General features: G+C 41.5%; 1 pseudogene; it reads left to right on the top strand.

Moving 5' to 3' along the window:
* Positions 1-21,420: 21,420 nt before the first annotated feature.
* On the top strand, positions 21,421-46,355 carry LOC149449898 (uncharacterized; annotated as a pseudogene).
* Positions 46,356-72,089: the final 25,734 nt, after the last annotated feature.

Raw genomic sequence — 72,089 nt, 5'->3', positions numbered from 1 at the left:
TTGCGTGTGGGCATATATAATTCAAAGCCCAGGAGACTGATCAGAAAATGAGAGGGGAGAAAGTGTGCTGACGGTTGGAGTGCTGGACCAGGCCGTGGAGCCAGAGTCAGAGAGGGAGCAGAAGTGGAAAGAGTCTGCTGATCGTCAGATGCCATGCTGCCCGTTGAGCCAATCTTCAAGTAGGAAAACAATCAGAGAGTCTGATGGGCCCCCCATGTGCAGGGAAAGACGGACTGCCAGGACCTGCCAGACACCATTGATAGGGTGAGAGAGTCCCATACACCCACTAACCGAGAGAACTTTGACAATTTCATCACATCTGCTATGTGGAACACATTTGCATTACAGTCTCATCATCCAAACTGATCACTAGACACACAGCTGAAGGCCAGAATACAGCAATGCCAACTGAAACAGCAATTTGCCCTTCCCAACTGAACAGGATTTCTACTACTGTTGCCTGTGGCCCTTGTCACCCAGAGAGAGAGTTGTTCTTGCTTTTTGCTTACAGACACTTATGCCAACTGTTACACTTTACCACTTCAACTCTGTCCTTGTTTAGTGCCCTAAAAGCGACCTTACATCAGTTCACCACCATTAAGAGGAGAAGTACTGAGTAACTATCATCTACACCTTAGATCATCTTCACACCAACTAGGCCCCAGTAAGCATGCAGAAGACTCCATATTGTTCTTAAAGGGACATTGGTTGATTGTAGACAAGAGCTCTCTCCATTTTCAAATTGAATCCTTGCCATCAGGTTCTGAGGACCCGCTTACCTGTTTATTGATAGTTGTTCTCGCTCGCTGGGGATTCAAAAGTCACCTCAGATTGGAGGCAGTGGATTATTTCTGAAAGCAGGTTTCCTAACAGTTACTAGCATTTTACTGTGGATGATGTTACTTTTACTTAAAGTTGATAAGAATGATTATATTGCTGCATATGCTAATGCTATTTTGTGTTTTTTTCATCAAGATATGTTCAAACTCAATATATACTCCATATTGATTCATACTAACTTGTGTGTGAGTTCCTTTTACAGTGTTGACTTATTCAGGTCACAAGAGTGCTGTGGTATCAGCAGAGGTTGGGCTTTCAGTAATAGGTCCAGATTGACAGGGAACCCAAAAATTACTAAGCAACCCTTAAGGGGGTCGTGTTACATGTATAAATACTTAAGTGGTCCATATAGTGAACTTGTTGTGGAGTTTTTCACTTTAAGGTTATCACAGAGGACAAGGGGGCACTCTTTAAGTCTGGGGCAAAATAGATTTAATTTCCAAATATGGAAAGGCTTCTTCACAGTAAGAGATGTGCAAATGTGGAATAGACTCCATCAAGAGATGATTCTAGCTAGCTCAGTAGATTTAAAAAAAAAGCCTGGATTATTTCTTAAATGTACATAATATAACTGGATATTGATATTTATAGTAAAATTTGATCCAGGGAATATCTGATTGCCTCTTGGGTGATCAGGAAGGAGTTTTTCCCCCTGCTGGAGCAAATTGGGTAAAGAATTGTTTAAATAAGATTGTATACAATTTTTTCCCTTTTATTGGTTGAATTAGATGGACTTTTTGTTTTACCACACTAACTATGTAACTATGTAATGTAAGAGACGTGCAATTAATGGAAATCATCAGAATAAGCATATATATGCATATCAATGTTAGTAAAAATATTTGTATATAGAATGTGGAACAAAGAAGTAACAGGAGGTCCCCTTTAGATGTAAGTGTGAATTTTATCAACAATTCCAGTAGATTATTTTGTCTCCTTTGAAGTAGAAGGAGATGAGTGTCAGGTCTTAAGAGTTGTAATCAGTGACGAGTCACAAGTTTGTGTTGAATAAATTAGGAGTTTCTCATAAAAGAAGATCAAGTTCTATAAACTTCAGTTTTGCATAAGATGCTGAAATGATAGAGTGCTGTTCACCATTATAAGCAAAGGTAAATTTAAAGGGAAATCCTTATTTGTTTATTATTTGGTGATCTCTGAAGAATTTTAAGGAATGTTTTAAGTTATTATTATTATTATACAGAATTTATATAGTGCCAACGGTTTGCTCAGCGCTTTACATAATAGTGGGAGACAATACAGTAACAATACAGTTCATTACAAGAGGGATTAGAGGGCCCTGCTCCTTGAAGTTTACAATCTAGGAGGGTGGGATGAGTGGTACAGTAGGTAGTCACTGTGGGGGATGGAGTGGTTGGAAGAGTAGAGGATACCAGAATTAGCAGGGGGCGGGGTAAGCTTCCCTGAACAGAAAGGTTTTCAGTGAACGCCAAAAGGCAAGTAGAGTAGGTGATAATCTGATAGATTGGGGTAGGGAGTTCCAGAGGATGGGTGATGTCCTGGTGAAGTCTTGGAGATGAGCATGGGAGGAGGAGATAAGGGAGATAGAGAGTAAGAGGTCTTGCGAGGAGCGGAGTGTACGGTTTGGGTGATATTTAGAGATAAGATCGGTTATGTAAGTTGGGGCAGTGTTGTGGATGGCTTTATATGTCATTGTTAGAGTTTTGAATTTTATCCGTTGGTCAACTGGGTGCCAGTGGAGGGATTGGCAGAGAGGGGTGGCAGAACACAGAATACAGAACTGTTAGTGAGGTGGATGAGTCTGGCAGCAACATTCATGATAGACTGGAGGGGGGATAGTCTACGATGAGGTAGGCAAGTGAGGAGGGAGTTACAGTAGTCGAGGCGTGATATGACAAGGGAGTGAATAAGTAGCTTAGTGGTTTCCGGGGTTAGGAACGGACGTATCTTGGAGATGTTGCGGAGGTGAAGTCTACATGATTTTGTAAGCGATTGGATCTGGGGCTGGAAGGACAGATGAGAGTCTAGGATTACCCCTAGTACCCTGACGTGAGGGGATGGACTGAGGATGGTGTTAGCGATATTTATGGTGAAGTCAGTGGGGGTAGCGCGGGCAGGGGGGAATACTAGGAGCTCAGTTTTGGAGAGGTTGAGTTTGAGGAAGTGTTGTGCCATCCAGGCCAATAAGTCACTTAGTAGGCTAGCGATATGGGTGGAAACTGAAGGGGTGAGGTGAGGGGTAGACAGATAGATTTGTGTGTCGTCAGCATAGAGATGGTAGTTGAAGCCGTGGGAGTTTATCAAGTGACCAGGGGAGGAGGTGTAGATGGAGAAGAGAAAGGGTCCAAGGACAGAACCTTGGGGGACCCCTACAGAGAGAGGGAGTGAGGAGGAGGTGGCAGCGTTATAGGTAACACTGAAGGACCGCTGTGATAGATAGGAGGAGAACCAGGAGAGAGTGGAGTCACTGAGGCCAAAAGAGTGTAGTTTTTTGAGGAGGAGGGGATGGTCAACCATATCAAAAGCCGCTGAGAGGTCGAGTAGTAGGAGTATTGAATAGTGGCCATTGGTTTTTGCAGTTAGTAGGTCATTAGAGAGCTTTAGTAGGGCAGTTTCGGTGGAGTGTAGGGGGCGAAAGCCAGACTGTAGGGGGTCGAGAAGGTTGTTGTCAGTGAGGTGGGAGCTCAGACGATTGTAGACTAAGCGTTCTAGGAGTTTAGAGGTAAATGGGAGCAGGGAAATGGGTCTAAGGTTGTTCAGGTTGGTGGGGTCTAGGGAGGGTTTCTTAAGTATGGGAGTGATGTGCGCGTGCTTTAGAGGGGAGGGGAATGTACCTGTAGAGAGGGAGAGATTGAAGATGTGAGTGAGGGAGCATAGGATGGAAGAGGAGGGTGACCGAAGGAGTTGTGAGGGGACAGGGTCCAGTGGAAGGCGCTAAATCAGCTAAAAACTTATAACTGTGACCTTTGAATGTTCAGCACCTTTGGTTCTGACTGTTGCCAAAAGTTGTTCTTTGGTCTTATAGAAGTGAAATTTCACCAGAATATCCTGAGAAGATCTATGAGGTATGCGATTAGTCATGGCTCTATGGATTCTATCGAATTCCAATCACTCATGTGGGATAGTAGGACAAAGTTCTTGAAACAGTGCAGTGTTTGTGGCATTGAGATCAGTCACCGTTTTCGCAATACGTCTTATCCAAAGATTAGATCTCCTAGTCCTATTTTCTGCATCCTATTATTTATAATGAAGAGATTCAATCTCTTGTTTTAGAGATTCAATATAGATAATGTTTTTAGCCAGTAATGATGTAGCTTCATCCATACAATTCTCAAGGTGTACAGCAACCCAGTTCTCTTATATCTTTAGTTAGGTGGTCAGTAATTGTTTTAGATGTCGTATCCAGAGCCTTATGTAAAACATCCTGAAATCTTTCAAGGAGATCAAATTGATTATCTGGTAAATTCAAAGAGGAACATTTTTGAGAGTTACATACAGGGTGTTCTGATGCAGTAGGAAATGTATTAGTTGCAGCATAAGGAGAGTGTTACATTTTGTCTGTCACAGGTACCTGTCACAGATGTTTTGGGTGATGATATTTTTTTAAATTTATTAGCAGTTCTGGACATGTCTGAATTACTCCTCCAATGTGTAAAAAAGATGCAGGCAGTAGTAGTGATAAAATCAGGTAGGGAGCTGCTTGTCTTATAGGGTCGAACCCCCAATACCTGTCAGTGGAGAATGTCATGAGGAGAATGTGACAGCTCACCAGAGGTAGCTGTCAGAGATGGATGGGATAATTACCCCTGCTTGGAGCAGTACCCGGTCTGTCAGAATTACTCCTCCAGTGTATGAGGAAGCGGCAGGAAGCAGTGAGGTGATCATAAACAGAAACTGGCAGAAATCCCAGTCGGTCAGTGCGGAGCTAAACTAAGGAGCAAACATCAGTTAGACCTGAGTATGCTGGAAATCTCCTACTCTTTTTATAGCCAACGTTAAATCTCGAGAAAAGAAAAACAAAAACTATATATATATACTGTAAATCGGTAGTCATCGTGAAACATCTGTAAGTAGCACATGTTTATCATTTCTATGAGGTGCCAGTACTCTATACAGCCAGTTCAAGCAGAGTAGACAGTGGAGTGGTTAACTAAGCTTTCATCCTCCACCTCCTCTGTCATCAAGGTACAGACTAGCTACCAGTCCACCGCAGCTGCCAAAGCACCCTATTTTGCCTCCTCATCCACAGCTCCTCCTGCCGTTGTCCATGCAACTGTAGCAGATGTGTCTGCTTTGCTATTTGAGCATATCATGAGCTTGATGATGCACAGCATTTAATGGGCTCCCAGGTTGAGGAGGAGAGTAATGGGAGTGAAGTGGGAGGGGACACCAGGCAGGAAGAACCAATTTGCAGTGATCTTGCCAGGGGCGGACTGACCATTTGGAAACTCGGGCACTGCCCGAGGGCCCGGGGTCAGTAAGGAGTCCCATGAGATGCCCCTGGTACCTTTTTCATAGGCTTTTTTGAGTTTTGGCAAGGACACAGGGGCCCCATGATCCCCTATTGCCCGGGGGCCCCACCTGAGTTGTCAGTCCACCCCTGGCTACAGCAATGCCAAGTTGGCTCCAGCAATGAGGAGGAAGGGGTCTCAAATAGAGCAGAGGAGGAAAGAGTTGCTGTAGCTTTGAGCAGACAAGTTTCACAGCCCCAGCTAATAGAGCACAAAAAACACACCCAGAGACACCATCATGCCCAGCACCTAAATGTCAGCTTTGCCCATTTGCTGTCTTTACTACTTCTGCCTTTCAAACTTGTGGATTCTGCTCCTTTTTTAGAATTTGCTGCCTGTGATGTACTATAGTGGCAGGTTCCCAGTCACAATTTTTTTGCCATCCCTATACTTCACCATCACATGGAGGGCAAAGTGTTCATGTAACTGGGCCATGCAGTCAGCGGAAAAGTCCATATGACCACAAACACGTGGTCCAGCAAGTTCTGGGCAGGGGTGCTATATATTATGGCACACTGGGTGACTTTGCTGGCAGCCAGGAAGGATGTACTGTAGGACAAGGCACGCTGCTTGTACAGCCTTACGGTTGCTACTGACAGCGCCAGAGCTTCCCTTAAACCTCCTCCTCCTTCTTCTCCTCAATACACTCTTGTGCACAGTCATGCTCTGATCCACTAGTCCCCCTTAAGTGTTCAAGTGGTTATTTTACAGCTCAGGCTCAAGCCACACTGTGCTGCAGCTTCTATGCCAAGGTGACAGGAGCCACATAAAGGCAGAGAGTCTTCCAGCTCTGCAGGGCAGGCCAAGAGGTAGTTAACCTAATGGCAATTTGTGCCAGGAATGATGGTGTAGGACAACAGCACCAACCTGCAGTCCACCCTCCAGCAGGAAAAGTTGACACGTGCTTTGCCTGGCGATTATTCTCAATTTGGTGGTGCAGCGATTCCTGTATTGGTACTCAGGGTTGCAAGATCTTCAAAGGCAAGCCAGAATAGTTTATAGCCACTTCAAGTGGTCCTACCTTTCAAATGGCTGGGTGAAATTCAGTGGGAATTATATCCGCAGGCAAACCGCCTGACCTGTGACATGCCCACCTGGAGGAACCCGACTGCACATGCAGCAGAGACCCAGCAATGAGTACCTGCATGAATATGGCATGAGAACAGGCTTGAGGGAGCTGTGCTTTTTTCTCCATGCCAGTGACTGCTGATACAGTATGCATGCTTCATTAAGAAGAAAGATCTGGTTGGCAACTCTCCTTGATACACATTAATTCCACAAGGGGAAAGTCATTTAGCTCATCCTGCCCTCACAGATGGAGCAGAGGATGATATATCTAAAAGATGCACTACAGAGAAACCTGTGTCACTCATCCAGAGGAAAGCAGGAAAAAGTCTCATGGACAAATTGTCTCAGAACTTTCTCTCGATGCAAGGTGGAGCAGTGATGGGGGTGGTTGTCAGTCCTCAGAGCCCAGGCCTGCCTATTGACAGCATCTCTTGGCAGTTGCTACATCACATGGTGGTAAATTATCTGGGGGCAAGAGCACAGAGACCCTCCGAATGGATGACTCTCTTGACTACTGGGTCACAAGGATGGACCACTGTCCAGAGCTTGTAAAGTATGCAATTAAGCTGAAGCAATTAGGCTGCTGGGCTACACTGCAGCCAGCATGCTCTCTGAACATGCATGCAGTGTCTCTCCATGGTCTCTGTTGACTGGCTGACATTCATAAAAATTAACTTGAAGCTGATATGTCAGATTAAATATTTAAGGATTCTGCTACCCTCCAGTTTGTTTTTGCTTCATCCAAAACTTCTTTCACCATTGCGGGCCAAAAAAAAAAAATGTCACATGCTGCCACCAATTTCCATGTCAGGTCTCTCTGAGCACACCCAGCCACCATTAGCACATCCTACTACCTGGTGCTGTTAACGTCTTCTGCCACTATTACAGGCCTGCTACCATTACAGTCTAATATGTAACAGCAAATTTAATGTGGCACCCACAATTTTTGGCAGTTGTATCACAATTGCAAATGCCGTGCTGTGCTAGAGTTTTTCTGTGGGCTTACAGTGCTTGTACACTACTGACACCCCGAACCCAATTTTCCCAGGTGTGTCACAGTTGCAGATATGGTGAATGTTTGTTAAAGCAAAGTCCATCCTGTGCTCTGCAAGTGCTTTTCTGTGGGCTTATGGTATTTGGGCACTATGGTGGCAAAGTGTACCTTATAGTCAGGGTCGCCAAAGAGGGGGTACAGCCAGCTCTTCTGTACTGGGCCCCATCAGGTCAACAGGGGGGCATGGGCCCCTGCTAAGCAGGAGGACCAGATGTACGACCTTTTCGCTGGAACCAATCCTCCTCTAGTTCCCCCTGGTTCCAGTATCTGTGCCCCCCCATCCTCTGCCTCTTTAATCACCCATCTCCCTTCCTGCTGCTGTACGGGCTACCCCTGTGTGCCCCCCTCTCCCGCAGTACTGTTGGCTTCTCCTCCTCTTCTCCCCCCTCCCCCCGCTGTGGCTGCTGTGGTGAAGACTGGGGAAATGTTTCAAGATGAATGAACATAGTGAGCAATCGGTACCAATCGCTCCTGTGTTCATTCATAACTGAAGGATAGCAAACTGTGTTTACTATGCTTCAGTTTGTGTATAAAAAGGAAGCTTCAGAGCACTTCCTACTCATTCATCTCCAGTTCAGATGAGGCTGCAAAGAAAGGGACTGAGAAATCTATGTCCACAGTTCCTTTCTATGTCTCAAAAGTGAGACATCATGTATGTTTGTTCCCCTGATATTTCAGCCCAACAGGGCAGTTAAAAAAAATTTATAAATAAATAAAATTGTTTAAAAAAGTAAAAAATTTTTTAAATGATTTAAAAATTAAGAGCTCATTCACATGTGTTTTGCTCTCTGAAGACCAATCAGCATTTGGACCACTCTTCAGAGAACATTTGACAGGCAGTGAGGAGACATATTGCCTCCCTATTGCCTGCCTTAACCCTACACTAGCACGTCGCAACAGTGTGCATTGCACATGGTTGCAGGGTGTTTGCAGAGCAGTGCCATTCACCTAATTGGGTCGCACTCAAAAAGGGGGTATAATTCCTGCACCGGCTGAGAAGCAAAGCATTGCAGATGCTGCCTGTGTACACCCCAGCTGCTGCCTCTGAAGCTAAAGAGGGTAGTTGTTGCAGGTCAGCATTGGCAACATTGGGATTTTACCACCCCCCGACCTCACATGTGAACAAGCCCTAAGGGCTTATTCACACAGATACTCTAGCTGTGTGAATGAATGATTTGTTCATGCGGCTGAAGCTGCCTTTTACTCCTGGAGATGCAACAGCACTATGAACACAGCCACAGGTTCTAATTGGACAGGTGTGATTAAATGCCTCTGAATGCACACTGTATGCGTTCGGGGCCATACACTTGCACCACACTTGCAAATTACAACCTGTGGCTATATTCATACAGCTGCCATGCCCATAATGTAACATTGGCAGGCAACACACAGCTCCATGTGGCTCCAGCCACATAAACAAACTGCTGATGTACACTGTACAGGCCAGTGTCCAAGTGAATGAGCCCCAATACCTCATTCACACACAGAGATTTACTTATTAACTCAATAGTTTTATCTTTTAGATTTAGCAGGAATATTGTTTTTTGTGCCTGTTAATAATAATTTTCGTGTATTTATTGTGATAATATCATTCCATATTTTCGGGAGGGGGCTGGGGCTGAAAGGTAGGCTGTATAGGGCCCCCTTAATTTCTAAGAACAGCCAGCTTGTAGCGGCAGGATATACCTTTATATATATTTGTATGCCTTTAAAACAATTACTAGTGGTTTTATATACTGATTTAGCTGAAAATAGCCCTTGTATTCTCTTTTCATGTCTAAATGCAGACATACAATTGAGACATCTTAGTGTAACAACCACTGACCACAAGGAATCGATGCTAAGTCTCAAGATAATAAATGGTAGTTGTAAAAATAAAATATATTCAAACAGGGGGGAATTCCAGCAAAAACCCCCCCAGAAGCTTTCTAAAAATACTGTCTCGACACCTGATTATTGTCACTAGCATGGCTAATGATCAAGGACTATACTGACTAGCATTTTTTTCTGTTATAAATACATACGTCAATCTGTAATAAATTGAGACAGTTCCAGTATACATTTGGTGTGTTGTCTGATTTCCCATACTGCAATATGTGTTTTGATTAGTCTTCATTGACTAACTAGGGACTGGTAGCTGTACCTGTACTTGCAGAGAAAATCCACAACAGGCATTATCAACACCTAAAATGCAGTTTATTCACAGCTGTGTCACAGTTGCACATATGTGAATATCTGTTAAAGTAGGATCTACAGTATACTGTGGGCTTACAGTGTTTGGGCACCATCCACACCCCCATCAACAACCCAATGTTTTTACAGTTTTTTCATGGTTGCAGATATGGTGAGTGTTTGTTAAAGCTGGGTCCATCCTATGCTCCGAAGGATTTTTCTGTTGGGTTTACAGTGTTTGCACACACCCATCTCCCAATATTTTGCCCACCATGTGATGGTAGCACAAACATACAATGTTTGGTCAGGGTCAATATTCTTCTCTGATTTTCATGCTGGGTTATTGAGTTTTTGCATATATGTGATATATGCAAAAACTTAATTTTTAAAAATCTTCCTTTACAGAGGTTGCAATTGTTCGATTTTTGGGCATGGGTAAATACTACATTGGCCATGTAATTTTTGTGTTTACAGATGGAATCTGCCTGCATTCTCCCTCTCTCTGTCTCTTATGAGCACTGTTTATGCTCTGTGTGGAAAATCAAGGTTACATTTTTTTTAATAGTTCTGTTTGGGAGAACAAGCCTACAAATATGTCAAATTTGTCCTTCTTCATTCTATGAAAAAGGAAGTCTTTCCATCCCTCAATCATAAATTGGAACCTTCACAATCAAGGCTTCAAATATGTTTTGCAAAGATGTATGCTATTATCCAAAACAAATGCACTGATTTACAATTTCCTGTTGTAAAATGCCTGCCTGGTCTATACCTCCAAAACCCCACACTGCTTTGTTGTGTTGTTAAGTGGTATACTTTTTCCATCCTGAGTTTCCTGATGCTAAATGCCTGCCCAGTCTTTCAGAAATTGCAGCCTGTTCAAGCAGGCTATGTAGCTGAGGTGAAAACCTGTATGCTATTTCCATCAGCTGTGTCCAAAACAAACAACATTTTCCCAATGATAAATGTGGTGTAAACCTGTATGCTATTTTTTCACTGTCCATAAAAGACACCATTATTATTTTTTTTTATTACAGAAGTTAAAAGCCTGCTCAGTCTCTCAGAAATTGTGGCTTGTTAAAAAAAGGCTTCCTATCTGTGGTGCAAATCTGTATACTATTGCCATCATCAGTGTTAAAAAAATACACAATTTTTATCCAGACACTAAATGCCCGCTGAAGCTATCATAAATTGTGGTCTTCAAAATAGGCTTTTTAGCTGTGGTGCAAACCTGCATGCTGTTTCCATTGTCAATTTCCAAAATAGAAACCAATATGTCTTTTACTATGGATGCTAAATGCCTGCTCAAGCTCATAGAAATTGTGGTCTATCCAAGCAGGCTTTCTAGCATTGGTGCAAACCTGTATGTATTTTACTGATGTTAAATATCTGTTAAATTACTCATAAATTGCAAGATGACTATACGGGTAAAATAGCTTAATAGCTATAAAAAGAATAATCTAATATATATTTTAGGAGGATCAAACCTGCCTAGTCTCTCTGTCTTGCATTCTGGTCTAGCAAAAACACTTACATGGTGTGCTGCAAGCCCATACAATATATCTAGTATGTTACTGAATAGAAGATCACGACAAGCTATGCTCTGTGACCTGTGACTTATTTTCACTTGTTTGCCAATTTACATGACATTGATTTAAACTGTTTATGATTTATGTATATATGTATACATACACTGTATATATATATATATATATATATATATATATATATATATATGTGTGTGTGTGTGTATGTATAATATCGTTTTTTGGCTGTATTGCCTCTTCCACTTCCAATGCTTAAGAATTAATTCTACACAAAAAAGAACTACCTATTAAAATTTTATTTTGGGTTGGAAATAATTCATATTGAGTTGCTGCTGCTGTAGGCAAAGAAATTATGTAAAAGTAAAGAAAATAAATAGAAATGCAATTTATGTAGTACTAGAATATGGTGTTGCTGATGCTGTCCCTGAGAGTCTTAACATAATTTCACATGCAGCTTTAAGGCACCTCCAAGTATGGTATTTAAATGAACTGCTTTTTTAGGTTTCCCTTTCCTCATTGAATAACTTCTATTTTTTTATTTTCTTTGGTACATGTTTCCCACTTCAGTGACCAGTCCCCCATGCCTTTTCTTTGTCATTCCCTTGACTCTTAGCTTGAATAATAGCCGTTATTGAAAACAAATGTTTTCAGTGGTGTTTGGATTCTGGTTCTGGATTTCAATAATGTTCACCGAACCAAACCCAGGCACATTCGGTTCATCACTACTTCAGATTAGGAAGCTTGAGAGGAAAATCAGCTTTGACATTGAGAGCACACCAACTAGGAGAGGGAACCTTTTAAGAGTAAACTTATGCAAGTCACAATGTTACTTACCTTGGTTGGAGGCTGAGTTAACAAGAGGGCTTCCCTTGCAGCTCTGGTCCAAGCACCCCTGAATGTGGTGACAGAGGTACAAGGCTCAAAGAAGAATGGGTGATGGTAGCTTGGTAGCAGGTGACTGCCACGGTCAGGAACATAGTCAAGGTGAGCCAGGGTCATACACAGTGAGGCAGCAGCGTGGTCAGGAAGCAGGCTTAGGTCAGTATCAGGGAAGCAGACAGGGCAAGGCCCACTAGCAGGCTGAGGTCAGTACCGGAAAAGCAGGCAGAAAATAGTCAGAGGCAAGCCGAAGTCAGTATCCAGAATCAACAGAGCAAGGTCAGGTACAAGCTGGGTCAACAACGGAAGATCAGTCCGCAAAAGCAGAGAACACAGGAACGCGAATCACATGGAAGCTGAATAACATCCAGTGATTATCACACACCAGGGTTTCCTTTAAATAGGCATGCTGGATACTAGCCTGAGCTCATCTGTGTGTTGGTATATATGCATGAGCATTAGCTATATAGGAATGAGCATTAGCTGCATTCATTTTTTGACACATGAGCTGAGGGTGAGTAAGTAATAGCAACCAGTAGGAGACAGTGTGGGGTCAAACATAAAAGGAGATACAAGAGAAAATGAGAGAAGATATCATGTGAACTCTACTTTGAATGTGTCATCATCCAGTAGTATAAGCATAAATTGATTAGGAGCCTTCCTACTGTGATACAGTTGCTCAAGCCAGTTAAACACGACTCACCATCATGAACAGAGTACAACACTACATATTTGATGTTGAGTACATGCAATTCTTGTTTGGCCTCAAACTAAGCTCATTGCTTGGCCATTGCTATAGAAAAGTCTGGAAAAACAGCCCAGGATTTGACTGGCAGCATTGGAAGCCAATGTCTCCCGCTGTTCTCATTGAGTCCTGTGAGGAGAGAGAGAAAGAATGAATTGCTGCTGCCCCTGGGCACAGCGCTGGATTGAGATCGGGCTCAGGTAAGTATTTAGGGGGGCTGGGGGGGAGCTGAACATGAAAGGTTTTTTACCTTAATGCAGATAATACATTAAGGTAAACAACCTTTAGCCTTTATGATGACTTTATGAATGTAAAAATTAAACATGAAATGGACTATGTCATGAAACAAAACATCAATTTTCCTTGATTTACAGACTAGACATGATTTCTGTAGCAATTTGTATAGATAGGGCTTCACTGCCACACAACATTTTTTTTGCTAACGAGTCGAGTAATTGACACTTATAAGGTTAATATTAACTGTCATATATGAATATTTTTTATTATGCTGCCAGCAGTTGGCAAACTCTGAGTGCGGTTAGTAGCTTCTTCCAGCTTATTTTCAGTTAGGCTGCGAAATAGACCAGAAACTCAGGACAGATCAGATTAGAAAGACGGCTGTATGATTCAGAAATGGCTTTCAGCAGATAGCCCAGTATACTTTGCAAACTTAATCCCATGGAGGCACTTTGTAAATCAGTGTTTGTTTGTTAAACATTTTATTAAAATTACTAGAATTATATCAGCTTGTAAGGTCTTAAAAATATTAGAATTGACTAAAAAAACATAATTTCCTGTTATGAGTTAATGTCTGTGGGCATATTAAGAAGCAAGTTAAATGCAGTATGCTTTCAAATGCCTTTGCACTTTCTTTTATTTAAGTTTGACATACCTGCAAAGAACCATATGTAACCAGACTATCAGAAGCAATCATCAAATTTGATGCAGTAACCTAGCATAGCAGTCACATCTATATTTGACTATAACTATTTAGTAACAAAATTGAATTGCTACAATTTTTTTTTTATTTCATGTGGTCAGGACAACTGAGACAACAATTTTGTGAGTAATTATTTGTAAAAAGAATTTTGTTCTCCCTTGGCTTTCACTTGGACGTCAGACATTCTCATATAATATGGGAACATCTCAAGAGCAGCATGTGTCTTTGATAGAACTTTGATGTAATAACTATTGGGCCATGTGTCTTAAATATGTATGTACAAAATTGCTGAAAAATACAGTCCGGCATGCACTTCCTTGGTAGTGTGTAAGTCATTACTCATGGGGACCTCCCAAGCTTTCCTGAATGGCTGATGTTGCAGACTGCCATAGCAAAAATGTTAATGAAACAAATACGTTCAGATGACCTCCTGCTCCAATCAATAACTTGTCCGGGTGATAAATAGCACCCCCATACATCACACAATTTAATATCTAAATGATGGAAACATTTGCACAGACCAACTGTGACAAAGCCTTGATGAAATATGGAAGTAGCATGTCTGTTAAATGATTTGACCTAATGCTCTTATTAGTCAAACTGGAAAAGTGTGTGCAGGAACTGGCCCAGGAAATGTACATATTGCATGTAAATTCCCTTTGTTCATCACATTATTCCTACTGACGAGACATGCCTCCCTACCTCCCTTTAGTATTGTAACCATGACATACCACACTTAACAAGGCACTTACTGTGTTCCAACTGTAACAGAACCAAAACACATGGCTTCTAACACAACTGAAACTTACAGCACTCATGAGCTTGGACTTGAAACAGCTCTTGCAACATGTGTTAACCACTCCTCCCAAGCAAGCTGTCATAAAGCCACATCTTGACACAGATTATCATGTATAATAGCTGTAAATTTGTTTGTTAGCCAATTTGTAATCCATTATGAAATCCTATTTTTCGCCCATGCATCTCGTGCAAAGACGTCCTGTCTTTATTCCCAGCTTGCCTCAGTTGGAGGTCAGGGGATTTTTTTAGATAGCTGAAACACAGCTGTTGTTTTCCCAACAACTGGAATGTGATAAACATATCAGACATAAGAGAGATCAGTCCTCCTGGTTATCTAGAGCCTACTGAAACTACCAAAACTAAAAACAAACCATAACTTGAAAACGAAGCAAAGAAATTGCATATATATATATATATATATATATATATATATATATAAATTTTCTCATACCATATGCCAAATTTTATGTTACAACATTTTCTTTGTTTATGTTGGTTTTCCAAGCTGCTTTATGAAAACCAATGCAAAAGAGAAATGAGAATTCTGCCCATGGCATCTAATCATAATGTTTCTTTTATTCTCTGTCCTGGTCTAAAGACATGAACCTTGGAATCTGCTTACCTGTTATGGGCAACTATAGTATCTATCTTGACTGCTGTTTTCAAATTGTAGCCCTGGCATATTGGTTAATGTTATAAAGGAAAATATGTTATCTATCTTCTACTATTAGTATTTCATGTTTTTTAAGCTTTTTCACATTGTATTTTAGCATACTTATTTAGTTTTAAAGCCACAAATAGGGGTTGTTTTACTAAAGGCAAATATACTATGCACTTTGCAAAGTGCAGTTGCACTCAGCAAGTACAGTTGCTCCAGAGCTTAGTAAATAAGGTAAAGCTTCACTTTGCAAAGAATACCCAAACACATGCAAGGAAAATAGAAAAAAACCCTGCATTTTTCCTTGCACATGTTTGGATGATGAAAGTCAGCAAAGCTTCTACTCATTTGCTAAGCTGTGGAGCAACTGCTCTTGCAGAGTGCAAATGCACTTTGCAAACTGCCCAGTCTATTTGCCTTTAGTAGATCAACCACTTAGAATGAACAAATTAGCACTCGTTATGTTGTTTTATTCTATTTTAGATTTTAGAAACGTTTTCATGGGCAGTCCGGATTCACTAAATAAATATCATTAAAAAAATCATATTAAAGCCAGGTGAAAGCCCAAGTCCATAGCTGTGAAAGGACCCAAGAATTTTTTATAAGTGGCCCAAAAATTCCGCAAGTAGGCTGAAGTAAGTTTATTTATTTCCCATTAACTTGGTAGATACTCATCACTTGTATACTGTCAAAAGCATATACCACTCCCTATGACATTGCTCAGATAAAGAACTCCCATGCACAGAGGATGACACACATGTTACCCCCAGCCTCAGATTTAATTTGTCAGTGTTTTGCACAGCAGTGGTTGCTCATAAGACTATTTGTAAGCACTCTTGAATCTTGAAGTGTTTTGCTGTTGTTTTGCAAATGTTTTGGAAAAAAAAGTTTACTTATTCCCAGGGGTGGACAGACACTCGGGCACTAGGGGATCATGGGCCCCCTGTGACCTCACCCACACTCAAACCACACCCAAAAAAGCATAGGAAAGGTACCAGGGACATCTCATGGGGCCCCCTACTGACCCCAGCCCTCAGGCAGCGCCCAAGTTCTCCAATGGTCAGTCCGCCCCTGCTTATTCCTTAACATGCCTACAACAGGCAGTTTGTCTTTGGTAAAAGTCCCTGTGACTTGGATTTAACACACACGCATTTGAACTATAATTTTATTTTCTATTAGAAATGGTAATATAGGCCATTAATGACCTCCCACAAGCAGAACTCTCTCTTTAAAGTACAACTATAGCCACACTGTATAGTTAAATGCACAGCTGAAATACAAATATATGAATTGTTTTTCCTCTGTAAGGATTTTTAACTTAGTGAATATTGAACTCATCCCTAATTGTGATGTATAAGAAGGTTTGTATCTCAACTCCTTGGTGGTTTACAAATTCAAAAGACCCTTGGGCATAAAAAAAGGTCTACTAATTTTGCAAAAAAAGCTGAACTCCAGTCAGCTGATATAAATTCTATTTCAGTAGCTTTTCCCTTCCCTGCATAGTTAGGCTCTAATGTTTATGTAGTCTAGGAGGAATGTATAGACATAAATACATACCCTATTCATTCATTTTGCAGGATCCCTCTCCACTGAATGAATGGTCTCATGAAGCCATGTCTCTTTGCATGTTATATCAATGGCCCCTTGCCATCTTCAACCAGCAGTTCTGCATTGTATGTGAAGATGGTGGGCAGTTGGCCTACCCACATATGGGGCCATTACAAGCAGCACAGAGTGTGACAGTTGCTGGGGGACAAGAGTAAGTAGACATAACAAACATAAGAGTATTCCTATATGGGGTGGGGTGGGGGCACTTAAAAGGGAATTTATATCAGCTGACCAGAGTTCAGGTTTAAATATCCCCAAAAAAGTACTTACCATTTGTCTTTTTCTTTGTTTGTAGCCCTAATGATCTCTGAGGCTTGTAGGGCCCAACCTTTAGCCACTCTTGCAAACACAAAGGGACATAGGAGTTTATTTACTGAAACTGGAGTGTGCAAATTCTGGTGCAGCTGTGCATGGTAGCCAATCAGCTTCTAACTTCAGCTTGTTTAACCACTTTCCTACAGGGCACTTATACCCCCTTCCTGCCCAGGCCAGTTTTCAGCTTTCAGTGCTGTCGCATTTTGAATTACAATTGCGCGGTCATGCAACACTGTACCCATATGAAATTTTTAGACAGATAGAGCTTTCTTTTGATGGTATTTGATCACCTTTGGGTTTTTTATTTTTTGCTAAACAAACCAAAAACCACTGAAAATTTTGAAAAAAAAAGTTTTTTTCTTAGTTTTTGTTATAAAATTTTGTAAATAAGTAATTTTTCTCCTTCACTGATGTGCACTAATGAGGCTGCAGTGATGGGCACTGATAGGCTGCACTGATGGACACTGATAGGTGGCACTGATGAGGAGGCATTGGTAGGTGGCACTGATGGGCATTGACAGGCATCACTGATGGGCACTGAAAGGCAGCACTCATATATGGCAATGATAGGCGGCACTGATAGGTGGCACTGATATGCAGCACTGACTGGCACTGATAGGCAGCACTGACTGGCACTGTTAGGTGGCACTGACTGGCACTGTTAGGCGGCACTGATAGGCGGCACTGACAGGCACTGATAGGCAGCACTGATGCGCACTTATAGGCGGCACTGATGCGCACTGATAGGCGGCACTGACAGGCACTGATAGGCAGCACTGATGCGCACTTATAGGCAGCACTGATGCGCACTGATAGGCGGCACTGACTGGCAGCACTGATAGGTGGCACTGACTGGCATTGATAGGTGGCACTGACTGACACTGATAGGTGACACCGAAAGGAAGCTCAGATGGGCACTGATATGTGGCATTGATGTGCACTGGTAGGAACTGATATGTAGCATTGATGTGGCACTGATGGACACTGGCAGGTGGCATGGATGAGCACTGACAGCTGGCACTGATGGACACTGACAGGTGGCACAGCTGGGGCTACACTGATCATCAAGGCACACTGATCATCAGTGCCCTGATGATCAGTGCACATGTCCCCTCTGAGGGATGCCGATTACCGGCTCTCCTCTCCTCTCGAGCTGTCAGCGTGACAGCTCGTGTGGAGAGAAATGATGATAACCGGCATTTCCCTATTTACATGCAATCAGCTGTGATTGGACACAGCTGATCACATGACTGAGCTGACATCTTCGGCTCTTTCCGTAGATCGGTGATCTGCTGTGTCCGAGGGACACAGTGCACCACCGGTCGCCGCGCTGCGCACTCCCGGAGCCGCGCATGCGTGGCTAGAATGGGAGGACGTCATATGATGTCTTCCCAGAATGAGAGAACCGCCTTGCGCCCATCATTACCTTATATGGTGGGCGGGAGGTGGTTAATTAAGCTTTGAAAAAAAGTGGAAGCTAATTGGCTTCCAGGAAGAACTGCATCAGATTTTGCACTCTCCAGTTTTAGTAAAGCAACCTCATAGTCTACTCAAGATGTCTCCTCACATCACAGGTGTATATGTATGAGTTGATGACTCCTTTCAGCCTCCCATGCACATGCCTAGTTCAGTTATTGTGGATTGATTGGATCAGTGGTCTGAACAGATGGAAAGATAAACTGCTTTTTCTCTCAGTGGATTAATGTTAAAAGGGTTATAAATGCAAAATTATCTGAACATAACTAGAGGCAGCACCTTAAATTTTGTTTAATCTAACAAGATATTAACTACTAGGCAATTGACTGTTCTATATTTGTATTTTGTGGCATCATCAGAGCATTATTTAGGACTAGCAACACCTGCATAGTGGTGGATAACATACACTCTTAAGACCTAATTCTGTACACTGAAGTCATTAAACAGATGCTTGATGTCAGTCACAGTCCTTCATCTTGTATCTATCTTCATGTAAACATCTACAATATACAAGACACATTAGGTTAATTAAGCTGTGCTGGAACTTTACTCTGCAAAGTTTTGGCATGATTCAATTTTGCAAGGCACAATTTGTTATGCAGTTTCAAGGATTTTGTAGTCACATAAATTAACCAATGCTTACACATGTCCATGATTTACATAGGAAAGGCATCTCTAATAAATACTCACATAAATTCTTGTAAGCTGCACTTTTTTATTTTACACGGTGTAGTCATATATTGATCTGCCACCTGGCTGTGGTCCTTTTTATGTGGGAACATAAAACTAATTTTACTTGGAATGTACAATGGTTTCTCAAGATGATGCACCTGATACTAAAAGCAGTTCACAAGACTGCTTAAAAGATAAATAGATCCCTGGGGAAAGCCCTCTGCTTTGTATTACTGCTCAGAATTTTCACTTCAGATCCTACTCATCTTTGACAACCTTCTGCTTCACATTTGGCATCCTTCATGACTCAAACAAGGGGAGAGGGGTTAGCAATTCAAGTACGTAACTTCCTCACATGCTTCTTCTTTAAGCAAACATTTAAAGGAAATAGATTGAAGGTTAATGATAGCACAAGCTACAACACACAGCAAAGGGCAATTAGATCCATGAACTCAAAGAATGTAGCAGGTTGTTTCTACCATTTATGAATGAAGTTACTCAAGAGACAGAAACCTGGAAAATAACCTTTAAAATATATGCACACCTAATCACTAAAATTTTTTTTAACAAGTTAACATAATTTTATATCTATAAAACCATACAAACCATATATCTATAAGAAAAAGACTGGATACAATTTTGGGCACCCTCAATTTAATATTCGGAAACACACCCCTTCAGAAAAATAACTGAAACCAATTGCTTCCTGTTACCATCAATGAGTTTCTAACAACTCTCTACTGGAATTTTGGACCACTCTTCTTTCACCAACTGCTCCAGGTCTCTCAGATTGGAAGGGTTCCCTTTCCCAACTGCTGTTTTGAGATCTCTCCACAGGTGCTCTATGGGATTGAGATCTGGACTCATTGCTGGCCAGTTCAGAACTATCCAGTGCTTTTTCTTAAACCATGTCTGGGTGCTTTTTAACGTGTGCTTTGGGTCATTGCCCTGCTGTAAGATCCTCTGACGGAGACACAACTTTCTGACACGGGGCCCTACATTGCACCCCAGAATTATTTGGTAATCTTCAGATTTCATAATGCCATGCACACGGTCAAGACATCCAGTGCTTGAAGCCACAAAACAACCCCAAAACATTAGTGAACGTCCACCATGTTTGACTGTAGGGACTATTCTTTTCTCATTTGTTTTTTCTGAAAACAGTAGAATGATGGACTTTACCAAAAAGCTATAATTTTGTTTCATATGTCCACAACACTTTCTCCCAAAAGGGTTTTGGCTTCCTCAGTTCAGTTTTGGCAAACTTCAATCTGGATTTTTTATGTTTCGGTGTCAACAGTGGGGTCCTCCTGGATCTCCTACCATAGCATTCCTTTTCATTCAGATTGCTACGTATAGTGCGAGCTGACACAGTTGTACCCTGTGCCTGAAGGTCAGCTTGAATTTGTCCAGAAGTTGATCGAGGTTCTTTAGCCACCATTTGAACAATCCTTCATTGCAATATTTTATCAATTTTTCTCTTTTGTCCAAGTCCAGGGTGATTAACTACAGTGCCAGGTGCTGTAAACTTCTTGACAATGTTGCATCCAGTGGACACAGGAACATTAGGATCCCTGGAGATGGACTTGTAACCTTGAGATTGTTCATGCTTTTCCACAATTTATGTTCTCAAATCCTCAGACAATTCTCTTTCTCCTCTACATGCTCCATGTGACACTCAGTGACTAACAACAGAAAGGTTGAGTCAATTTCTCACCATTTTAACTGGTCACCGGTGTGATGTTATGTAGGTGAGTTTAATTACAAATTACAGGAGCATAACAAACTTGGAATGCAATTATTTCTTACAATTTTCAGAAGGTGCCAATAATTTTTTCCAGTCCATTTTTGGAGTTTTGCGTGGAATGTGTCAGATTTGGCTTTTTGCTTCCCCACTTTTTTGTGTCATACCAACACCAACAAGAAAAATAATAAAGAGGAAATAAGAATGCCTAAACATTTGTAATTGCAACAATTTTCTTGGCGAAGTGGTACATTATCTGACAGAAATGCAGGAGTACCAATATGTTTGGCTATGACTGTATGTGTTTATGTAATACATTTTGGTTTAGTATGTATTTAAATATTCTGGTTTATTTCCTTGCAATACTTGCTTGAAAGTTGTTTTTTCATGGTGTTCATTGGAAGCTGTCCTGTCTGTATGCAGATTTCTAGTCTACATGGTGACACAGTTCTTTTAAATTCCTTGGTTTGTGCTCTTCAGTCTGAGATCAGAAGGCTGTCCAAGCCAATGTGTTCTGTTGAGCTGCCTTGAAAAATCCACCTCTTCCTCAAAAACTGCTAAGAGCAAGGGCAGTGTGGACAACTGTTGGGTCTGGATGAGTGAGGACTGTAAACCATAAACATGTAGCTTTTGGTGTGACACTGCTAAACATTTTAGTGTTCTTTATGAGCTAGGAGAAGATACACTATAACCATTTCAAGCATAGCTGTTTGTGAGAACATCAACCCTTCTGTGCATAATATGGAGAACCCTGAGACCTGAGGTCCCTGGGATATGCTTTGTGAAAAGTAAATCTATATCCAAAAAATAAGGTCTTTATCAAACACCTCAGGAGGTGGTGCAGTGGACAAAGTGCCAGTTGTACAATGAAAGGTCATCAGTTCAATTGCCAGATAGGCAATATTTAGCTTGAAGTAGTAGCACACATCTCAGCTACTAAAATTTGTTGTAACTCCAAAAAGCCTTCATCTGATTACGTTCTAATTTTTGGGACCCTTCACAAGCATCTCTGGAGATGATGCGGTGGGTAAAGTACCAGTTGTGCAAACATAATGGCATGAGTTTGAATCCCAAGTGGGTTATACTTAGCTTTAAGTAGATATAGAGCACACATCACAACTGCTGAAGTTTTCTGTAATGCCAAAAACCTAAGTCTGATTAGGTCATAATTTTTGGCAGCTATTGCAAGCATCTCTGGAGGTGGTATAGTGGGTAAAGTGTCAGTTGTGCAATTGTAAGGTTTCTGGAAGGAAAGGCTGGGCCAAAAAGTGGGAAACCTAACTGGGTGGGTAGTAATAAGGGGGTGTGGGTGATGAAGACACAGAGATAGGTGGTGGGAGTTTAGAGTATGGGCAGAATAATTGTTTTTGGGTGACTTGTTGGGGAGTAGAAGAATAGATATTCAAGGAGGAAGTGTTGGAAGACTTGAGGGGGGGGGGGCAAATGACACCCCAGATAAGGGACTTTGGGTGGGGTCAAGGGTGCTGTAAGGTAAGCCTTTGTCAGGATTGAAGTGAGGACCAGGGTGCTCAAAAACATAGTCAATAGGACAGGAAGATGGGGTTCTGAGTGAGGAGGAGCATGAATGAGCTAGAGTGACCCCGTTGGGGGACAGGAGAATGGATTCTGGGTGAGGGGAGAGAAATTTTGGGCATGTAGGTGATAAAGCCACAGAGCTGGGGAAGTCTGAATGAAGGGAAGCATGAACAGGTCACTGGACAATCCCATATGGGGGAAATGGATGCTGTTAAAAACAGGGAAAAGCTTGCAGGCTTGAGAAGGATTGCAAGTATGCATCGCATAAGGGAATTAGGGGGAGACATGACGTATGGCTGGGTGAAGAGGTAGATGGCAGGATCCATATTTGCAGTTAAGATGCACATACATTCCCTATTACACATTAGGTATGTCCGCATGTTAAATATTTTCTTCAGTAAATAAAGTGCATAGCAGTGACACAGCTTCAACCTAGGTTTATTTTATAATACACAATATATACTTCTTTTTTTTGTTAAATTTGGTAGAGCAGAGGATTTTTTGGGTTCATGTTAAAGATTTTAGTATAGCATGAAAGTATATTTAAACCCGCACCTTGTAAAACAATCCATTCAGTTTAAAATACATAGAAATGACAGCCAAACTTTTATGTATATATATATAAAAAAACATTACAAATACCCTTTTTTCCATGTTTCATAAGTGCTCACACACTCTTTAACAACTTCCATACAGAGTACTTTTACCCCCTTCCTGCCCAGGCCATTTTTCAGGTTTCAGCGCTCTCACACTTTGAATGACAATTGCGCGGTCATACAACATTGTACCCAAACTAAAATTTTATAATTTTCGTCACACAACTAAAGCTTTCTTTTAGTGGTATTTAATCACCACTGGGGTTTTTATTTTTTGCTACATTAACAAAAAAAGACCAAAAATTCGGAACAAAAAACACGTTTTTCTTTGTTTCTGTTATAAAAGTTTGCAAATAAATAATTGTTCTTCATAAATTTAGGCCAAGATGTATTCTGCTACATGTCTTTGTAAATTAGTATTTATTATTTAGTCTGTAGGAAAGTTATAGTGTTCACAAATTATGGGATATATCTGAAAATTGATCAATCCTGAAGTACTGATGGCCGATCTTATTTATTGAGGTCCAAGAATGTCAGAAAAGTACAGATATCCCCCAAATGACCCCTTTTTGCAAAGTAGACAGTCTGACGTATTTCATAACAGGCATGGTGAGTTTTTTGAAGTTGTAATTTTTTTGTCATAATATTTCAGAAAATTAAAAAAATGTAAAAAATTATTTTCACTATTTTTTTTTTACATACTGTCACTAGTGCAGTACAGCGTCATCATATAACTGGCATGGCGGTGATCAGGGACACTGACTGGTGACAGTACGAAAAAAAAATTATTTGTTTTAATTTTTTTTAATTTCTTTATTAGTTTTAATTTTTTATTACATTTTTTCTCTTTTTTTAAGATTTTTTTTTCATATTTCACTATGACCATAGTAACATTGTACTACTTTGGGGAAGTGATCAGTATTTTTTTTTTACACAATTTGCTTATAGCAAAGAATTACTTTGTTATAAGCAAGCATTTACCTGAATGACATCGATTCATTCAGGGTTTTTTTTTTTTTTGTGCTTAGCTGTGATTTGGCCATGGCTAATTACATGACACAGATGGACTGTGATTGGCCCAGCTTGTGCATGTGATCGCTGTGACCATTCACAGCTAGATACTCTTCTATACAATGGATGGCATGAAAGGAAGCCATCCATTGTATACAACTGTCATGTGACCTGCTGTGATTGGTCACAGCAGGTCAAATGGTACTGGCAACGGGGCAGGTACACAGATCTGTCACCGCAGGTGACAGCTCGCGCCGCAGAGCGGCCCTGCGGGCAGGCGCACTGCGCTTGCCTGAAAGGACGCCATATGGTGTCCACCCGGAGGGACGAGCTGTTCGTCCGGCCACCATCTAACTATAGGCCGGGCGGCAACTATATGGCAAGCTCCATATGCAGTTGAGAACCGAGAGCAGGGGAGGGAAAACAGCAATACACCGAACTTCCCAGTGAATGACTGTGCAAGGGGTTGCATTTGAGCAGAAGTCTTAGCACTGGAGGAGAGCGGACTGAATTTCCAGCACAGCTAGAGAGTTCACCACATTGTGACTCATTCCTAGTGTAGTCAGTTTTTATAGGAAAGCAGAGGGACTGGCAGAAATACCAAAGATTTCACAAAAAGGAAGCAAGACAAGGACAAAAGGATACCTTTTCATATAAGTACATGGTGCAGCACACACGTCACATGTCACATATACATTGTTGGGTTTACATATTCTTTACCAAGGTGAATTAACAAAGGTTTTTTACTGCAAGTGGCTTATTTATCTGTATAGCTTTGATGAGTTTTGATTGTTTCTCATCAATGCACAAGATCTGCAGTCTGGGCTTCAGTTATAATACTTCCATTTATTCATTATCAGTATGTCATGAATTCAGTGAGTTGCGATAAGAATGTATGTTGACATAAACTGCCAAAGCACATTATAAATCACCTACTGTATTCTATGCTACACCTCACCTCACTACCACGATTTTATGAAATACCAGGAACATATCATTGAAAGCTTATGAGAGCCTCTACAGAGGGAAGAATTATTCTGCTCCACTAGCTGTACGAACTAAAACTATATTAAAATTAGATAGGGAAAATGACAAGCACTATATATATATAGTATAATATATAGTGCATCCAGAGAGTATTCACAGTGCTTGACTTTTGCCACATTTTGTTATGTTATAGCCTTATGCCAAAATGGATTAAATTCATTTTTTTCCTCAACATTCTACAAACAATACCCCATAATGACAATTTGAAAAAAGTTTGTTTTGAAATCTTTCCAATTTATTAAAAGTAAAAATAAAAAAAAAACACATGTACATAAGTATTCACAGCCTTTGCTCAATACTTTGTTGAAGCACGTTTAGCACCAATTACAGCCTCAAGTCGTTTTGAGTATGATGCTTCAAGCTTGGCATGCCTATTTTTGGGCAATTTTTCCCATTATTCTTTGCAGTAGCTCTCAAGCTCCATCAGGTTGGATGGGGAGCGTCGGTGCACAGCCATTTTCAGATTTCTCCAGAGATGTTCAATCGGGTTCAAGTCTGGGCTCTGGCTGGGCCACTCCAGGACATTCACAGAGTTGGCCCATAGCCACTCCTTTGTTATGTGGGCTGTGTGCTTAGGGTCATTGTCCTGTTGAAAGATGAACCATCGCCCCAGTCTAAGGTCCAGAGCACTCTGGAACAGGTTTTCATCAAGGATGTCTCTGTACATTGCTGCATTCGTCTTTCCTTCAATCCTGATTAGTTTCCCAGTTCCTGCCACAGAAAAACATCCCCACAGCATGATGCTGCCACCACCATGCTTTACTGTAGGGATGGTATTAGCCAGGTGGTGAGCGGTACCTGGTTTCCACCAGACATGACGCTTGGCATTCAGGCCAAAGAGTTCAATCTTTGTTTCGGCAAACCAGAGAGTTTTGTTTCTCATGGTCTGAGAGTCCCTCAGGTGCCTTTTGGCAAACTCCAGGTGGGCTGCCATTTGCCTTTTACTGAGGAGTGGCTTCTGTCTGGTCACTCTACCATACAGGCCTGATTGGTGGAGTGCTGTAGAGATGGTTGCTCTTCTGGAAAGTTTTCCTCTCTCCACAGAGAAACATTGGAGCTCTTTTAGAGTGACCATGCTTAGTTACCTCCCTGGCTAAGGCCCTTTTCCCTCGATCGCTCATTTTGGCTGGGTGGCCCTCTCTAGTAAAATTCCTGGTGATTTCAAACTTCTTCCATTTACGGATGATGGAGGCCACTGTGCTAATTGGGACCTTCAATGCTGCAGAAATTTTTCTGTACCCTTCCCCAGATCTGTGCCTTGATACAATCCTGTCTCGGAGGTCTACGGGCACAATTCCTTGGACTTCATGGCTTGGTTTGTGCTCTGACATGCACTGTTAACTGTGAGACCTTATATAGACAGGTTTATGCCTTTCCTAATCATGTCCAATCAACTGAATTTCCTAAAGGTGGACTCCAATCAAGTTGTGAAAACATCTCAAGGATGATCAGTGGGAACAGGATGCACTAGAGCTCAATTTTGAGTGTCATGACAAAGGCTGTGAATACTTATGTACATGTGTTTTTTTTTCGCTTTTTATTTTTAAGAAATTGCAAAGATTTCAAAACGAACTTCTTTCACATTGTCATTATGGGGTATTGTTTGTAGAATGTTGAGGAAAAAAAACGAATTTAATCCATTTTTGAATAAGGCTGTAACATAACAAAATGTGGCAAAAGTTAAGCGCTGTGAATATTTTCTGGATGCACTGTATATACATATATAATATTTCATGCAAAATATTGTAGCATGCTGTTACCTATCCAAAGGTTTGCTGACTTAATTTTATTGATGCAAACATCATGCTGGAAAAATGTGCTCATGATGAGCAGCAAAAACAGATTTTGTCACCTCTGTGTTATTTTAGCTGTCCATTGCAAAAGAACAAGACTGCAACCAAAATATGGCCCCTAAATGTTCATCTTAAGTCATTGCGTGTATCTGCTATTAAACTTTTCAACAAGTTCCACAGCAGACAAAACTGTGAAAAGTTCATGTAGATTCTTTGAGACTTAAATTTCGCAGTGCAGTTTTTAAAACTAAAGTATAACTAAAGGCAATACTTTTTTAGCTTTGGATATAATTGAGAGGGATTAGAACATCTGTCAGGTTTTTCATTGCTGTGTGTGCCTCTTTATGGAGATTCACCCTCTCTATTTGCCATGTTTACTGTTATTATCAAAAGTAAAAGAAAAACCTGAATTTTGGGTTGTCCCCAGAACAGGAATAGAGGAGAAGTCATCCAATGGAGTCGTGAGCTCTTGTGACCCTGGTGACAATCAGGGATTCCCTCACTGTTTTGGCTATGGGACAGAGAAATCTGAAATGGGATGCACATGGCAAAAATAAAACTAGTAAGTTTTGCCTTTAGTTCTATTTTAGCCACTTGTGTACCAGCCTGTAACATCTCTTCATTAGGCTATTTTTCAGTTTTCATCTCTATGATAGTTTGACCTACAATTACTCCATCATGCAATGCTGTACCCAGATGATTTTTATACCATTTAATTTTTTTGACAGATAGAGCTTTCATTTGGTGGTATTTAGTAACCATTGGGTTTTAATTTTTTTTTTTTAAGTTTTCCTTACTATCTGTTGATATGCCTGAATATAATTAACCACTTGCCCTCCAGAAGATTTACCCCTCCTTAATGACCAGGCCATTTTTTGTTATTCGGCACTATTTCAACTGGTAATTGCACGGTCATGCCATGCTGTTCCCAAACAAAATGTATGTCCTTTTTAACACAAATTGAGCTTTCTTTTGGTGGTATTTGATCACCAATGGGTTTTTTATATTTTGTTCTATAAACAAAGACCGAAAATTTTGAAAAAAACTATATTCAGTTATAGAAAATATGTATTTAACTCAAAGTTAGTCATAAATTTAGGCCAAAATGTATTATGCTACATGTCTTTGGTAAAAAAAATCCCAATACATGTATATTAATGGTATTGTTTGAAAGTTAAAGCTTCTACAAACTATGGTGTATATAAGATTTTATTTTTCACCACAAAACATTTTTTTTTTTTAAGCAAAGTTGTCAGGTAGGCCCCTTTCACACAGGCAGTTAGATTTCAGCTTTTAGCTGTGGTTATAGGAACGTATTTACCACAGCTAAATGCAGACAATGCATTCCTATGGCCCCATTCACACTCCGCGTTTAGCAACGGTTTCGCTACGTACAGTTATGTGCGTTTAGAAAAAATAAGTTTAACTGCGTCCAGGGACGATTTAATGCAGCTATCTGTACATAAACGCAGGTAATTGCAGTGCACTATTTCACCTGCAGATAGCAGCGGCAAAAAAGCAAGAAATCAACAGGAAGCACATCAGATTCACAAGGGATACCTGGGAATAACACAGAAAGTTGAAGGGAGGATAGAAGCAGAGAGAAGCAATGGCAGCTCATGATATCTCTAATGAGGGTATTATAGCATTGGTGCACGACCGACCAGAGATATGGGACCCTGAAGGCCCAGGATACTCTGACAGAGTCATGAAGAGGCTGAAATGGGAGAAAGTGTGTTGATTTCTGACTCCAAACTGGGAAAATATATTGGCAAGTGAACAGGAGAACTGCGGTGAGTGAATCGATTGATGTGTGAGGTGCATATACATGGGATCATTTGCCCATAGCAACCATACCAGAAAAATAGCAAATGCATTATCCGATGATAATTGTTTGCTATGGTGTCATATGGCTGTTTTAACCATTTCCATACCGGACACTTTTACCCCCTTCCTGCCCAGGCCATTTTTCAGGTTTTAGCGCTCACACTTTGAATGACAATTGCGCGGTCATACAACATTGTACCCAAACTAAAATTTTATCATTTTCTTCACACAACTAGAGCTTTCTTTTGATGGTGTTTAATCACCGCTGGGGTTTTTATTTGTTGCTAAATTAACAAAAAAAGACTGAAATAGGGGAAGAAGACACAATTTAAGGGTGCGCAGTGTACCAGAAGCAATTGAGCCTAGCCACCTTGCCCAAACTCTTCTCTCCATCTTTAATGATCTTTTAGAAAGACCACATGAATCTCCAATTGAGTTTGAACGCCTCCACAGGGCTTTGCGTCCTAAAGGCAGAGATTCTGACCCACCGAGAGATATAGTTTGCTGTCTAGTCGACTTCCGACTTAAAGAGGACATATTACGCAGAGCTCGAGATAAACAACGCTTGTTATACCAGGATTCCGAAATTAAACTATTCCAAGATCTTTCCCATCTTACCCTACAACGCAGGAAAGACCTACGCCCTTTACTAGATCTACTTCGCTCTAAAGGTATCGCCTACCGTTGGAAGTTCCCGTTTGGTCTCTCTGCAACACATTTGGGGAGATCAGCTCTCATGAGGTTTCCGGAGGATCTTGCACCATTCTGTGAAATCTTGAGTATCCCATTACCTGACATTCCAAATTGGTCCACTGAACCTTTTCTACAATCGCAGCCAGATGAAGGCCCTATGGAAGCACAATCTACTGGCCCCTCGAGCGGAGACAGACGACGCAAGTTAACACATCAAGCCTCAACTTCCCCGGTGCGTAGGAGGCTTATTACTGGAGACAGTCTACCAGCATCACCTGCACACCTCAAGGCGCGCCATGAATAACTTCTCCCCGTTACCACCTACTAAGGCGAAGGGGTATAAGCAACCCCGCACTTCGAGACTACTCCTCTAGTGGATCGAGTATGCGCTTCTCTTTGTATTCTAGGTTCCGTTATATGTCATATCTAACTTCTCTGGTATACCTGAAGTCTGGACTTAAGGGTATGTGTAGCGTATCACGTTGTTAAAACTTTTACGTATATTATTTCTCAGTGATATATATTTGTCTTGCTGGCATATAATTGTTGTTGTACCCTCGGTTGTGGTATTGATGAGCTAGGTCAGGACAACCCTACTGATATTCTTGTGAATATCCTTACCAGTGCTACAATTTACTAGCGTGGTAAGTAAAGGCCCAACATAATACATGATGAACCCTGTCGGATATAGAAGCGAAAACGCGGTTGGGATCCAGAGATGCGGGCTAAGCCCTTGTTTGGGCTGCGGCCTGCCTCTCTGGATCCCACTATATTGAGAACGTGTTACAGGTGGTTGGGGAGTCTTTATGATCTTACTATTTGAATCTTAATATTATGGTCTTTGAAAGTTATATGTCATGTCTATCTCTCTATAAACTCTGATTCGCCTTGGGCCTAGCCTCTACACATATAGTTACTGTATTGACAAAGGATAGCAGCCCATATGGCTTATTATTGCACGGAGAGGCGTATTTCGCTCCTACTGTATACTAAGACATGATGCTGTAATCTGGATTCCTGGGACTCCGGACCACCTTCATGTACCGTTATACATAAATATCTCTGACCCTTATCTTTTGGTTTGATCATTGTAAACAATATTTTAATAGTATTCTCGCACGTCCCCATCGCTCTCCTTAAATGGTTTGCGTACTGCATAGCAATGGGAAATGCCTCAATATGCAATTTGGGCCCTGGTTTATTACATACCTTCTACTTAGATATGATTAGGGTGCTATCTCAGCTATGGGAGTTGGGACCGTCATATTTGATATTTACGTTAACAGTCTATTCCGTGGTCGGGTCTAGTTTGGCCCCAAAAATTTAGCTGCTCTGATCAGTAACGGGATCATTTTGGGCCACGGATTTTTGGACACATCCCCCCCACCATCCTGTATCTGTTCGGTAAGCAACGGGGTGTTCAGCGATATATTACATCCCCGCGTTGGGTCTCATATTTCTATTGTCTCTAGAATACGGTTTAAGTAGAGGTTTGATCTGAGGCCTACACGCCAGTTTACTCATAAGTGATATTGTTGCTACTGTCATGTAATGTTTCATGTGAAGTAGATATCTTTATTCGCAATTGAGATGGCATATGGAAATCTCTCGTTAGTTGACTTGGTTGTTTATTTAGCTTGGTTTACAACATCTTTACGGAAAAGACAGATTATAGATTGCATTATGTTTTACCTGTGATAACAAAACATATTTACAGTTAATTTAAGCTATGCGCAAGTGACTTGTACTTTCTCAGTATCTGTCCAAATTCACATGTAATACTCTCATAACTTATGGGGTTTTTTTTTTTTTTTTTTTTTCTCTGGTACACATTCAATTCCACTCATATAGTTACACTTCACTGTTCTTGAGCTTTGATACGGTCCACGTGGATACATACACCATTTTGCTCTATATGCTTTGGCATATAATACTCTAGCCTTTATCCACCCCCTGCTACACATTATTTATCTCTCGTCTTCAATGAGCCATTTCCCACCTACGTTTATGTGTCAAGGACACCTCATGTTAGATTACTTCCCCTCTACACCTTTTACTCAGGAGAGTTAGGCCTCTTTCAGATTATTCTGTATTTTATCAAATCGGCCGTCTCTGGGTTTGAATACCCTCCGACTCTAATTTCAGACTCCCAGATAACATTTTGCAAATAACCAATTCTTGGGAGCTGTACTATGAGATAGAGTAGCTGGTCTATTCTACCTCTGGAATATAATCTTTAAAGGAAGTGGAAGGGAAATAGCCTCATACATACATTTGGGTTTATGGGGCATACACCTAACACTTCCTTTCTTCTTCTTCAAATTTCTTGAATCTTTCCTTTATGATTCCGTCTCTATTTTAACTTTTCTGTTAATTCATACTAGTCTCTTTACAGTCTTTATACTATTCTTTACTCCCCTTTTCATCACCCCTGCCCCCCTCTACCCCTCCCCCCCCCTTTTTTTTTTTTTTCCCTACCCGCGTGATACTTTTCTGGTACACATATTGCCCTTAAGCAACCCTTTTGGGTAGATTACACAATGACGAACAACCACACATCGAATCGATCAATTCGCACACTTTCCGTGGCCTCTCTTAACGCGAGGGGCCTAAACGTACCTGAAAAACGTTCGCAACTTCTTACCTACATGAAAAGCCTTCGTGCAGATGTGCTCTTTATCCAAGAAACTCATTTCCGAGCAGACCAAGTCCCTAGATTCTCCAATGTTCATTATCCCACGGCATACCATTCGGTTAATACGGAGGTGAAAGCCAAGGGGGTATCCATTTTACTTTCCAAAACTCTTCCGTTTGAACTTTCTGAATCGCTCGAGGATCCTGAGGGAAGATTCCTTTTTCTTAAAGGCACCCTCTTTAATAAACCACTTACCTTAGTCAACATTTATAGTCCCAATACAGCACAAGTAGGATTTTTTCGTAACATAGCTAAGTTACTTGCTACATTTCAATCGGGTATTGTGATTCTAGGCGGCGACTTTAATGTAGCATTGAACCCATTGGAAGATACATCTTCGGGGGTCTCATCCATCCCGTTTCAAGCACTTAAGCAAATTAAAATTGAATTGAAAGACCTTCTCCTACATGATGCATGGCGTACTTTGCACCCTTCGGACAAAGATTACACCTTTTACTCTGCGCCTCACAAACGCCATTCAAGAATTGATTATTTCTTTCTTTCGCAACAAGATTTATACGCCTTGAAGTCAGCCTCGATCGAACCGAAGATCCTTTCAGACCATCACCCGATTATGATCACTTTGCAATTCCTGGATACACCAAGTACTTCCAAAATATGGCGACTGGACCCATTTCTCCTAACGGACGCATCAGTTATTCTTCAGATCCGTAGTTCTTTGACGAACTACTTTCAAGAAAATGCATCCTCGGAAACATCCCCTCTCGTACGGTGGGAAGCGCACAAATGTGTGATACGTGGAATTCTAATATCTATCTCGTCTAAACGGAAACGTATGGCGCAAGCATCATTCAACGCATTATTGCACAAAGTCCGCACACTTGAGTGCTCCCATAAACGATCTATGGCATTAAGATCTTTTACTGAACTGGAGCAAGCACGTAAACAACTCAGCGAGGTAGTGGAAAAGAAATCTAAACGTAATTTTATTCTTCAACAAAAACTTTTCTACGAACATGGAAATAAGAGTGGCAAATTTCTTGCTCGGGCTTTACAATCCAAAAAGGCTGCTCGGCACGTATATCAGCTCCATTCCAAAAATGGACGCACACTGAAAACACCGTCGGATATTGCAGCGGAATTTGAGGAGTATTACTTTAATTTATATAATTTATCCCTACCGTCCAAGCAGCTGATACTAGGCCACGTGAGGTCATTATACAGTCATTCCTCACACAATATCTTCCTAAACAGATCTCTAGATCGCAAGCAAAAGATTTAGAGAGTGCTCTGACGTTAGCGGAACTACAACAAGCTATTACGCAGTTGAAACCTGGTAAAAGTCCAGGACCTGACGGTTTTACTAATTCTTATTACAAATCTTTTCTTGACGTATTAGCACTCCCATTTCTCCAGGCTTTCAATTCATTAAACACTCCGGGGCAGTCCATGCGCAATCTTTCCGAGGCTCACATTACGGTTATACCCAAAGAGAATAAGGATCACACGTCCCCAGCGAACTACCGACCAATTTCCCTATTGAATGTTGATCTGAAGATCTTTGCCAAGATTCTGGCTAATCGTCTACTACATGTTATAGAATCCATCATATCTCCGGATCAGGTGGGTTTTGTTCCGGGAAGAGAAGCCAGAGATAACACAATAAGGGCCATAAATATACATCATTGGTTAACCCAAAATCAACAGTCCGGATTCTTTCTCTCTTTAGATGCCGAGAAGGCGTTTGACAGACTAGCTTGGGATTACCTAGAGGCAGTTTTGATTGGCATTGGACTGCCTTTGCGCTTTTTGACCTATATTATGTCTCTATATAAAGCCCCCACAGCGCGAGTGCGAGTGAACGGACACCTATCAGACTCTTTTCTGATCAGCAACGGGACCAGACAGGGATGCCCTCTGTCACCTCTCCTATTCATTCTTACACTGGAACCCTTATTGAATTGCATCAAAGATAATGCCAACATTAAAGGGATTTTGATCAATGGCAAAACGCATAAAGTGGCAGCCTTTGCTGACGACATACTGCTTTTCCTGACAGATCCTCATATCACGATACCTAATTTGTTACAGGATTTCAAATTATTTCAGTATTTGGCTAACTTCAAAATTAACTTTTCTAAATCCCAAGCGCTTAATGTATCATTAAAACCGGAGGTGGTTAAACAAGCGACATCAAATTTTCCCTTTACCTGGCAACGAGAAACTATCACTTATTTAGGTATCCAACTACCATCCCATCTTACCGAACTATATGCAACAAATTTTCTACCCCTCTTACGTAACATTTCCAAAGACCTTCAGATGTGGAATAAACCTTGGTTCTCTTGGTTTGGTAGAGCAGCCATACTTAAGATGAACGTGCTCCCCAGAATATTATATTTACTACAAACAATACCAATTCAATTACCAAATTCATTCTTTCAATCATATAAAACGCTCTGCTCCTCTTTTCTTTGGTATAATAAACGCCCAAGAATCAGCTTCACCCAACTCACTATGTCCAAGAAGAATGGAGGTATTGGATTACCGGATATTTCTCGTTACTACAGGTCTTGCCACCTAGCCAGATTAGTAGACTGGACCACGAATCACATTCATAAGATCTGGGTCGGTTTGGAGGCTGATTTTTCGAAGATACCACTTTCCACCTCCCCATGGCTGAAAACCGCCCATGTCCCTTCTGAATTTCGGATGCACCCACTTATAGGTCCCACTTTACGATGTAGCGCGCAAGTGTTTCAGGAAAAAGTACTTTCTTCCTCTCCGAGCCCTTTCACTCCGATCAAATTGAACCCGGACTTTATTCCAGGGATGTCTACGACCTTTCTCGCTGGGTATAGACGGGAAGATAACCTAACAGTACGTCAATTTCTCAAAGATTCTAAGCTCCGATCTAGAGAAGACATTACAAAGGCGTGGCCAGCCCTTACCTTAACGCCTTGGATGTATAGACAAATCCACCATTTTCTACGTAACTCCCCACATCTAAAGGATTATTCAAGACCGCTTACTGCTTTCGAAAAACTCTGCTTTACAGATCTCCCACAGAGGCATGTAATATCCAAATTATATTCCCTATTGGAAAGTTCCAATACATCTCACTCACTGAAGGCCTGTGCAGCCTGGCAGCATGATCTAGAAATTTCAATCTCACCTAAGGAATGGAACCACATTTACGATCACATGCATAAAGGTTCCATATGTGTTTCTACACAAGAAAGCAACTACAAAGTTTTTTCCAGATGGTATAGAGTTCCATCTGTGATTCATAAATTTGATCCTAAAGTGCCAGATTTATGCTGGCGATGCTCCCAGGCAAATGGTACTCTTCTCCATATATGGTGGGAATGCCCGCTGTTGCAGCCCTTCTGGAGACAAATTTTGGACATCATTAGACAAGTAACCACTTACACCCTAGACTTTACACCAGCACAATGTCTACTCCATCACTCCTCCCTTCCGGTGAGGATTTACCGTAAGTCCCTTGCATTACACATGTTAAATGCGGCAAAGCAGTGTATCCCTGTTCATTGGCGATCAGCCTATATTCCCACCGTACGAGAGTGGATTCTTAGGATCCAGAGGATTGCTGAAATGGAGGAACTGATCTCAGTGGCAAAAGATCACCCCGAGCGATTCAGGAAGACTTGGGCTTGTTGGACCCACTTCCAAACTACTGATACTTACCTTGGCTTGCTGAGGGATTGAACGAGAAAGATTTGGAGACACCGAAGGCCTCTAGAACTTTCACCTCGGCAATAACTCCATTAACGGTCATTCACTGAATTATATCGCTAATTAAAATGATGAATTAGATACAGCCAGGCTGTTACGAATAGATGTAACTGGTTTGGTTATGCTTATTTAAATATGAACCTCATCATCCAACCACTTCCCCCCCCCTCTCTTTTTTTTTTTTTTTTCTCTCCATCTCTCTCTCCCCATTCCCCCCTTCTATTTGTCATGTGCGTCTCCTCCCACCTCATTTTGATATCTCATCTCATATTCTTCCTCCATCCCCACGCTCCTCTCTTTCTTTTCTTTTCTTTCTCTCATTTACACCCTCTTTTCTCATAGTCTAATTAGCTATTATTCTCATTCGGTACGGAACACCCATAGCTATACAGATGTAACAATATTCTACAACAGTAACCCACATTTTTTTTGAGATGGAAATATATGTCATAGATGCCTTGAGAGGATACTTTTGATGACCACTTCAGAATCCGCTTATGTATACTTTCCTTACATAGAGCCTAGTGTATACCATAATTATCTAAAGTACATGCTACTGTCAGTATTGCTATGGTTACGTCTATCACTTTTGCCTTACTGTGGAACTCCGTCCTCTGATGTTCTACAAATTAATATATTGTCTTGATCCCGTCTGCATTACGGGAGAACGTACTAGAAACTTTGCACGGACTGCGATCCGTATCTGTCTATCATTTGTTTACCTTTCATACTTCAATAAAACGTTTTTTTGGAAAGAACAAAAAAAGACTGAAAATTAAAACAAAAACACGTTTTTATTTGTTTCTGTTATAAAAGTTTGCAAATAAATAATTGTTCTTCATAAATTTAGGCTGAGATGTATTCTGCTACATGTCTTTGGTGAAAATAACCCAAATTAGGATGTATTTTTTAGTTTGTAGGAAAGTTATAGAGTTCACAAACTATGGTATAGATCTGAATATTGATCAATCCTGAAGTACTGACAGCCAATCTAATTTCTTGAGGTCCAAGAATGTCATAACACTACAGATATCCCCCAAATGACCCCTTTTTGTAAAGTAGACAGTCAGATGTATTTCATAAGAGGCATGGTGAGTTTTTTAAAGTATTTTTTTGTCATAATTTTTTGGAAAATTAAAAAATTAAAAAAATTATTTTCACTATTTTTTTTTTACATACTGTCAACAGTGCAGTACAGCATCATCATATAACTGGCATGGCAGTGATCAGGGACACTGACTGGTGACAGTACGAAAAATATATATATATAATTTGTTTTGAATTTTTTATTATTGTTAATTTTTTATTACATTTTTTCAATATGACCAAAGTAGTATAATGTTACCATAGTAACATTGTACTACTATGGGGAAGTGATCAGTATTTTTTATTTTTTTTACACAATTTGCTTATAGCAAAGAATTACTTTGCTATAAGCAAGCATTTACCTGAATGACATCGATTCATTCAGGGGTTTTTTTTTGTGCTTAGCTGTGATTTGGCCACGGCCAATCACATGACATGTGCATGTGATCGCTGTGACCATTCACAGCTAGACACTAGTATACAATGGATGGCATGCATGAAGCCATCCATTGTATACAACTGTCATTTGACCTGCTGTGATTGGTCACAGCAGGTCACATGGTACCGGACAGCTCAGCCACTAAGCTGAAGGGGAGGAGCCTGACCATGGCGGCAGGGGAGAGAGCGATGTGAACGCTCTCCGTGGGATAGCCACCCTCACCCCATCGTTCCTAAGAAACATGCTGCAGAGGAGCCCAGCTTAACCCTACCTTTGAGAGGGGGTCCCGCCTGAAGAGTGGAGAGGACAGAGCTTTCGGGGACCGCGGCAGTGGGACGAACTAAACCCCTCGTCGGATGCAGCGGGCTGCTGGGAGACCAGGGGACGCAAGGCGGTCACGTGACCTCCTGCAAGGGAGTACTGGGAGGAAGAGAAGCCGGTTGTCTCTCCCAGTCAGAGGGAGACGCCGGCTCTCTCACTGACAGGCCACGAGGACCCAGCTTTGGGAGAGCAGCAGCGCTGTAAGACGGACGGTGTTTTAAAGAACTGGGGAAACACCGTCCCAACGAAGGGGAGTCCTGTTCTGCTGGCCACCTGTGGAGGAGGGGCGCAAAGGAGAAAGAGAGGAACCCGGAGGAATCCCCCAAAAGAGGAAATAATGCCTGAAGGGACCCCTGAATAGAGGACAATGAGCTTGAAAGGCAGCCTTCCTGGAAAAGCAGTCGGAGAAGGGTGAGTGAGAGTGGCTGAATTACATATTAAATTTGTATATGGACTGTAAAGTATGGAAGCAGGAGAGGAATAAATAGGGGGGATTCCCAAAGGGGCAGAAGAAATGGACCTTCTTTAAAAGGACGTATTACAACATATGCCCTAAAGGCTTAAAGGAGAGAGACAGGACCTACAAAAAATATGAAGAGTAAAAATAGTAAAGGGAGCGGTCCCAAGCACTCCAAATCTGGAACGATAAGAAAATTTATATCCCAGGGTAATGTGACCCCAGAAAGATCTCAGGGGATATGTGAAGGAAGTATATTGGAAAATAGTATGGATAGGAGCGTCAGGTCATCTGTGGAAATGCATAATAATAGTCAATTAACACTAGAGGGAACAGAGCTGAGAGAAAATGAAGGAGAACTACAAATCCCAAATAAAAAGGAGATGCTAGAAATGTTTAGAAATTTGGAAAAATCTATTAAACAAGAGATGGGAATCATCCGGAATGATTTAGGACATTTACTATCAAGAGTAGAAGAAACAGAAGCAAAAATTAAAAAATATGAACAAGCTATCCCTGAATTGAGAAATCAGTTAATGGAGATAAGGAAAGCACAAAATAAGCTGTGGTATAAGCTGGAGACTCAAGGTAACATGCATAGAAAAAATAACCTCAGAATAAAAGGAGTCCCGGAACCTGCACAAGGAGAAGATTTAAAAGGGACAGTACATAAAATTTTAAACTCCATTATGGATAAATCTAGTACAGAGACATGTGAACTGGATAATGTATACAGAATAGGAAGGCTCCAACGAGAGCAGGTGGAAGAGAGACCGAGAGATGTAGTTGTACAATTCCATAAAAATGGAGAGAGAGAAGAAATATGGAAGAAGATAAAAGGAAGAACCAGCATTAAATATGAAGGGAAAAATATACAAGTTTTTGCAGACCTGACAGTTGAGACATTGAGGAGAAAGAGATCATTGAAACCACTATTAGAACAGATGAAAAAACTGAATATACAATATAGATGGAGTAGCTCGATGTGTTTAATCGGATGGAAGAATGGAGTTACCGCATACTTAAGATTTCCTGAGGAACTGAGAGACTTTTTTGATAAACTTAACATCCAGAGAATAGAGATTCCAGGTTGGGGGGAGGAAGAAGGAGGGATATATGTTGGGGGAAAAGAGGAATGGCAGCAAGGTAAAAAGAGAAATAGAGAATGGATAGATAAGGGAACTTTGGGGGGAAGGTGAACCGTACAGGGTCAGAGTTCAACCCCAGGGTCAAAAATCAAACGTGGCACTAGGTCCACAAATGATTAGAAGGCAACTAGTAGGCCTAATGGGGGGGTGGGAGAGAGGGGTGGGGGAGAGGATGGAGGGGGGTGGGGTGGAGGGGAGGGGGGATGGGAGTCGGGTTGGAGTGAGGGAGGGGAGGAGGTATTGGGTCAACACTCTGCATGACAGAAGGGATAAAGAGGAAGAGGCAATTTGGAAGAGAGATGGAGTTAACTGGGAAAGATGGAAGAAATACAGTTTATAACCTATAACGTGAACGGGCTGAGTTGTCCAGGGAAGAGATTTAGGTTGTTTAATGAGTTACATCATAGGGCTACGTCAGTGGTATTTTTACAGGAGACGCACTTTGAGATAGAGGCAAACGTGAAATTGAAATCCAAACACTACCCAACATGGTATTATGCAGATTCTCCAATTAAAAGAGCAAAAGGGGTTGCAATAGGTTTTGCAAAGAATATGAGATTTGAGCTAGAGGATAGAAGAACCGACCCGGAGGGGAGGTTTTTATTCTTAAAAGGTAGGCTTCAGGGGATTGAGTGTACTTTAGCCAATATATACTGCCCTAATAAAAACCCGGAGATGTATATGAAGGGTCTGTTGGGAAAATTAATGGAATTTAAAAAGGGGCGCTTGATAGTAGCAGGAGACCTAAATTTCTGTATGGACCCACAAAAGGATAATACCTCTTCGGTGCAAAGAGAGGGGAGTAGGTCTCTGAGAGCTTTGAAAAAAGTGATGCATTAATATCAACTAGTGGACACCTGGAGAATAACGCATATGAAAGACAGAGACTATACCTTCTTCTCTAATGCACATGAGATATACTCGAGATTAGATTACATCTTAATAGACCATCAACTTATAGATTATCTGGTTAAAATTGACATAGAGACAAGGACGTTCTCGGATCATGCTCCGGTCGTAATGAAAATGGGATGGGGAAGAAGGTGGACTGGAGGATTAGGGTGGAGGTTAAATGAGGTTCTTCTTCTGGATAAGGATGTAGTTCAGAAAATCGAGAAAGAGATTAAGGTATACTTTAAGGAGAACGAAACAGAGGAAGTATCGATAGCTACAGTCTGGGAAAGCCACAAGGTATTCATAAGAGGAATCTTGATTGCGGCAGGAGCAAGGAAGAAAAAGGAAAGAAGAGAGAGGGTCAGTGGGCTCTTAAAAGAAATATTGGACTTGGAGCAGATCCATAAGAAGAAAATAACAAAAGACACGAGACAGAAGTTGCTGGATAAAAAAGATGAGCTAGAGAGGTTGATGGATGAGGAGAAGAGAAGAGTATACAACAGGGTTTTGAACGAGAGATATAGATGGGGAGACAGACCAGGAAGATATCTAATGAGAGCTCTGAATAAAAAGAAAAATAGGAACTACAGTTGTGTCCAAAATTATTCAACCCCCAATGCTGTAAAGGGGTTTAGGGACTATAGTGTACATTTGGAATTGTATTCAGAATCAAATCCTACAAGGACGTTGTAACTACCCAAATGCAACTAAAATGACATCAATTGTTTATGTAATACAGTAGTAAATGGTTCTTATGTGGTTTCTTCATTGCCACAATTATTCAACCCCTTAAAGACTACCACTCTGAAGAACAGAGGTTCATACAGGTGCTTTCCATCAGGTATTGAAAACACCTGTGGATGTCACCGAGCAGCAATCAAGCATAATAAGCACCAATTAGGCAGCTTTAAAATGACTGTGATACTCAGCTCCTTCTAGACATTTACTGGTGTGGTTACAAACATGGTGAAGGCAAGAGAATGGTCCAGGAAGACAAGAGAAGAGGTGATTTCTCTTCACAGGAAGGGCAATGGCTATAAGAAGATTGCAAAGATGTTAAACATACCAAGAGACACCTTAGGAAGCATCATTCGCAAATTCAAGGCAAAGGGCACTGTTGAAACGCTACCTGGTCGTGGCAGAAAGAAGATGCTGACTTCGACTGCTGTGCGCTACCTGAAGCGTAGAGTGGAGAGAAGTCCCCGTGTGACTGCTGAGGAACTGAGAAAAGATTTGTCAGATGTGGGTACAGAAGTTTCAGCCCAGACAATAAGACGCACACTGCGTAATGAAGGCCTCCGTGCCAGAACTCCCAGGCGTACCCCCTTGCTGTCTCCAAAGAATAAGAAGAGTCGACTGCAGTATGCCAAAAGCCATGTGGACAAACCACAAAAGTTGTGGGATAGTGTTCTGTGGACTGATGAAACAAAATTAGAACTGTTTGGGCCCATGGATCAACGCTATGTTTGGAGGAGGAAGAACAAGGCCTATGATGAAAAGAACACCTTGCCTACTGTGAAGCATGGTGGAGGGTCAATCATGCTTTGGGGCTGTTTTGCTTCTGCAGGTACAGGGAAGCTTCAGCGTGTGCAAGGTACCATGAATTCTCTTCAGTACCAGGAGATATTGGATGGAAACGTGATGCAGTCCGTCACACACCTGAGGCTTGGGAGACGTTGGACCTTTCAACAGGACAATGATCCCAAGCATACCTCCAAGTCCACTAGAGCATGGTTGCAGAGGAAAGGCTGGAACATTTTGGAGTGGCCATCGCAGTCACCAGACTTAAATCCGATTGAGAACCTCTGGTGGGACTTAAAGAAAGCAGTTGCAGTGCGCAAGCCTAAGAATGTGACTGAACTGGAGGCCTTTGCCCATGAAGAATGGGCGAAGATACCCGTAGATCGCTGCAAGACACTTGTGTCAAGCTATGCTTCACGTTTAAAAGCTGTTATAACTGTAAAAGGATGCTGTACTAAGTACTAAGATTGAATGTCACTTGGGGGTTGAATAAAACTGATAATGCTGTGAGCACAGAAAAGACATTTGTGGTTATTTCATTATAACTGTTATGTTATATTTGTCTGACCTACAAGTGCCTCTTTAATGTAAATGTAAGCAAGATGACTGAATGATCAAAAGCAATGTCAAACTGGCCAAAACACTCAATTTCAGTGGGGGTTGAATAATTTTGGACACAACTGTATATAGAAAAGATAAAAAGTTCAAAGGGGGAGTTGGTCCACTCAAATAAAGAGATTATTAAAGTGTTTACGGAGTATTACAAAAAGTTATATAATATTAGTCCCCAAGGCCCTCTAAAAGAAGCTCAAGAGGGAATTAATGAAAAAAAGATGACATACTTAAAAAATGCGGGATTACCAAAACTAAGTGAAGCACAGTTGAACTCCCTAGACGCAGAAATTTCCCAGGAAGAAATTAAAATAGCATTAAAAAGCACAGGGGGGGGGGGAAAGCCCAGGCCTGGATGGCTATACAGTTAAGTACTATAAGAAATTTAGTGAAGTACTGTTACCCAAGCTGGAGAAATATATGAATGCTCTGGGAGGTGGGATGGAAATGAGGAGAGAATCCCTGCAGGCCCATGTAGTACTTATTCACAAAGAGGGAAAAGATCCATCTCAGTGCTCCAGCTATAGACCTATCTCACTATTGAACACTGACACTAAAATGTATGCAAAGGTGTTAGCAAACAGGTTGAGGGATCTGATGCCTGAATGGATCCATGGAGACCAGGTGGGCTTTGTACCGGGGAGAGAAGGTAGAGATAACGGCTTGAGAACCCTGATGCTTATTCAGAAAAGTAGAAAAGGGAAAGCCCCAGTGGTGCTCTTGTCAATTGATGCAGAGAAGGCATTTGATAGAGTGGACTGGGGCTTTATGATGGACAACTTAAAAGTGCTGGGGATAGGTGATAGAATGCGAGAGTGGATAAGTAAATTATATAGAGAGCCTACTGCAATCATCACGGTAAATGGGGAGAGATCAGAACCCATTGGAATGTCTAATGGTACAAGACAGGGCTGTCCACTGTCCCCTCTGCTATATGTATTGTCACTCGAACCTCTGTTGTCAATAATAAGAAATAGTGGATCGGTAAAGGGAATTCAGATAGAATCCATAGAACATAGAGTAGCGGCCTTTGCGGACGACTTATTGTTCTATGTGGGGAATCCCCGAATAACTCTCCCAAATATAATGAAGATTCTGAAGGAGTACGGTGAACTATCAAATTTAAAAATAAATCCAACGAAAACAGAGATCCTGAATATTAATATATCAAAGAATGAAAAAAAAAAACTACAAAAAGAATTCCCCTTTATATGGAGAGAAAAAGAGATAAAATACCTAGGAATAAAACTCACTGCCTCATCTAAGCATTTGTATAGATTAAACTATATCTCTTTGATAAATGAGATCAGGGAAGATTTAAAAAGACTAGAAGGAGGAAATCCATCCTGGATAGGAAGTATAAACCTAGTCAAAATGGTAATTATGCCTAAAATACTGTATAGATTTCAAATGGTACCAATTAAAATTCCAGAAGCCTTCTTTAAGATAATGAAAAAAATGTTAACAAGATACATATGGAAGAATAAAAAACCTAGAATAGCATATGAAACATTGAGTAGGACTAAAGAGAAAGGGGGATTGGGTCTACCAGATGTCAAGAGATACTATAAAGCAGTGGTTTTAGCAAGAATATATGACTGGACATTTAACCATAAGGGGAAAAGTTGGGTAACAATTGAAAATGATCTTAGTGGCATTAGATTGAGTCAGATGATATGGGTTCCACCACAGTTCAGGGGAATTAAAGAAAGCATAAGTGTCTACACTTTAAATGTTTTTAGGGTATGGGACAATTTACACAAAAACATGAAATGGGAATTTAATTCCATATTAATGCCTCTCACAAATACTGAGTACTTTCCCCCGGGAAAGAATAAGATATCAGGGAGATGGTTTAGAAAGGAGGATACCCAACTGAGAGATGTTTTGGTGGAGGGGGAATTGAGATCACTTAAAGATTTAATAGAGAAGAAGGGAGATATTTTTATTAGAATAGATGAGTGGAAATATCATCAATTGAAATGTTTTATTGGAAATCTACCGAAACCCCTGAGAATAAAACAGGAGTGGAATATGTTTGAGAGGTTGTTAGAGACACGAAGGGATGGGAAGCACGGTATTTCAAAAGTGTATAGAATACTCACAGAATTAGACACAAACACAAAGTAAATTTTTATTACAAAATGGGAAAGGGATATGGGAGTTGGGTTTGATGAAGATAGACAGAGAAAGATGTTTAGATTGATACACGATAATGTTAGTATGAGAGAGGTTGAGGTTAATTATAAGTGTGTGACACGATGGCACATTACACCGAGTGTAGAGCACAAGATGAATGGGGAAAACGAAAAAAAAAAAAAAAAAAAGCAGGTCACATGGTACCGGCAAGGGGGACGGTACTCAGATCTGTCATCGGCCGTGTCCGAGGTACACGGCCGGTGACAGATCGCGCCGCTGCGCGGCTCTGCAGGCGTGCAAACTGCGCATGCCCGGGAGGGCGCCATATGGCATCCACCCGGAACGCTGAAGGATTTTGCCGGCCGCCAAACGGCCATTGGCCGGGAGGCTAATGGTTAAAAGTCAGCAGCTACAGTTTTTGTAGCTGCTGACTTTTATTTTTCAGTTTAACTGGAACTCTGCTTTAATATTTTCCAATGGAATACATTGCAGGAAAGGAGATTTCAACAAGATGGAGGTCCCTGCTTGAAAGAACTCCATGAAGAGAAGTCTGCAGAGAGAAGTGGAGCACCTTCAACATGCCATCGGCCTAACCCCCATGCAGAGACCTTGTCATTTTTGAGGCGCACAACAGAGATGCGACCGTAAGTTTATGTAATATTTTTTGCATCCAAGAAACTATCTAATTTTAACTACCTTACTATTTGCTCTATCTATGGATAGTATTGTCTGCTGCTAACATCTGCAACACTCACTATTTCTGCATAGTATTCCTACTATCCTGGAGGCATCAGAGCTCTAATTTAAATGTTCCATCAGCTATTTCTAGAGTGCAATCCTGTAGTTTACGCTATTCCTGATTATAATAAGAAAAATGTAAACACTGAAAAAACTATATGGTTTGTAGAGAATGTATACATGAATCTTGATCCTCAAGCTTGTATGCTATTATGTTTACCTAGAACCGTCTCAAGCGTACCTGCAATAAGGCGTGAAAGTATTTCATCAGACAATGGAATGGAAGGTGAAACAAACCAAGATACAAATGCAGAGACAGTTTCTCCTGAGAAAAATCAACCACCTACTCAAGCACCTGCGGTATGTTTCTTTCACAAATGTCACAATTATCATGTCAAAATCACTCTGTTGTTGACACCTTCAAAAATGGCAGCTGTTTTTGGTGCAGTGACATATTTGTAGAAAAGCATAATCTGTATTCTCATTAAATTTACAGGAAAATATAGATAAGAGCGTCCAGTCAAGTTCCACAACCCGTCGAACACGCCATCCTCAGCATGAGCCTCCTATTAAAGAATATTTTGATTGTTTACTTGAAGAATTGAAAAAACAATCGCAAGCTCCTGCCTCACAAGTTGCTGATGAATTCTTGAATATCTCAGACCCCAATGTAATGTTTTGCAGAATTGTACTGTCTGCAATCAGAGAGGTTCCTCCTGATACAGTAAACGTACTGAAGTTAAAAAGGATCTATATGCATATATTGTGTTCATAGTTTCTGCTTGCAAAAAGCAATGCCCATTTCCTAGATTTCAACATTGGGTTTTAATACACCTACAGGTTCTAAATCACTGTCCGGCCATTATTGTTATGACACTACACCTGCCATGAGCCATCCTTACTCAGGACCCCTACCGATATACACACCTTCAAATCAGGGTTTTCAAAGAATTTATGAGCAGCCAAACCCATGTCGTCCACCATCATCTTTATCCTCCCAATCTGATTCACCCATAGATGTTGGCAGGGAAACTAGCCATTCTTCCATACCCTCTCCTTACCCAGTTTATGAACACTTGTAGTTTTTTATTGCTTCTAATTTGTTATTTATATGCCTGTTTTATTTTTATATTGTGGTTAATCTGACTGATAACTTTGTTGTAAGCAACTAATCCAATGTCCTGCTGATTGTCTTTATTGTATCCCCTCCAAAGATTCATCATGGCATAGTCAAACTGCTTCAATTTAACCATTTTAACATCCCCTTTGTGTCCTGTGCTCCAGTCAAACGCCATCTTGTCTGCACACAGCCGGCAAAACCAAAATGTGTCCAAATAAGATGAATGACAGTATACTTTTCACTATTTACAAATCCTGTTGAATCTAACCAAACAAATTCCTGATTTTTTGCAAAAAGAGAGGTTACCAACACAAAGTCACCAAAGGCAGTTTGTAATACATCGGCAATTGATGCCTGATAACACTCAGCAGGATTTTGGACACACTTTGAAATGTGATTGTGCGTTTCAGAGCCCAAGGTTCTTAAAAAAAATTATGTTTTCAAGCAATACATGTGGCCATTGTAAGCACTGTAAGTATACTGCACTCACAGCACTTCTGTATGAAACAAAATATGTTTTTGCCACATTACATGATGGGAATACTTGAACTTTTTGTGATTTCTGCAAGGGATTTTTGTGACTTATGTTATCACACCTGCAATACTGAGTCAAAAAAGAGTTGTATACTTGAATCTAAAAAGCTTTCACACTATTTCAATTCCTATTCCACACTATTTTTGTTGTATTATACATGCAAGCATGTATGTTCAGGGTTTTGTATTTTGATGACCTATGGTCTTCTTCTTTATTTGTTTAACCATTAGCCACCTGGCCTATAGCCGTTTGGCGGCAGCAAAAATGTATTACCTTTCCGGGTGCACGCCATTTGGCGTCCTCCCGCACATGCACAGTTCACGCGGTTGCAGAGCCGCGCAGCGGCCCGATCTGTCACAGGCCGTGTCCGACAGATCTGAGTACCGGCGCCCGTTGCCGGTGCAATGTGACCTGCTGTGACCAATCACAGCAGGTCACATGACAGTTGTATACAATGGATGGCTTCATTCATGCCATCCATTGTATACTAGTGCCTAGCTGTGAATGGTCACAGCAGGTCACATGCACATGTCATGTGATTAGCTGTGGCCAAATCACAGCTAAGCACAAAAAAAAAAAAACCTGAATGAATCGATGTCATTCAGGTAAATGCTTGCTTATAGCAAAGTAATTCTTTGCTATAAGCAAATTGTGTAAAAAAAAAAAATACTGATCACTTCCCCAAAGTAGTACAATGTTACTATGGTAACATTGTACTACTTTGGTCATAGTAAAATATGAAAACAAATCTTAAAAAAAAGTAATAAAAAATTAAAAATAATAAACAAAAAATATATATATATTTTTTTTGTTTTTCATACTGTCACCAGTCAGTGTCCCTGTTCACCACCATGCCAGTTATATGATGATGCTGTACTGCACTGGTGGCAGTATGTAAAAAAAAAATAGTGAAAATTATTTTTTTAATTTTTTAATTTTCCGAAAAATTATGACAAAAAAAATACAACTTCAAAAAACTCGCTATTCCTCTTATGAAGTACGTCCGACTGTCTACTCTGCAAAAAGGGGTCATTTGGGGGATATCTGTACTATTCTGACATTCTTGGACCTCAAGAAATTAGATTGGCTGTCAGTACTTCAGGATTGATCAATTTTCAGATCTATGCCATAGTTTGTGAACTCTATAACTTTCCTACAAACTAAATAATACATCCTAATTTGGGTTATTTTCACCAAAGACATGTAGCAGAATACATCTCAGCCTAAATTTATGAAGAACAATTATTTATTTGTAAACTTTTATAACAGAAACAAAGAAAAACGTGTTTTTTTCCAAAATTTTTGGTCTTTTTTTGTTAATTTAGCAAAAAGTAAAAACCCCAGCGGTGATTAAATACCACCAAAAAAAAGCTCTAGTTGTGTGAAGAAAATTATAAAATTTTAGTTTGGGTACAATGTTGTATGACCGCGCAATTGTCATTCAGAGTGTGAGAGCGCTGAAACGTGAAAAATGGCCTGGGCAGGAAGGTGTAAAATTGCACGGTATTGAAATGGTTAACAAGTTTGTTACTAGTTTACAAAAAGCATACAAAAAATAAATCCAAAATAATTGGGCAAAGGTGTTTACTTTTTTTTAAAAATGTTATCAAACTGTTAAAACTTGTATACTATCTATAAGATGGCGACGGAGCAACATGCCATCTGAGAGCTCCGTCGCCCCACTGCCTAATCCGCTGCCATCCGGGCGGCAACGGACACTACGAGGGCCCCGCCACACCTGCGGCCCCTAGTGAAGCATCCGGGAGGGGTCCCGAGCAGTTCTGGCCCCCTCCGAAATCGCGGCCTCAATTTATTCGCGGGCCGACTTGCGGCACCGCCGCTGAATCGCGGCGCCGTCGCTCCATCCGTCGGCTCCTGCCCTCTGACACACAGCGGGGTGGTCCTTCCCAGGTGGCCCCTGACCCTCTCCACCATCTCCAGGGCCACAGCAGCCTGACGCAAGGTGACAACAACCACCCCACCAAAGATCAGCAAGCAAGGACCACCAAGCTGACAGCAGCCCAGGACCACCCCAGGACACCTGCACGGCAGCACCACCAGAACGGGTAAGCTGCCACCACCGATCCCCACAGACCTACCAGCCTCCGCAGGGCCCTCCCCACTAGCCCTGTGTCCATCCCTGACCACCAGGAACCAGCTCAGGCCCACTGATCGCTGCTCCGCTGCCCAACCCATACATCGGTTCTGGGCCCACCCCTGGACACCCTGCACCCAGCTATTGGGCACCCAGCTACCACCCCTGGACACCCAGCACCCAGCTACCGGGCACCCAGCTACCGGACACCCAGCTACCACCCCTGGACACCCAGCTACTGGGCACCCAGCTACCACCCCTTGACACCCAGCTACCGGGCACCCAGCTACCACCCCTGGACACCCAGCACCCAGCTACCGGGCACCCAGCTACCACCTCTAGACACCCAACACCCGGACCACCCAGCGAATCAAGACGTCGCCCAGCGAATCTCCCGGACCACCCAGCGAATCTCCAGTCACCGAGCCGCCAGCATCACCAGACGCCGTGCCTTCCAACACCCCCAGACATTGCACCCTACGACCCCTCCACTCGCCGATCCACTGGACCCACTGAAGACCCCTCGGACGCCAGCATACTGCACCCACAGATTGCAGCTACAGAAGGACTCTAGTGGTCCACGGTGATACAGACTCTCCACATCACCTCACCCTGACCCGTATCCCTTCACCTCCCCTGACCCGAACAGCACTGCACTCACCCCAGCATGCCACCTGCACTTCTCCTCCTCGTTTTCCTCTCCTCCATCCCAAAAATCGCCTCCCTCTACCCGCCCACCCCCCCAAAACAGCTTTACATTGCCCCTTCACTTCTGCCCTCTCCCCACTACGGCACTCACCACCTCCTCCTGGTACTCCACTCCCCGGTCGACCCACGTGCCACCACTACCAGACCCACACGCTCCTACACCTCCCATTCCCATGCCACCCTCCTCACCCTTCTCCTATCCGCTGGGGACATCTCCCCGAACCCTGGCCCCTCACCACCTCTCCCCCCTCCAGGAACCCCCCCTCCAGGGACCCCCCTGCCCCCGCCAGCCGCCGCAACCCCCTCAACCTCATACCTGTGCACCTCCTCCCCGCACCCATCCCCCCTCTCTCGGTTGCACTTCTGAACGCCCATTCGGTTTGCAACAAACTAACTGCCATCCATGACCTCTTTATCTCCCGCTCCCTCAACCTCCTAGCCATCACCGAAACCTGGGTACAGGCCACTGACACTACCTCCCCTGCGGCACTCTCCCATGGAGGTCTCGTCTGGTCCCATTCACCAAGACTGAGCGGTCACAAAGGTGGTGGTGTCGGCCTGCTCCTATCACCGCTGAGCACCTTCCAGGTCCTCCCTAACCCCCCCTCCCTAACCTTCTCCTCCTTCGAGGCTCACTGCATCCGGCTCTTCTCACCCACCCCCCTAAGGATCGCAGTGATCTACAGGCCCCCCGGATCCATAGCCCGCTTCCTGGATGACTTCGCCGCCTGGCTTCCCTTCTTCCTCTCCTCTGAGCTACCGACCATCATCCTCGGGGACTTCAACATCCCCATCAACGACAACACCCCAGCTACCTCCCAACTCCTCCACCTAACCTCCTCCTTCGCGCTCACACAATACACTCAATCCTCCACCCACATCAATGGGAACACCCTGGACCTCGTCTTCTCCCACCTCTGTACCCTTAACCACTTCACTAACACCCCCTTCCCTCTCTCCGACCACCACCTACTCATGTTCTCCATCTCCCCTTCCCCTAACTCCCCCCCCCCAGTGCGCCAAACCATCACCAGCCGCAACCTCCGCAACCTGCACCCGGCCCCCCTCCACTCGGCTGCCGACCGCTTACACGACAGCATCCTTCCACTGTCATGTCCTGACCTAGCCACCACCGCGTACAACGACTCACTATCAGCTACCCTAGACTCTCTGGCACCCCTAACCACACGCAACATCAAACCCAGACCGCTCCAGCCATGGCAGAACGACCATACTAAATGCCTCAAACGTCGCAGTCGTGCGCTGGAGAGACTATGGCGCAAAACCAGGTCCGCTCATGCATTCTCCCTCTACAAATATGCCTTCCTCACCTACACATCCTCCCTCCACGCCGCCAAGCAGGCCTACTTCATTAACCTGATCAACACCCTCTCCACCTGCCCTCGCCGACTCTTCTCCACCTTCAACTCCCTGCTCTCTCCCCCCCCCCCTCCTCCACTCAGTACCTCACTTACCGCCCACGAGATTGCCACTCATCTCCACAATAAGATTGACGCAATCCGCAAGGACATAGTCAACTTGCAATCTACCTCCCCATCTAGCCTCCCCCCTTCCATCACCCCCTCATCTCTCCCCTCCTCTGACCTCGCAACGGCACTGCCCCCCACCACACCCAAGGCCCTGCCTACCGTAACCCCCCCATCACTGCACTCCTTCAGCCCTACTACCACTGAGGAAGTCACCAGAGTCTTCTCAGAAGCCCGCCTCACTACCTGCCCCCTGGACCCTATCCCCTCTCAACTCCTCCGGTCACCCCCCTCTTCCCTCATCCGCTCCCTTACCCACATCTTCAATCTCTCCCTCTCTACTGGCGTCTTCCCCTCCCCCCTAAAACATGCGCACATCACCCCATACTCAAAAAGCCCTCCCTGGACCCCACTGACCTCAACAACCTCAGACCAATTTCCCTGCTGCCACTCACTTCCAAGCTCCTTGAGCACTTGGTCTTCGATCACCTAAGCGCCCACCTAACTGACAGCAACCTCCTTGACCCACTACAGTCCGGCTTCCGTCCCCTACACTCCACCGAAACTGCCCTCCTCAAAATCACCAACAATCTACTAGCCGCCAAAGCCAAAGGCGACTACTCTGTCCTCCTCCTCCTAGACCTCTCCGCGGCCTTTGACACAGTCGACCACCCCCTCCTCCTTAATAAACTACTCTCCCTTGGCATTAGACACACCGCTCTCTCTTGGTTCTCGTCCTATCTATCCCAACGCTCCTTCAGCGTTTCCTACAATGGTGCCACCTCCTCTTCCCTTCCCCTCTCTGTTGGGGTCCCCCAGGGCTCTGTCCTTGGACCCCTTCTCTTCTCCATCTACACCTCCTCCCTTGGCAAACTCATACACTCCCACGGCTTCAATTACCACCTCTACGCTGATGATACTCAAATCTACCTATCCACCCCTCACCTCACCCCCACATTCTCCGCCCGCATCACTCACCTCCTAAACGACATCTCTGACTGGATGTCACTCCATTTCCTCAAGCTCAACCTCTCCAAAACCGAGCTTCTCGTCTTCCCCCCAGCCCGCGCCCCCCCCCCCCATCCTTTCCATCACTACCAACAACACCACCATCAATCCCGCCCAGCAAGCCAAGGTCCTTGGCGTAATTCTGGACTCAAACCTTTCCTTTCAACCTCATATCAAATCACTTACAAACACATGCAGACTCCACCTCCGGAACATCGCCAAGATACGCTCCTTCCTTACCCCAGACACCACTAAACTACTCGTACACTCCCTGATTATCTCACGCCTTGACTACTGCAACTCCCCCCTCACCGGCCTACCCCAGTGCAAACTCTCCCCACTTCAGACCATCCTGAACTCAGCTGCCAGACTCATCCTCCTCACCAGCCGCTCCACCTCTGCCACCCCGCTCCACCTCTCCCTCCACTGGCTCCCCATTGCCCAACGCATTAAATTCAAATTGCTCACCCTGACCTATAAGGCCATTCACAACACTGCCCCTAACTACCTCACCGACCTGATTCCCAGGTACCACCCTACCCGTACCCTTTGCTCTTCACAGGACCTCCTTCTATCTTGCTCCCTGGTCTCCTCCTCCCACGCACGACTGCAAGACTTCTCCAGGTCCTCCCCCATCCTCTGGAACTCACTACCCCAATCCATCAGACTGTCACCTTCCCTCCTCACCTTCAGGCGCTCCCTGAAAACCCACCTCTTCAGGGAAGCCTACCCCACCCTCACCTAACAGCCGCTGCCCTTCCCTCCTCCTACCACTCCATCCCCCACAGCCGTTTCCTCCTGTGCCTCTACCCCCTCCCTCCTAGATTGTAAGCTCAAAAGAGTAGGGCCCTCTTACCCCTTGTGTGCTGTTTGATGTTACTGTTCTGTTTCATGTATTGTCCCCCCCTCTATTGTACAGCGCTGAGCAAACCCTTTGGCGCTATATAAACTCGATAAATAAATAAATAAATCTATAACAATATAACAAAACGTACAAATGGTAAAAAAATTAACATATACAGCAGTGGTAGTAACAACTGTACAAAAAAAAATGTTTCAACCAAAAGATTAGATATAGCTATTTTGCCATAGAACCTGTCCTTCTTCGGTAAGGAAGTAGTCCGCAAAATGGTCACAGATTTGTAGGGCATGATTACTTTGATGAGTGCCTGTCTGATGACCTTGGGGTTCATTTGGAATCTGTTCTGGCAAGTCATTGGACACATTCTCCTTTATCCTCAAAAAGTTATGCAGAGCACAGCACGCCAAAACTACGTTGACAGTGTGGTCAACCTCCAGGTGCATTGATGTTAATAAAACATGCCATTTTGATGTGCAGATTCCAAAAGCACACTCCATTGTTCGACATGCTCTATTCAGTCGATAATTAAATATGCGTTTCCTGGAATCTGAGCCATGCTTCATGTAGGGCCTAAGGAGGTAGGTGGATAATGCAAATGCCTCATCTTCTACAACCACTAGAGGCATATCTGGCCCAGCAGTGCCAGGCAGAGGCCTTGATTGTGGCACGTCACATTCCCCATATTGGAAATGCTGACTCATCACAGAATTTCGGAAAATTCTAGAATCTCCAGAACTTCCATAGGCACCAACATCCACAGCTATAAATTTCATATTTGCATCACTGAGTCCTAGCAGAACAATTGAGAAATATTTTTTGTAGTTGAAGAAGCGGGAACCAGAATTAGGTGGCTTGATGAGACGGACATTTTTCTTATCTAATGCCTCAATGCAATTTGGGAAGTTAGTTTTCTCCCAAAACTCATCAGCTATTTCTTCCTGCAAACTGGCTGTTGGTTCTGGCATTACTGAGTTTTTCAGTTCTTCCCAAAGGGCAAGACAAGTGTCATGCACAATTGTTGACACAGTTGAGATCCCGATTAAAAAATGATGGTGTAGGGAGGTGAAACTGGCACCAGTGGCAAGGTATCTGCAATACAAAATTGAAAAGATTTGATAAAAAAATATAAAAAAACAGAGGATAAAAAAATGACACATATTCAAGCATCCATTCAACATATAGAAAACCTACCTTAAAGTAACTAACAGCACTCTTCCGCACTAATGCTTCGTCTCATGTTGGTGTGCATTCAGCTCAGATGTCCTCTTACAAGGTCTATTAACTGATCGAAGGTTGCCACCGACATTCTTGTAAAATTTTAGAACTTGTCTGGGTGAATGCGCATTTCTCCAAACATGAGGGCAAAGTAACCAATAAATGGACGCTGGGAGGTCAAGGGATGTACCTAGTATAGACAACATCTCCCCCGCTGAATCAGATCCATCTGTTTCCTTCTTTTCATCCTCATAAGCAGCAAAATAAGCACTGCATCAAATTGCTTCTGTAATCCATGATCACACTTCCGCAAGCCCTCTCAATGACTAAAGAAGCAGACACCAAACACACTGAACAAAGACACAGGAAATGGGAGGGCACAAATGCACTATGGGTAGTCAAGGGACCAAAAAAAACAATTGGAGGCAGCACAGTGGCTAAATGGTTAGCACTTCTGCCTGGTAGCACTAGGGTCATTGGTTCAAATCCCAGCCATGGCACCACCTGCCTGGAGTTTGCATGTTCTCCCTGTGCCTGCGTGGGTTTCCTCAGGATACTCCGGTTTCCTCCCACACTCCAAAGACATGCTGGTAGGTTAATTGGATCCTGTCTAAATTGGCCCTAGTATGTGTATGTATGAATGTAAGTTAAGGACCTTAGATTGTACACCCCTTGAGGGTTAGGGACTGATGTGAATGTATAATATATATATGTAAAGCGCTGCATAAATTGACAGTGCTATATAAGTACCTGAAATAAATAATAAATAAATTTAGTTGCTATAGAAATGGCAAGAATGTTCCACCGCAGCTAAACGCAGCCGCATGTAAATGCACGTAATCATTGTTAATCGCAGTGTACAACTGCAAGTGTTCGCTGTGCCTTGAGTTTTGAATTCAAACATGCTTTTACCTGCGGCAAAATAACCGCCCGTGTGAAAGGGGCTTAAAATGATATATTGCACAGACATGCCATGGCTATATGTGGAATAACATCCCAAAACACATTCTGCTTCTTCTCCCGAGTATGGGGATACCACATGTGAGAGACTTTTTGGCAGCCTGTCCACATACACGTCCCCAAAATCCAATGACCACCTCCAGGCTTTCAAAAGGCATATTTCTTCATATCACTTCCTCACTACCTATCACAGTTTTGGAGGCCCTGAAATGCCAGGATAGTACAAACACCCCCCCAAATGACCCCTTTTTGAAAAGTAGACACTCCAAGGAATTTGATAAGAGCCATGGTGAGTATTTTTCAGATATAATTTTTGTCACAGGGTTTTGAAAAAGAATAAAAGGAAAGAAAAATACATTTTAGCTTTCTTTCTTTGTTTTCCAAAAACTAATGACAAATGAGATCTGCAAAATACTCACCATGCCTCTTAGCAAATACCTTGGATTGTCTACTTTCAGGGCCAACATTAGAAGCTTATGTCAGACATTACCCACTTTTCCAACCACTGGAAGACCAAGCCTTTTCTGACACTTTTTGTTTACTTGAAAAAAGTTTTTTCTTCTTAAAAAATTACTTTGAACCCCCAAACAGTATATTTTTTTAAACGTGGTTGTAAAGGCTGAAGGTTTTTTACCTTCATGCATTCTACAGTATGCATGAAGGTAAAAAACCTTCTGTGTACAGCAGTGCCCTCTCAGTACTTACTCGAGCCTTATCGCGATCCAACGATGAAAAGGACAGCCTCAGTTGTCTCGAGTCTCTGCCTCCTCATTGGCTATTGGCTCCCGCTGCTGTCAATCACAGCCAGTCAGCCAATGAGGAGAGAGTGGGGGTGGGGCCAAGCCGCAGCTCCATGTGTGAATGCTTTGAACAGCAAGTCCATAGCATAAAAAAAAATAAAACATCTGCTAATCGAAGCCACTATCTAAACTCAAGTCCAATATAAATAGGGTGTTGCCTCATGGGTGCCCCAAAAGAAACAGGCAGCTTCTGTACTATAGCATCAGTCAGTGTTCATATTAAAAGACCTGTGGACATTTGGGACTAATTAGTGAGGTCTGGTTAACAGGTAAGACGTGGACCTAGAAGTGGAGGCTTTATATCACCTAAAGCTCTACAAGCCTCTTGGTTCCAGGACTCAGCTCAGAACCTTCTATCAATTTTTTTTCCTTCCATAGCGATCACAAATCCTGGCACCCCATACCATGTGTTGGTGAGAAACCTAGGTGACACATATACATTGTCCATAATCCTGCAAGCTAGTGCCTCACAATATGTAAAGAGGGGTAATCCAACATGGGATTAGTTATTGTCCCATTTAATGTATATATTTTATGATGTACATACAGTATGCACCTCAGTACCCTGAGAAGATCTCTGTATGAAGAAGAGTTCTGGAGGTAAAGCAGTGCACTCATTTCCACTCACTGTTTATGTTCTGTAAGTTTTAATAGACCCATGCCCCAGTTGTGACTAGTGATGAAGGTGGATCATAAAAAAATATAGAGAACTTTCAATATTTGTGGAGATTGGGCTTCTTACCTGAAGTAAGAGAAAGGGGTGGATATTTTACTCCTCCATCACAGAAACAAAGAAAACAATTCAATGTGCACTGTGTATGTGGGGGTGTGCAGGAAAACACAGCTTACAAAGAGTGAGTAAACCCTTGAGCAAAGGAGACTAGAGAGCTACATCCACTGGCTGATAAGAATACATTAAATTTTTTATTCAATATTTTATACTTACAAAATCTTAACACTTCAAAAAATATCTATTGGTGTAAAAAATAAAATATTTTTCCTTTCCAGCTACCTGTCTGATTTTTGAGTATAATATGTGTTTCTTTATGATCAGTGGAAAACAACTGTTTTCGCAAAAAACAAATAGTTTTTTTTTTAATACGTTGTATATGTGTTCTTTTAACTGTGTTTATTATTTTATCAAAATCTAATTTTTTTCATTGATACATTCAATGCACATACCAAAATATCATGCAGCTATGCAATCTTTTTTTTTTACTCATAAATCCATAATGTATCATTTAAATCATTATCTTATCACCTATCTTATCAATTGAATTGTTATCCTTTCCCCTCTTCCCATGGTTCCTTTGTCTGTTGATCACAATAGACACCTCGCAGAAGCTCACAATTTGCATCAACCATAAGGTAGCAATATTATAGCACATGATAACCATTCTTGTTTATGAACTGGCTTGTATGCACAAAATATCACACAAATTTGATAATATAACACTCACATGGTAAATTAATCTAATTTGTAAAATAGGTAAAACACACCATTTTGTTTTCCTCAGTTCTTTAAAACATAATTTCTTTTACAAACCTTACCTATCCCATACTTCTATCATTCATGATACTTTGACTATGGCTGGCAATGATCTGAAACAGGCAAATGCTCTGGATGGAATTTTGCAAATGGCTCACCCAGGGGCGGACTGACCATTCGAGCACTCGGGCACTGTCCGAGGGCCCGGGGTCAGTAGAGGGCCCCATGAAATGCCCCTGGTACCTTTTTATAGGCTTTTTTGGGTGTGCTTTGAGTGTGGACAAGGACACAGGGGCCCCATGATCCCCTATTGCTCGGGGGCCCCATGAGTTGTCAGTCCGCCCCTAGGCTCACCTAACTAACGAGGTTCAACATAAGTAAGGATAAGAGACACCCACGGTCCACTAAATATATTTATCAGCCATAATGGGTTTCTAATCATTTTTCTGTCAAATCCCATTGGTTATTTATAAAAATAAAGGATAGATTCCCCATCGCATATGGTTATGCACATTTTTCTGTCCACATTGATTGTTAAATGGTGAAGTTCATATATTTTATAAACCTGCTCTGCCTACTTGTTCCAGGTCAGAGCCTTTGAAGCTACTGAAATAAGTGGATCAATATGACTGCCCAGCTAGCATTTTCAGAAAGAATGGCATCACCTTCATTTTTCTCATGGCATGTTAATTTTAATAATATGAGAAATAATAACAAAGATTACTCCAGCAGTGTTCTACACACTTCAAGAACGATTCTAATAGCCCTCCACCACCAAGTGATAGACAGTGCAACGAACCAGTCCACAAATATAATATCCTCAAACTGGATTTTTAAGTCCACAAGATGACTTCTTGACATCCACCTAATTAGCCGAGATCACCGCTGTGTATTAGGTAAACCAAACTCTCCTTCAGACACCTCACTCACCGCAAATTACTGCCTTTCATTTTACTGATCTGCTGGTATTGCTCAATTCTCCCATTCACAGTGATGGTTTTGTTCCAGGTTGTCATTACCCACAGCGATCTCTGTTCTTAGCTAAAACTCATAAAAAGAGGAGCAAAAAAAATCCACATAGCATAATGCTGTTCAAAGTGTTTATTAAATGACTGTTACCCCATTAAAAGAACACTCACAAAAGTAATTAAACGTCTTTATTATCAACCTTAAACAATCTTCAGCAGTCAGGCTCGAAGGAAGTCGTAAGGACGAAACATCAGGGCGTGGTTGCACGGCGTCAGGAAGTGATGTCAGAGCATTGACTGGAAGTGATGCAGACCTCGACAGGCGGATAAGACGCCATATGCACTGGTTAAAGCTTGCCTTCTGAAGATTGTTTAAGGTTGATAAGTGACACTTTTAATTACTTTAATTACAGCTAAAGTGTTACTAAACCCAGGATCCTGCATTCACTATATCTGGTCTCCCACAATACACACAACATGGAAATGCAATTATTTTAGTAAATATAAACTGCTAAATACCTTTTCTCATCAGCAGTTAGAGCAGTCTTTTGACTTCAGCAGAGCAATGGTTAAAGCTTGTAGGAGGAGTTTTCTTTCTGCTCTAAGAGGATGCAAAACCCCTGACCACTGTCTGAACAGTGCTGATTGGACCTGTGCTGATCACATGTACTCTCCCAAGAAAAAAAAAAACCTCTCTAGCAATATACTCTAAACTGAGCATGTGCATGTGACTACGGGTTCAGTCTGTCTTATCAGGTGGACATTTGAACAAGAGGAGGGGCAGAGAAGACAGGATCAAACATCCATTTTACACAATACAGAGGATTAACCCCTTAGGTTCCACAGTGAGTATAACAAGCATGCTTTACTGCATATACAGTCTGATTTTACTGTTCTGGGTTTAGTAACACTTTAAAGCCTGACTTCTGAAGATTGGTGGTGGTGGAGGACTATTATTATCTTTCTTGAAGTGTGTTGAGTGCTGCTGGAGTAATCTTTGTTATTTGCTGTTTGTTTAACCCCTAGAAGCCGAGTTCACACAAATGTGCGGCCTCTCGGTGTCTGGGCCTTGACGCCGAGCTGCCGCATATTTGCGTACCATTTGAAAATACATATGTGCTAAGAGTGCGCGTCCTGCGCTCCCAGCACATATGTCCGTGATTCACGGAATGGTCCCGATCTACCCTTGCGATCGGGACCTTTTCTGATCATGTGACCACCGTGACAGTGAATCACGGCGTCACATGACCCTAAAACCGCGCCCGCCTCCTGGCTTCTGAAACCTCTTAAAGGGCCTGGAGGTGCCAGCACAAAGGGGTTATGTATATAATTATTTGGTTTGTAAGCAGCTGTCCACTATACGGATATAGGAAGGGTAACACCATCCCTCCTAAAGCGCATAGTATTGGTATATGAATTTATCTAATTCTTTATGGTAAAATAAGGAATAAACCTAATAAAAATGCAAAATGCTATTTGTTAAAATTATTTTCTAGATATGAAATGTGTTTGTACATTTTAACCTTGGCTGTGAAACGAAGAAACAAGTTTGTAATGTGTATTTGTCAGTCAACATAATCCGGCTGCTATCTTTTCAACTGGTTTCTGTTTACTGTTTATAATCCACTTAAAGAACTTTTATCTTAAATTTATTGTGAAGCAAAAAAGTGCTGCAAATATTTATGAATAACTAGAACAATGACGTTGATGAACATGGAAACTGGTTGATGACACATCGCTGGTAGTTTTGACTAGCTCCAGCTTAGCAATAACTTTATTTACTAAACAGTCTTATTATCTTTACAATGTGAGCAATATCCCCTGGAGATTCAATTACTTGGTCTGACAGAAGGTCACAAATCGTTCACCTACTGTAGTTGGTAATCAGAACGTTCTGCAATTAAATGTAATCACCTACAACAAATAACTGTCCACAGTGCTAGTAAATGCCACATTTGATTCTGAAGTGATTAAAACAAGGCTTAAACAGTTGGATGGATAAACTGATGGAACACTGAAACATATACAGATGATACATGTTGGCTGTACAAATGTTTAACCGAGATTGAGTGTTTCCATGGTATGAATAGAGGGGGTACTATTAATTGCCTTATAGCTGGGTATACACTAGTAGAATTTCGTTCAACATTTTTCATTGTAAGAACAATTGTTTGTTTGTTCTGATAATTAGTGGGGTCACATCAACATTCACTTTTAAACCTTAGTGAAGAGAATATTCAAAGGAACAGGATGAACTATATTTCTTGAATGTACATATTTCTAACAACGTATATGGTTTTCATTTGGTAAAGTCCATTCATTCCAAAATCAAAAGCAAATGGAATCTTGAACTACTTTTGAACAATATTCTAATGTTCTGAGAATTTTTGTACAAATCTTCCAAAGAATTCTCATATAAATTTTCATCCAAACTTTTACTAGTTCATATCCAGCACTTACCTGCACATTTGTAACAAGTCTAATTGTAAAGTTAGACAAACTATTATTTTTATGGTATTTTATTCATACAGCAGATGGATCTTAAAGTAATATTAAACAACAAAAATATATTATTTTGCAGATTTACCAATTCTTAGCTGTGATGGCTGAATTAGTTTTATTTAATTTTTATTCCCTTTATTTTCATCTTCTAACAAAATTAAGTAAGCGCTTGGAGATAAGAGCAGGTAGCACAAAGGTGACTGTACAGACCTCTGTAAATAAATAAATTCAAGCATTGCAGCACTTGATATATATATCAAAAGTGTGACATAATAAAGTAAAAAATATTAGTCATCCACTGTGTAAAAGATATGAGATTCTAATAACCTTCTACCTTCTATATTGTCATGTGAACATCAACATACAATATGTAATATAAGTGTTCCAGAATAAATGTTCCCTAAAAGTGCAAACACCCGAATGGTGTAGCAAAAGTAAAGATCATCCACTGTGCAAAAATGAAGAATCAAAGGACAGTGCTGGAAATCCTCTACCCTTCATGCACTCACCAGACCACTGAATAATAACAGCATATAGATCCAATATTCACCCAGACCTGTGAAGTTCAGGTACTCTGCACCAGGGAGAGCTTCATTTCAAATGAGAGCTGTATAAAATAAGTTCACTGCAGAGAACCCAAAAATTGTAAGATGGTCACCGTCCCAGAAATGAGAAGCGGCGGCGTGACGTCAGCATTTCTTATCTTTACACAGTGGAAGACTAATATTTTTTACTTTATTATGTTTCTCTTTTGATTTCAGGACATTTTATTTATGTTCAATTGGAATTTTATTTGTGTGTGTGTATATATATATATATATATATATATATATATAAGAGCTGCACTTTATTTTCATCTGGTGATCATGCCAGTTGTTAAATGCACTAGCAGATTTAGATGATCTTGTCTGACAAATTAAAGCGGATCTCCAGCTAACACTTTTTAAGCACTAACAGCAATAGTTTTTTTTTCCTTTTGGGACAAATGTATCACATAAATTATAGCTGACCAATGTAAGCACCCCTGTCGGTGTTAAATGGTTTATATCAAGAGTCTAACTGCCACTTTTGCTGGACAGCTTGGTCGTCTAAAGGAAGCTGAAAAATAACAGGCTTACTAGTTGAATAAACAGTTACAAAAAGGGAACAAAGGATAAAGAAAACATTAATGCAGCCATCACATCTAAGACTTGATAAGCTGCAATATAAAATTGTTTGTTTTTGGGTTCAATACTGCTTTGGATCCCTATTACATCTATTTTCTATATCTATTTAGCTTTTTTGTTGCTTTATGTCTGTTGTATACAGTGATAAATAGCTCAAGCTGAAATTTACACAAATACACAAGCAAACAATCAGAGCATTGACTACTCCTCTATAGGATGGCTGAGCCTGAGGTTTCAGTGAGGCAAAGTGAGACTGAATGCAGGCAGCTTCTAATGTGCCGTCATTTTTGTATAACCAATATTCTTTCAATATTTTGCTATGCATTAATTGTTTATTTGTTAAAAAAACATATATGTAATACAAAAGCAAGCATAGTAAACAACAGCTTAGGAACTGCAGAATTAAAAAAATAAATAAAATGGACTCAAACACATTACAATTACATTGTACTGTATTACTGTACTGCATATACATGTACATGAAACAACTATACACACATCACAATAGCGCATGTTTTGGAAAAATAATACAGTCGCTCTCAAAACTGGAAATTTTGCCAACAAAAGCATATTGGAAAATGTCGCATGTTACAAAACTTGCAACTGATAGCTGAAAAAGACATTAAAAACAAATATTTTTTAAACAAGAATAATTTAGTGCATACTGTGTATTTTTCATACAGGTATAGTTTAGGTAAAAGAACTTGAGATGCATAATCATCTTCCTCAATTACATCTTTGGTAATCTGAATGCTGTAAATTTATAGAAGGAGAAATGCAGTTTCTGTGTAATTATGCACTTTGCTCACTGTTTTAATTATTCCTACCACATTATTATTTTAGGTGGAAGGTTTCTCTGGGCTCTGTCGATACATATGTGGTGTTTTCATAGTTATATAAATGCACCTTCCAGTATACATATGAAAGATGCACATAATACATTTTGCCAAACAATTTTGACGAGGAATTCAGTCACAGTTGTCTTTATTTATACAATTACACACATTGGGGTTTATTTACTAAAACTGGAGACTGCAAAATCTGGTGCAGCTCTGCATAGAAACCATAGAAATCAGCTTCCAGGCTTTATTGTCAAAGCTTAATTGATCAAGCTGAAGTTAGAAGCTGATCGGCTACCATGCACAGCTGCACCAGATTTTGCACTCTCTAGTTTTAGTAAATCGATCCCACACTAACCTACCATGGTAATCCCAGTGACTATATTATAGTTTAGAAGTACAAGTCAAAACATACAGGTTTTTTGTTCTTATCAAGTAGTATAACAATCAACGCATTCAAATTTTTGTGAAATTGATAACAGGTTTTTCAAACTGTTAATTTAAAATCAGTAACCTTCATATGAGGTGTAAGGTACACAAATCATGTGACAAAGGCCCAAACAAATGATTAAAGTATAAAGGAACATAACATATTTATACCAAAACATAGCACGGCTCATGTAAGCTGGCCATAAAGCTTGGCAACACTGTGCAAGATTTAATTACAGTAAAGAGGCAATGTTTTCAGTTAAAGTTCAGAAATAACACCTAACCTAGCATTTGAAATTGTTGGAAGTAAGGGTCATGAAAATACTTACCGGTATATCTGCCTCTTCTATTTCAGAGCTAATATTTGATGCAACACTACAAGTCTCGGCAAGCCATGCCAACAAAAAAGCCTTGTTTGCTATTGAATTTGGCTTAGTTTTGAATGTGAAATATATACCAAAAAGGGAACTTGAAGTCCAACTTAAACTTTTAAGTAAATGTGCTACCCTAGAAAAACATTACAAAGTGCCTGCTACTAAATTAGCCAGAAAAGTCTCTAATGTGACTCTCTCTGAATTAAAATAGCACTCTATGCATTAGCATTTTAAAAAATTTTGAGCTGAAAGTAAACATTTGATCCACCAGTGTATTAAATTTTGGAATAATTCGAAATTCTGTAAAAAGACTTATTTTAGTTGTTCTAGACAGCACAGCTCCTGTTGTAAGTTGTATTTTCTGAGCAACTGAAAGTAGTCTTGTTGAATCTATTAGAATAAATCTGAGGTTCATTTACTATATTATAAATACTTACTTATGACTCTAACACTATTAAAATGCTGGTGTCTATAGTTTGGCTTTAATATTTCTTTGTTGCTACAGCTACACTTTCCCTACTTTCTACTAAATACTATATCGTTGAACAATGAGACTAAGACACTCTCAGTAGACAGTGGAAGGACAGTTGGGAAGGCTTAACTATGAAATCAGAGAAATTACAGATTCAGATTTACTTTAAAAAGAAATCAAGACTAAAAATAATTATATCCATTTATTACAGGTATTTCTAAAGTGCCAACAACTTACACAGCACTTTACATATATTGTACATTCACACCAGTCCCTGCCCTCAAGGAGCTTATAATCTACAGTCCCTGCCTCACATACACACATACATACTGTACATATTCATATTAGAGATCCTTTGGACAACAGCTAATTACCTATCAGCATGTCTTTGGAGAGTGGGAGGAAACCCACCAAAGCACAAAGATAACATAAAAACCAGGCAGATTATGGTTGAGGTTTAAACTAATAACCCTAGAGCTAAACCTCCTAAGCCACTGTGCTGCCTTATCCAATTCAAGGCATCCTAGTTCTCAAAATTTAAAACTGATTTTGCTGTGAGTAACCACAGGGCATATTTATACAGGGCTGGAAAATTCATGCACATTCTGAGAACTATGGTGGCTTTTAACCACTTCAATACTGGGCACTTTCATCCCCTTCCTGCCCAGGCAAATTTTCATCTTTCAGTGCTGTCACATCTTGGAATGACAACACTGTACCCATATGAAATTTTTATCATTTTCTTTAGACAAGTAGAGCTATCTTTTGGTGGTATATAATCACCACTGTTTTTTTTTTTATTTTTTGTTAAACAAACGAAAAAAAGACCGAAAATTTTGGAAAAAGAAAGTTTCTCTGTTTCTGTTTACAAATTTAGTAAATAAATATTTTTTTTTTTATCATCGATGTGCTCTGATGAGGATGCACTGATGGGCACTGATAGACTGCACTGATGGGTACTGATGAGGCTGCAATGATGAGCACTGATGAGGCTGTACTGATAAAGCGGCACTGTTGGACACTGATTGGTGGTTCTGATGGCCACTGATATACTGCACTGATTGCTGCTGATACAGGGGCGGACTGACCATTTGTAAACTCGGGCACTGCCCGAGGGCCCAGGGTCAGTATGGGGCCCCATGAGATGCCCCTGGTACCTTTTTCATTGGCTTTTTTGAGTTTGGGCAAGGACACAGGGGTCCCATGATCCCCTATTGCCCTGCGGCCCCATGAGTTGTCAGTCCGCCCCTGTGCTGATATGCTGCAGTGATGGGCACTGATTAGTACTGATTATCAATGTAAACTGTGTACAGACAGTTTTTCCGGTAATCAACATTCCTTCTCTCACACAGACACAGCATGTGACAGCTTTCTGGGAGGACTTCTATAGACAACCTCCCAGAACACGGCAACCGCACCGTAGCATGGTTGGCAAGTGGTTAATGAATACAAATATGTGCTAACTTTACCCTGTATATAAATAGTGTGATATGGGGGATATTTAGCTCATGTGGTAGATGTGTTTGTTAAGTGAGTTCATGTCAGTCTGACTATAGTTAAGGGCTCGGCAGCCAACTTTTGTTAAATAAGAAGCAAGGTAAAAGGTTTCACACAAATGGATTGACCATGCAGGGGTTCTTCCCCAGCAAATACAAATAACAAAAATGCTGAGCCACCTGGCTTTCCTGTCAGCAGCACTGCTGCTCACTCCGGTCTCCCAGACCATGAGCTCACATTCTCACTCTGCCTATACTTGCAGCCACTCACTATATAGCTCCCACTTCTGGCCTCTGGATAAGGTTCTCCCAGCACCCCTGGCTCTCCTACTTCTCGGGAACACAGGGCTTCCTCCAGTCCCCCCTCCTGTTGACTCTCTAATCACCTAAGTTTTCTCAGTCTCTCTGGACCCGCATAGCTGTCCTGACCTTCCCAGTCCTATGGGCAATAAACCCCCCCAACATAGAGTCTTGACTCCTGACAATGTCACCTCTCCTGACTGGAGCACACCATTATCTTCACCCAGAGACTCTCTCTCCAGATGATAGTAATTGAAGTGGGCTATGCTCAGATCTGACTTATAATGATCCTGCACACCTCTGCACTCACACAGGCTGTAGGCATCTATCAAATCCCAGGCAAAGGACTAAATGCTCCATTACATGCAAAACTCTTTGGAGCCTTCAAGCTGCAGACCCCAATCCAGAACTACCAAATCCAGAGAAAACTTAAGATTCAGTTTCCTCTGCTCACAAAACACCTGCTGGAGCTTCTGAAACTGGATCTTTGTCCTCTCTATACCTATTTACTAAATTCTCACCGTGGAAGGGCCTTGCACTATTCCAATTGATTACTTTAACATGTTCTCCACAATGTTTCCCTCATCATTGTGTGTTACAATGTTACACACAATTGTTATGCTTCCACTTCCCTTCATTTATGACTACCTTAGCAGTCTGAATTGCCATTGAATACTTAGCATTTGTTTATATTGTGCAGCTCTGGCAAATTCTGCAAAGCCATGATGGGCAAACAGGCAATAAGACTTGGGATGAAAAAGCTTGTAGCATTTATTCCTCATTTGTTGCAATTTATTTAGAATCAGGGAAAGGGGATTGGCGAGAAACATGGAGGGTTAAAATGAAATCAGAAAAGATAGGGTGGAGAAGAACTGATAATTATCACAAGCAAGACATTTCAGAATAATTTCACTAACTAAAGTTCATTGAATTTATTTATTCATTAAATAATAAATGTTTGCTTGGATATGAGCCTTGGAATGTTACATTTGAGTCATTTTAGATTTTACCTTTCTCTCAAGGTTTGTCATAATTTCATCTGTGCTTTTGGAATAACATGGAAACCTTGCATTATTACTGTGTGAAATACAGTATGTCTTCCACAATGAAACTTATATTAGAAGTAGAGGACACTGCATAGTAGATTTTTCTTCCTTCATACAAAGTGTAATTCACAGAAATCTGTTCTTACTCTGTATGTCTTTATTATGCACAGTGACATTTCTTTGGTTGTGTATGTTGCATATAATTCTTGCTATCAGCTTTATTTTTGCATGTATGGACACAGCGCAGTACAACTCTCTTGTCATGTATGTTTGTTTTAATTTTCAGGATCTGTTTACATTATAAATGTATTGATGTTTGCTATGTACACTGTGGTGGTGGAGTTGGGGTTAAAAAACTGGAGTGTTCAAAATCTGGTGTAGCTCTGCACCGAAATCAATCAGCAGGGTTTTTATTAATCAGTTTCCAGGTCTTTGTCAGGAATCTAGGAATGACCAGAAAGGTGTGGACTGACACAGGGAAACGCAGGTTTCAGGTATAGTATAATAATACAGTTTATTATTAGCCACCCAGATATATATATATAAACGCACAGTGAACAAACCAACCTTCCACTAATCTTAGTAGGTGCAGGAACACAGGCGTAGTCAGGGCTGGAGAGGTGGAACGGTCAGGCCGGCCGTAGGGTTCTGTAATGACCATTTGGTGGTACCTCTAGTGGTCCCCAGGACAGGATTCCCCAGGGTGCGGAGTCTAAGTCCCAGTCTGCTTATTCACCAGGGCCCCTGATGGTGGGGATGTACTTGGAGCAGACAGGAACCAGGTCGCGGCCCCCGAGTACACCTGCTAGTGGTAGAGGGATCCGCCAGAGGTATGTGCAGGTACGGCTGGATCCGTGCAGGATGGATGGATGACAGAGTAGTTAGCGTGGTCAGACGGGCCAAGTCAGCAACGTGCGGGCAGCAAGGTACCAAAGGAGCAGGCAGAGAATGGTCAAGGTCACCAGCCGGGTTCAGTAACTCACGGGCAGCGTGGTACAGGGGATCAGGCAGAAGGATGGTCAGGCAAGCCAGGGGTTCAACAGGAGACGGTCAGCAGAGGTCAGGATCAAGCCAGGTCAGCAACGAAGCAGGAACACAAGATACCAGGTACAGAGGCTCATGGGAAAACATACACCAAGGCCCAGAGCACAGGCCTGGTCATGCCTTAAATACACCTTTCTGCAATCAGCCCCAGGTTTGGCTGATTGCAGGTGTGAGCTTCTGGCTGCTGAGAGCACCCGCTGGTCAGCTCTGGTACTGCAGCCCACACGGCAGGTGAGTCCCACCACTAGTGCTGAGTCCATTCCTGACATTCCTGACAGTCTTACTGTCAAAACTGGGAACTAAGCCCTTCTATCCCTTGCAGGCAAGGAAGCTGCCATCTTACACTTTGATCTGCAACTGCGATGGTGCTACACATATGATCAGTTATGACACTAGCCATTTGATGATTTGAGTGTTTGGTTGAGAGCATAAGCAAATATGACCATGATTTTTTGAAACACTCTGCTTGTAAGGACAACATTAAGAATTAATACACCCCCTACGCATCAGCAAAATGCCTGTATTTTCCCACATGTGTGGCACAATGAATTTCCATGTGGCACAATTTAAAAAAAAAGGGTCTGGTACTTGTTCCCCACATTTCTGTGGGTAGGGCAGCACATTGAAATAAATGGGCTGCCTACATGCAGAACACAGGTCACAAAGGTCTGAATGGAAAGTAATCCAAAGTTGTTATTTTGTATGTATGGATGCTGCATGGTACTTCTCTTTTGTTCTGCACATTGTTTGTAATTGTTGGTATCTTTCTTTTAGTTTTTATGTTGTGATACTGTACAGTACTACTTCTCTTGTTTTATATAATGAACGTAATTCCATTTCTATCTTCAGTCTATCAACGTTGCACAGTACCATTTCTGTGGTTCTCTTTACTGTGTGCCATATATAGTATGTATTTCTTTTCATTTGTTTGGTCAGGTTAAAAAACATACAGTCTTTCACAATATCATTTTTAACACCAAAAGGGGCATTTCTAGGATAGTGAAAGATCAGGGACACCCTTGGACACTACCAGATGAAGTATGATCCAATGCAGTAAGCACTCTGAAGCAAATGGTGGTGTGCCCACACTGTGCTGACAGTTGGAGGAGCTTAAAGGAATATATTAAATAAGACCTGAGCCTACTCACTGTCTACACAGCACACATATGCCATCTAGTTTGTACCCATAAAATATGCTTTAAGGAATCTCTGTCGCCAGTTAAGTATTTTTACTTGAGAAGATGAAATAGCTACATTTGTGATGTTTTATATTTTTACATAGTTACATAGTTAGTCTTGCTGACAAAAGAAAAACGTCCATCCAGTTCAACCATTAAAAAAAAAGTTATAATCCTACACCCACAGTTGATCCAGAGGAAGGCAAAAAAAACCCCCAGCAAAGCATGATCCAGTTTGCACCTGCAGGGGAAAAAAATTCCTTCCTGATCCCCCAAGAGGCAATCGGATATTCCCTGGATCAGCCTTACCTATAAATGTTAGTATCCAGTTATATTCTGTGTATCCAAGAAAGAATCCAGGCCTTTTTTAAAGCAATCCACTGAGCTGGCCAGAACCAACTCTTGAGGATGTCTATTCCACATTTTCACAGCTCTCACTGTGAAGAAACCTTTCTGTGTTTGGAGATTAAATTTATTTTCCTACAGACGTAAAGAGTGCCCCCTTGTCCTCTGTGATAGTCTCAGGGTGAATAGCTCTACACTGAGTTCACTAAATGAACCACTGATGTATTTATACATGTTGATCATATCCCCCCTTAATCTTCTCTTCTCAAGAGAGAATACATTCAGTTCCTCTAACCTTTCCTCATAGCTGAGCTCCTCCATGCCTCTTATCAGTTTGGTTGCCCTTCTCTGTACTTTCTCCAGTTCCCCAATGTTCTTTTTGTGAATTGGTGCCCAAAATTGAACTGCATATTCCAGATGAGGTGTTTCTAATGATTTGTACAGGGGTAATATGATATCTCTCTCTCTGGAGTCGATACCTCTTTTAATACAAGAGAGGATTTTGCTTGCTTTAGAAACAGCAGCTTGGCATTGCATGCCATTATTAAGCTTGTGATCTACCAGAACTCCCAGATCCTTCTCCACCATTGATTCCCCCAGTTGTACCCCCCCAGTATGTATGATGCATGCATATTCTTAGCCCCCAAGTGCATAACCTTACATTTATCAACATTAAACCTCATTAATCACATAGTTGTCCAATTAAACAGTGCATTGAGGTCGGCTTGTAAGTTGAAGACATCCTGTAAAGACGTTATTCCACTGCACGGCTTGGTGTCAAAGATTGAAATGGTATTTTTAATCCCAGACCCTATATCGTTTATAAATATATTAAAAAGTAAGGGTCCCAACACTGAACCTTGTGGTACACCATTGACAACCCTAGACCATTCAAAGTATGAATCATTAACCACTACTTTCTGAATATGATCTTTTAGCCAGTTTTCTATCCATTTATTTACGGATTTTCCAAGCCTGTAGACTTTACCTTACACATTAGCAGTGTGTGGGGAAGAGTGTCAAATGCTTTTGGAAAATCCAAGTATACCATGTCCACCACCACCCCTCTGTCCAAGGTTTTGCTCTCCTCCTCATAAAAAGAAATCAGATTTGTTTGACAACTTCTGTCTTTCATGAATCCATGCTGTCTGTTGTTTAAAATATTTTTTTCCAGCAAGAACTCATCTATGTGGTTGTTTTATTAAACTCTCCAGTATCTTCCCAACTATAGAAGTTAAACTAACAGGTCTATAATTACTTGGTAAAGATTTTCACCCCTTTTTAAATATTGGCACCACATTGGCCTTACGCCAATCCAGTGGTACTATGCCAGTCATTAAAGAGTCCCTAAAAATTAGAAACAATGGCTTTGAAATGACAGAGCTCAATTCTTTAAGGATCCGTGGGTGTATGCCATCCGGTCAAGGTGTTTTATTCACCTTTATTCTGTCTAAATATTTCTGGATCATATCAATTGTGAGCCAATGTGGATCATCTGGAGCTGTATCAATACCTCGCCCATTGTGGACAAGGGCTCCTCCATGCTCCTTTGTATACACAGAGCTGAAGATATTTAATACATTTGCCGTCTCTTTGTCCCCAGTCACCCACTCTAGATTATTTTGTAAAGGGCTTACATGCTCGGACTGGACCTTTTTACTATTAATATATTTGAAGAATTTTTGGGGGTTGGTCCTACAATCTTTTGCAAACTGTCATTCATTTTCAATTTTTGCTGCCTTTATTTCCTTTTTGCATATTCTGTTATATTCTTTGTAATGCTTAAACAATGATAGCGTTCCTTCATTTTTATATTTAATAAAAGCTCTTTTCTTATTATCTATAGCTTTTTTAACTTTGGCCATAAGCCACATAGGTTTGATTTTTAGCCTTTTAAATTTGTTGCCCATGAGAATATATTTTGCAGTGTGTTCACATACAGTCTTTTTGAAGAACTCCCATTTCTGTGTTGCGTTCATTGATGCCAATATTCCCTCCCAGTCTAAGTCTTGGAGAGCATCTCCCAGCCTTGGAAAATTAGATCTCTTAAAATTGAGCGTTTGTTTTGGGCAATTTTGTTGATTTTTCTTAATTTATAAGCTCTGCAAAATTAATAGGAATTCAACACTTCTGCAGCCTTAACAGCTCCAACAACAGTCTCTCCAGAGATGTCAAGGCCATAGAATGAAAAAACTTTAGTCATTCTTTCATACTATCAGTAAGCAGCTCATGTTTTCAACCTCTGCACTATCATTATCAGTGTGCAGCTTTGGAGGTCGTCTCTCCAGATCTTTGTGCAGGGACTCGAAAGCTGAATTATTCCTGCAGCAGTGACAGCAGCTTCCTGCATAGTCATACTCTGATAATGATAGTACAGA

The sequence above is a fragment of the Staurois parvus genome, unplaced genomic scaffold (assembly GCF_062004578.1).
Source record: "Staurois parvus isolate SC_StPar_1 unplaced genomic scaffold, SC_StPar_1.0 ptg000596l, whole genome shotgun sequence".
Taxonomy (NCBI): Eukaryota; Metazoa; Chordata; class Amphibia; order Anura; family Ranidae; genus Staurois; species Staurois parvus.
The sequence above is the reverse complement of the archived record's forward strand: the minus strand, read 5'-3'. Positions and strand labels throughout refer to the sequence as shown.